The following is a 72,089-nucleotide window of genomic DNA, read 5'->3' as shown; positions in this document are numbered from 1 at the left end:
GGAGCCGTTTTGAGGCCCTAAACGACGTTTTTTGGGGAATCCGGGGGCAACACGAGTCCATGGAATGGACTGGTGTTGCCCGTTCCAACAATGATAGTGCTCGGATAGATCTTTCTAATGAGCTATTGTACGCGTCAAACGGAGATCATATGCCAAAGTTACGACCCCGGGAAGTTGATGTACCAACTTACCCCCAAACGGGGCCCACAGTTTGGCGTTTCATCTCCTAGGGTTAGGTTTTGGAATGTTAAGGGTTTTTTCCATTGTTTCTCAACAATAAATAGGCCTTCGAGCCTCATTGTAACACAGTTCAGAGGCATGTAGCCATCACATCTCTTCTCAGAGATAAGCTACCATCGCCCTAGCTAGTTTATTTCCATTTCTGTTTGTAAGCATATTTCAGTATTTTCCATTAATGAAATGAAGTATTATTTCCGCTGCATCTTTGTGTATATGGTTATCTCTGTAATTTGTTGCGTTCCTGTTTAAATCCAGATCAGTGGTATCAGAGTGGTCTGCTTTTTCTCTGTTTTTCTTTGCATGTCCCCAACAAGGTCGGGATATAAGGAGTTAGGGCTTGAACTGGTTGAACCTTTGCAAGACCAGCCTCGCAAATCCCGATGGCCTCCCATGGCGGACGAGAAGAAAGACGAGGGGGCAGGAGATCCCATCAAAATCTTGCTCGAAGAAGCGCTCGAGCGACAACGGAACGCGATGATGGACAGCTTTGCGCAGATCCTTCAGCGGCTACCCAGAAGCGGCGCATCGGCTTCCAGCAGCTCCTCTGGAAACGCCACACCCTTTAAGGTACAAGTTAATTTTGAAATCCCCATATTCGAGGGTCAGATAGACGCCGATGCCGTAGATAAATGGTTAAATCTGCTAGAGGGTTATTTTTCTGTTCATGAATTTTCGAGTCGGGAAAAGATTGTTTTTGCTCTTCTCAAAGCAGCCCCCCACGTCAAGGACTGGTGGGAAACCTACTGCGAGCAGAAGGATGAAAGTACTGGCTCACTATTTTCAGCCGCACCCACCTGGGATTCGTTCCGGGATGCCATCAAGGAGCAGTACTACCCTGTCGGAAGCTATGAGGATGAATACATAAAGTGGACCACGCTGCGGCAGGGAAGGGACCAAGACGTGCGGAGTTCACCAATCTTTTCCATACCCTTCGCACAAAGTTGGGTATCAAGGATTCGGAGCAACATTTGATACTCAAATACCGTGGCTGCCTGCACAAGTACATCCAGGAAGAAATACAGTTCCTAAACATCCCCTCGCTCGGCGCAGCATACCGGTATGCCGTCAAGGTCGAGCAGAAGTTTAAACAAAAGAAGCGAGACTTTGGATCTGCGAATCCAAAGCAGGGGAAAGGTGCCCCTAAACCACAGAACAAAGGACAAAGCCAAGGTGGGACAGCCCAAGACAACCAGCCGAAGCTGCAAGCAAAGAGCAACGCCGCGAAGCCGAGAAAGGACACTGGAAAATGGTGCGAGTTCCATAAAAGCTCCACTCACAACACAAGTGAGTGTCGGGCCAAGCAGTCACTGGTGGCTGAGCTAAAGGTTTCAGAATCAGATGCATGTTCCGACTCTGAGTCAGAACCCGATAAGGGGTATGAAAAAGGGAAGCAGATCATTGATGCGGATCCCAGCGCCACTGTTGCTACCGCAAAGATCCAGAAAAATGAACCCGAAGATCCAGAGGAGGAGGAGCGTCTCTTCCACTCCCAGATGTGGGTAAAGGGCTCCCCGATACAGTTCATTGTTGATAGCGGGAGTCAAAAGAACCTCATTTCGGCAGAGGTCGTGAAGCGGTTGGGCTTACCGACCACAGCACATCCACAACCATACACCATTGGGTGGCTTCACCAAGGGCGAGATCTTCGCGTGAGCCAGCAGTGTCGCCTTCCATACAACATCAAGCCCTTCACGGATGAGGTATTGTGTGACATTGCTCCCCTTGAAGTTTGTGATGTATTACTAGGACAACCATACTTGTGGAAGCGACATGCTGTGTATGAATCAAGGCCCCGTGCTGTTATTATTACATTGGGAAATAAGTTGTTCAGGATACCAGAGGTAGCACCACCTGCCGCCATCTCTTTGATTACTGCAAAACAATGCTATAAGATCATTTCCAAAACCAGGAAATTTGTTTTCCTGATGATACGCCCTCAAGGGAAGAAGAAGACAGTGGCCGCAGCCTCCAAACGGGGTCCCTCTGCACAGTAGCTATAGATGGACAAGATTGTGGAGGAGTACGAAGACATCTTCACCTCCCCGGCAGGGGTTCCTCTGCACTGTCAAGTCAAGCACTCCATCGATCTGACCCCAGGTGCGCCGCTACCCAATGGACCAATTTATCGGCGCTCCGTTCTGGAGAACAATGAAATCAAGAGGCAGATTCAGGAGCTCCTGCAGAAAGGTCACATCCGTCCGAGTTCTTCGCCCTGTGGGAGCCCGATAGTGTTGGTACAGAAGAAGGATGGGACGTGGAGACTCTGTATTGACTATCGGGCGCTGAACAAGATCACTGTCCGTAATAGGTACCCGATCCCGCGGATTGATGACCTCCTAGACCAACTAAAGGGGGCGAAATATTTCAGCAAGATCGATCTGAAGTCAGGATATCACCAGGTACCAATTGAACCCTCAGATGTGTGGAAGACTGCCTTCAAATCCAAGGAGGGCCTCTTCGAATGGTTGGTCATGCCTTTCGGATTGACGAATGCTCCTGCAACCTTTATGAGGCTAATGGATGACATCTTGCGGCCATTCACCAACTCCTTTGTAGTAGTATACTTGGATGACATTCTGATCTTCAGCCAGAGTTGGGAAGAGCACCTCCACCACATCCGACAGGTTCTCCAAACACTGCGGCAACACAAGCTATGTGCCAATTTGGAGAAATGCACTTTTGGCATGACCGAGGTTCAGTATCTGGGATACATCATTGATGAACAGGGGGTGCATGTCGATCCAGCCAAGGTCCAAGTCATTCGGGATTGGCCCTCTCCAACCACTCTAACAGAGCTCCGCAGCTTTCTAGGTCTTGCCAACTTCTACCGCAGGTTTGTGTTGGGATTTTCTCATATTTCTTGGCCCTTGAGTCAAGTCACCAAGGGCGGGGCGAAAGCAAAATTCTTTTGGTCTGAATCTCAACAGAAGGCATTCAGGGAGTTGAAGGATCGCCTCTGCACGGCACCAGTGCTCGCGTTACCAGATTTACAACAACCATTTGAGGTCGAGACAGATGCCTCTGACTATGCTATTGGGGCAGTCCTTACTCAACATGGACATCCAGTGGCATATCACAGTGAAACACTTTCAGACACAGTCCGGAAGTACCCCACTTATGATAAAGAGATGTATTCCATTGTACAGGCCTGCCGACAATGGAAGCATTACATTTTGGGGAAGGAAACGGTCATCCACACAGACCACCGACCTCTGCAGTTCATACAGACCCAAGGGAAATTGCAGAATGATCGCCATCAGAAGTGGTCTACATACCTGCAACAGTTTCACTTGAATATCAAGTATAAAAAGGGCAGCACCAATAATGTTGCAGATTGCCTCAGTCGACCACCGATCATGGCGCTAACCACCGTGCTCAACTCTTGCGGGCACGAGACTTCTGATTGGCCACTTCTCTACAAAAGCGACCCAGAATTCGGCCACACATACCAGACACTCTTGGAGGGTCGGCAGGTTGCAGATTTTCACCTCCAGGATGCCCTATTATGCCACCTCGGTCACCTTTGTGTTCCTTCAAGCGAGCGTGCCAAGATGATTTGGGAAGCACACTACAGTCGGGCTGCTGGGCATTTCGGGGTCGAGAAAACAGTGGAAATACTGCAAAACTATTTCTATTGGCCGAATCTTCGACAGGATGTTGGGAAGTACATCCGATCATGTACTGCCTGTGCCATTGCCAAACCGACCATTAAGAAGCAAGGCCTCTATACCCCGTTGCCTACCCCTAGTCGACCTTGGGAATCCATCTCCATGGATTACATGTCAGGCCTTCCTTCCACTAAGCATGGAAATGACTGTGTTTTTGTGGTCGTCGACAGGTTCTCAAAGATGGCCATTATGATGGCCTGCAAGAAGAATATCACAGCAGAAGCCACTGCTAAACTCTTCTTTGAACGAGTGTGGGTGCACTTTGGTATCCCACAGTCTATCATCTCAGATCGGGACAGTCGGTTTCTCAGCACCTTTTGGTCCAGTCTCTGGTCAATGCTGGACACCAAACTCACGAAGTCCACAACCTTCCATCCTCAAACTGATGGCCAGACAGAGGTTGTCAATAGGATGATTGTGCACATTCTGCGCATGTATAACTCAAAGCATCCACGCACATGGGACGAGAGCCTCCCCTACGTTCAGCACAGCTACAATCGAGCTCTTCACAGCTCCACTAGCCATAGCCCTTTTCAGGTGGGTTTGGGATTCCAGCCACTATGCCCCATTGATGTGGCCATGCCACTTGCAGCTACTCACATGAATTCAGCTCATGTCCAGTCCGAAACAGATAAGGCCACCAGCTTCATTGAGCGCATCCAACATATTCGCCAGCAGGTCCATGACATTCTTGAGAAATCAAATGCCAAGTACAAGCAGCGACATGATCAACATCGGGTGCCACACAAGTTTCAGGTGGGCGACAAAGTCTGGTTGCATTTGCAAAAGGAACGTCTTACTGGAGCCTATCGGAAATTGAGACCACTCCGATATGGTCCTTACACCATTACTAAGGCTATGGGAGACAATGCATTTGAGCTCAGCATTCCCCCATTCCTTGGCCTGCACCCAGTATTCAATGTGGACCGCCTTCGGCCATACTTTCCACCATTGCTAGACACATCCGACATTGCAGAACAGCTCAAACCCACAGAATTAAATCCAGATTGCATGGAACAAGATGCAACTGATCGGATCATGGACACACAGATCAAGAACACTCGCCAACAGAATATCCAACTGTATCGAGTTGTCAAAGCGGGCCAACTCCTTCAGCAGGGCAAGTGGCTCACCAGGGAACAAGTTCAGCAGAAGTTTCCTCATCTCATGGAGGAGCTCAACGCAATGGGGACCATTGCTTCCTAAGGGGGGAGGAATGATCCAGGTGGATATTGGTGGCCACCTGCCAAGTCCACCTGGACCCCCACCATTGTCTTTCTCAGCATTTTCAGTTTCCTTAATTGTAGCACAACTTACTATTTTTAGCAGTTTTTCGGGTCCTGAACTTCTGGAGCCATTTTGAGGCCCTAAACGACGTTTTTTGGGGAATCCGGGGGCAACACGAGTCCATGGAATGGACTGTGTTGCCCGTTCCAACAATGATAGTGCTCGGATAGATCTTTCTAATGAGCTATTGTACGCGTCAAACGGAGATCATATGCCAAAGTTACGACCCCGGGAAGTTGATGTACCAACTTACCCCCAAACGGGGCCCACAGTTTGGCGTTCCATCTCCTAGGGTTAGGTTTTGGAATGTTAAGGGTTTTTTCCATTGTTTCTCAACAATAAATAGGCCTTCGAGCCTCATTGTAACACAGTTTAGAGGCATGTAGCCATCACATCTCTTCTCAGAGATAAGCTACCATCGCCCTAGCTAGTTTATTTCCATTTCTGTTTGTAAGCATATTTCAATATTTTCCATTAATGAAATGAAGTATTATTTCCGCTGCATCTTTGTGTATATGGTTATCTCTGTAATTTGTTGTGTTCCTGTTTAAATCCGGATCAAATATGACCTAAATAATTCAAAGATGTTTTACCAAATTCACATTTTGATAATTTAACATAGAGATTTTCCTTTTTCAAAACTTCTAAAGTCTGCTTCACATGCTTCAAATGTTCTTCCCATGTTTTACTAAATACAAGAATGTCATCCAAATATACAATTACAAAATCATCAATAAAAGGCCTGAGTACATCATTCATTACTCTCATGAAAGTGGCAGGAGCATTACTTAAGCCAAAAGGCATAACTAGCCATTCATACAGCCCTTGCTTTGTTTTGAAAGCAGTCTTCCATGCATCTTGCTCTGCTACTCTGACCTGATGGTAACCACTATGTAGGTCCAACTTGGAAAAGTAATCAGCCTCTTTCAGCTGATCCAATAGATCATCTATGTGAGGAAGGGGATAACGATTCTTGATCATTATTTTATTCAGTTCTCGGTAATCAATGCACATCCTCCACAAACCGTCCTTCTTTCTCACCAACACAATTGGAGATCTGCATGGTGATGTGCTTGGGCTTATGAACCCTCTCTCGAGTAGCTCCTGTACCTGCTTCTTGATTTTTGCATTCTCTAAAGCGGATAACTTGTACATTCTGATGTTAGGCAATGGAGCATCTTGCTGCAAATTAATATCATGTACAATTTCCCTTTTTGGTTGCAAACCTTTAGGCTCTTGAAATAAGATATCATATTTTGAAACAAATTTTTCTAAATCAGCTTGTTGTTTAGCGTCATAGCCTTCAAATACATTGGTCTTATCAAGTTTCTTTTCCTTTACAGCCATCAGTAAAAATTGCTTGCATGAATTTACAATTCTTTTCATCTTCCCTGAGTTTATGAGAGTATAATTATTCTTGAGTTTGTGAGCTCTTACAATATATTCTATCTCATCTTTAACAAGTTAATACTTATTTTCAGCTCCATATAATATGGCTTTTCTATCATACAAGTAAGGACTTCCTAAAACAATTCCACATATGTCCAAGGGAACAATATCTAGCTCAACCTCATCCACAAATGCTGACCCAAAAGAAAGCCTAAGTTTACATTGTCTAGTCACTTGTAGTTTTGCTTTATCACATACCCAACCTAATGGAAATGGCTTCTTGTGAGGTGTTGTTAGCAATCCCAATTTCTTTACAATTTCTTCAGAAATTAAATTTACTTGTGAGCCACTATCAAACAAAGTATCAATCTTTTGATGCTTGGAAATAACTCTAATATGAAAAAGCTCATGTCGTCTTCTCTCATTTTCTTCACTATCAATAGTTTGTGTAGAATTACTAGTAGATGCTTCAAAAGTTTTACCTTTTATACCTGTGGCTGCAATTGTTGTTTCATCACCTGAGTTTGACCCCAAATTTTTTTGTATAGCAGCAGCAATCTTCTTCTTCTTTCCATCGAACTTCTTGGGTTTCAGCTCTGGATGCAAAGACCAGCAATGTTCAGCATCATGTCCATCCTTCTTGTAGTGAGTGCATGAAGGTTTGGTATTTTTTACAGCATTGGCCTTCCTCTCCTTCAATTTATGCTTCCTCCTTTCCTTGTTCCTGCTTGCAGTGGGTTTGGATGGTCCCCCAATCTCTGGGTTCACATTCTTGCCTCTAGCCTCTAGATGGGTAGCCTGAACAGATACCTCATCTATGCTAGTAGGGTTAAACATGAGAATGGTATGTCTCAAATAACTATGTAGACCACCTATATACTTCAGCAAAGTTTCAGGTGAGTCTAAAGAAATGCCTAGAATCAAAGCTTTTTTTCTAAACTCTTGGGTGTAGCTTTGAACACTTTTCCCTTTTAATTGGCGAAGAGTTTGTCAACTCATCATAGCTTGCTGCATATAATCTAGTGGACAAAATTTTTTTTTAATTGCAGAAACAAATTCACTCCAGACAGAAAGGATTTTACCATGCTTCTTCAAGTCAGCTTGTGTCCTGCCTTCCCACCATACCAAGGCAGTTCCTCCCAAGCGTAGGTTGACCACCTGAATCTTACTTCTGTCTGAATCAATGCTCTTCACCCTGCGATACACATCAATCTGCCTAATCCAATTATCTAGCTTCTATGCATTTAACTCTCCATCATATATTGGCAAATCAAATTTAACATCTAATTTATTCAAAGATGTTTTCTTCTTTTTAATTTTAGGGCTATCAAGAGGCATGGACAGAGGAACCTCTTTTCCTTTCCCTTTGCCTTCAGAATGACTATCTATATGAGATTCTTCTACTCCTTTGTCTTGTTTAGAAGTAGAAGAATCTTCACTCTGGCCTTTCTTAAATTCTCTATACATTTCTTCTACCATGGCTCTCATGGTCATGAAACTGTCCATGAACTGAGAGTCTGATTCCAAGGGAATTTATTCTGATATTTTCCTCTTGGTATAGACTCTACCAATTTCTAGGTTAGATTCAAACAATTCTCCTTTTCCTAATTTAAGCTTTGATCTAGTTATCATTCACAAATAGTCCAGCACAAGCTTGTCTAACCTTAGCAACCTAAAGCTCTGATACCACTTGATCTGATACGAGATCTAGGACAATTAATAAGGTATTACATACTTATGTGCACGAATTATTCTATGTCATTATATGCAATGGATCGATAAGATTGCAAAATGCATAGACAATGAAGTAGTAAACAAACATAATAGATGACACATGACACAAAAAATTTAATAAGGAGTTCACCCAATACTCTTGGGCTACATCTCCTGGTCCAGCCTTCAGTGGTGGCCTCTCTATTATGTCTTCAAGCAGAGTTTTGCTTACAACAGTGAGCTCAATTTGAGCCTCACACACAACAGAATACAACAATAAGAGTTTACTTGAACCTCTCAAGTTCCCTATGAGTACACAGACTCCCCTAATGCTCTCTGTCCCAACTCTATTTCATCATTTTCCTTAATACTGCTCTCTCCCCATTATGCTCTTTGTCTGTGGCTTTTAAAGCCAACCACGCTGCCTGTTCGTTTCACATCCTCGGATCTCAGTCTTCCCAGCCTTTGAACACTTAGAATCCCCCCTGCCAGCATTTTTCAATCATTGTTTAACATATGGAGGGAAGGTGGCCACCTATCCATAACGCCAGAGTACCCGAGTCTCTAAAATTCTTAAGACAACCACACTCTGTTAAAACACAAAGAAATTCAATTGAAACGGAGAAATCCTCCAAAAACTCATATATTGGACTTTAAAAGTCCTTAAATATGTTTCATTTCTCCATCGGTCCGTTCATATATCGGCAATCACATATCATAAGGGCTCTGCCTTTGTGTATTTCATTTAGTATGAAACTACACTAAAACGTTGTAAATCCCCGCATTTCGGACTTGAAATATCATTTTGTATTGTTGATAAACCCTTTCGGGTCTGCAACATCGCATCGGCGCAATTCCCTTTTGTTTTTCGTTTGTTCACGGAAATGCGATTTACAAAGGAAAACACAGTTTTCCGGACTTCAACATATATGAAATCCCACCTATTATATTTTCAGGTTCATAATATTACTACCCTTATTGGTATCAGACCCGCTCCACTGCATAGTTCCAATGTAATGCAGCCATGCGATATATCACAATCGCTCATCACAACAACACTCGAACCATTATAAAGCACTCCTCTGTATACTCCAAGAGTGATCCCGCGATGTGATATGGGTCGTTGATCTGCATTCGCTCATCGCAATTTATATATATAAAGTGTCGATCCCCATCGATATTCTTCGCCAATTGCAATTTCTAGATCCGATCTGGACTGTTGATTGGCCAGATTGGACGGGTACTGTGCATCACTTGTTTCGCTTGCAATTACTCTGTTTTTTCATGATTTCATGGGTTTTGGGCTACCCGATAGTGTTTTTTTGCAAGGCTAAGGGTGTCCCTCTCATGATGTTTTCGATCTTTTAAAGAATTTTTGGCTTTGGCATGATTTTTAATAGTTTTATGAAGACTTAGAGGCATTCTTGGATCCATTTGGATCACTAGGGTGTTTGGTTTGATAGTCACCTTTAATTTTCTTAATTATCAGTTCTAAGTCCCCATGTACTCAAATCCTCTTGTCTCCTAATATCTTCAATGCTTACAGTCCCAAAATTAGTGCATCGTATTCAACAACATTGTTTGTGCGTTCGAAGGCAACCTTATAAGAATAAGATTTTGACTTGTCCAATTTCGGGCTTATAATCCATACACCATATCCAACCCCTTGCTTATTGATTGCTCCATCAAAATCCATGTTCAAAGGCCCTCTTTATCGTCACTATGTTATGATTTTGTTTCCAATTCTTTCTTCTACAACTCATTTCCCTTTTATTTTGACATGTCGACCCCATTTTGATTGTTTTCCTCCAAACATGAATCGTTGTACAATATGAAGGAATCTATATCAGAATGTATGAAATAAATAGGATAATTATTTGGTTTATCTTGAATTCTTACCATGTATTTCATCATAGTTTCCCTGTACAACTTCCTTGGTTGTCCAAACACCAGGATAGTAGCATATGACATGTTCATCTGTAGAGAACCCTTCAATTTTGCAGCCCAATATATTGATAAAATCATACCATATTTTGGAGGAATGCCAGTTACAACTACATCCATAACTATACTCTTAACTAGAATTTGAGTAAGAGTGACACACAAATCCTTGATCAAACCCAAACATTTCACTTTACTTGAGTCAAAACAAAAACGGTCTTTGTATGGCCTATTTATATCTAAACCAAGCTTTTCCATTATCACTTTTGGCATTAAGTTATGTGAAGCACCTGAATCTAACATTGCATTATGTAAATCAAATTATGTATATTCAGGCTCACATAGAACGTTATCACATTTCCATCTCGAGAACCTTCTTCAACTTCTGGACCAAACAAAAGCTCAGGATAATCATCATTCAAATTCAAAGTATCTGAAACATCTCCAACTTTTAATGCTTTGATAATATGATTTCTGTATACTCCATTCTTGATCAGTTCAAAAAATAGAATAGAATTTTTTATTTTTGATATCTCATTTTCTAAACTGAAAGATGATTGACCCTTTTCTACCTCTTTGGTGGTTATATATTTCTTTTCAGGAATCTCTTTTGGAGTATCAACTTTCTTCTTGCTTGTATAAGGTGCATCAACTTGGGCTTTCTTCGGAGGATTAACTAGAACCTTTCAATTTCTCAAAGTATACTATTCTTGTACCTCCAAAAATGCATTTTGATACTCCTTATTGTACTCTTCAAATTTTGTAGACATGACATATTTCCCTGACTGTGAAAAAAAATCATGTTCTTCTTCTGTTAAAAAGATGGTGTCCTCTATTTCACCAAAATAATGAATGTGATCTTGAACCTAATATTGATCTTCTACTCTCACTTCCTCATATTCTGTATAGTTCTCTTGAAAAAAGCATATGATTATCTACTAATCTGTTGGATTTCTCTACTCTCTTTGCTTAATTTGAATTTGTTGCCTTTTGAAATTAGGATTTTTTATTTGGGGACCTCCCTTTGGTTCTCTTACAAGAGCTCTGTCTCCGAGAGTCATTCTCTCCATCATCTTCTCCATGGTCTTCACCAAAGTGTCAAACTTAGCATCTGATGATGTATAAGGTTCCTCCTTGATAGTTACCCTCTTTTCAGTCTTCATCTTGGATTTCTTGGCCAGCAAGTTAGCTTCTACATCGATAGAATTCTTTTGCATGTCTTCCAAGGCAGTTGGATTTCTCTTCTTTAGTTGGCAGACCATATTAGCATAAAATCCATCTGGATAGTGAAATATATCCAAACCTAGGGGAGATTTTATGTCTACAGGGATGGAATTGTAAACCTTTTTGAATATGGTTGATAAATCTTGGACTGATTCTCCCGGAACTCTCTTCAAGTTTTCACACTCAGCTAGTATTTGAAGAGGATTCCTTTTTACTTTCCACCTGGAAAGAAAAGCTCTTTCAAGCTTTTGGAAAATAGTAATACTTATAGCTGGTAAACCTTTGAACCACTTATTTACCTCTTCGGAAAAAATTTGAGCTAACAGTCTCATTTTAACATCATCATGGTCAACCTCTTCTAGATCTATAAAATCACTCATTTTATCAAGATTTTGTTGTGCTATCAAATCCCTTGTACCATAAAACAAAGGAAATCGTTGAGAATAACATTTATGGCATATCATGTAATTGGCCTTGTAAATCTAATGGAACATAGCGGGTAGCCATGGTTGTAGTCTAAGATGTAGTTGTACTAGTCATTGTACTTAATGATGAATATGAAAGAGGTGGTGTAATTTTGATCTACTAGGTTAATTTGATGGGAGGAGTATATACAATAGATACAATCATAGAAAAATAGTATGGAGGGATCAAATGCAAGGTAAATGGAGCAGAAGATGTTGGTACAATCTACTGAAATATAGGTGACCTCTCAACAACCTCGTGTAGTTGATTAACCAAGTTCTCAATCTTATGAAATTATTGCAAAATGTCTCTATCAGAATTTGGAACGCCAATTTTCTAAGATGGGATATATGGTTTTATTTTAGACTCATCAATGATTGTCTCAGACACAAAATATTTAGATTTGGATCTGAAAAGACTTTTACCAAATGGAAGATTAAATTCAATGTCTTCAATTGTTACAATACACTCAGGAAGGGTGTAAGATCTCTTTATAAGGTTGTTACTTTCTTGACCTTCTTCAAACCTCTTCTCTAAGAAATTTCTCAAGGTCACTTACAATTTCAAGGGGATCAGGATCTAGATGTGATCTTGTATGGATATTTATAAAAGCTAGAGTTTCAAAGAAATATGATTACAGTTAGGTCTAAACACAACTTTTCAGTAAAGATTCATCTTGATTAATACCTAACTCACTGTCACCCATAGAAGTTAGAATTAAGCTTTCTAAACAAAGGTTTTTCTAGGGAAAATTTAGCCTTTGTTTCCCCGGCAGCAATGCCAAAATGTTAGCACTTTGTAATGTCCTTTAGGGAGAGAAAATATTACAAAGGTAACCACAAACCATTTTTAGGATAGACTCTAGCCCTTCTAGCCTTGCAGAGGTCTCTCTCACTAGGGTTTTCTCAATCAGTTAGTTGAATGGATGATTCTGATCTTAGGCTAGTTCTTAAGGACAGAAAGAAATAGAATTGTTTAATGTTTTGCTAGTAGGCGTGAAGATGGATCTATTGGGCATGGAGTCACTCTTAATTTTTGTTTCCAATGAATAGGTGGGATAGTGAAAGGCTCTTGTAGCAGGAGCAAGATAGGTAATAATTATGATTTTTTTATCAAGTTTGTTGTTGTGTGTGTGGGGGGGGGATGAGGAGCAGAACAATGGACAAATAACATATGAAGCATCTACTAAAGGATGAATTTCACATGTCATTCAAGAGGAAAAACATTGATTGTTTAGCAAACTTAAAACATAACACTCCAATAGTGAATTATGAGATAATTATTTATTTATCTAAACAAGAAGACATACATTCATGCAATAATGATTGAAACATGAAAATTACAACACAAAGAGTCACATCATCATTGAGACTAACATGAGAATTATTGTAACAAATCCTTTGACCTTGTGCTATTCACTGAAAGTATTTAAAATGTGCAAAAAAAGAAAGTATCTCTCTTCACACGCAGACCAACCCTTTGCACTATGATATTTACATGCTTTATACATCAAAATATTTGACTTCCACCTAGCAGGTTTGAAAGCTAGTCAACAGCTAGATACATTTAATTTTCACCTACTCTCATGAAAAATAGGAACTAATTACCTACTGCAAATATAAACTTAATACGCCATTAAGGAATTTAATGATGTCAACAGTGCATAAATATATCATCCTAAAGTTCTACGACACTTAATACCATGATCAAAATAGGAACTATTTTTTTTAAGCTTTCAAATCAATAAGACTGATGCAAAACAGAAAAAAAAACACAAGTAACTCCTAAGTAGAAACAACACCTACTTGGCCACCTCCCCGGCAATGATGCCAAAAATTTATGATCCCTGGTATTGCATCAAATATGTTGCAACTTCCAAGGCTTTCAACTTAAATTATCAACTCAGGATTCGTACAAACTTAGAGGTGGAAATGTTATATGCACAGTAGGTTGAGTTCTACTCATGTCACCCTCAGTCATTAGATCATATCAAGGTATACAGAGACCACTCCTCAACTAACTACAAAGAGAATTTATATCATTATTGAAAGGGAATTAACATGATTCTAACTACAGAAATGAAAATTCCATTCATTAAATGTAAAGGCTGATTATAATTGCATGAAAGGAATAGACTATTCTAGTTACAAAAATAAACCATGCTACTCTATGTGCACACTAATAAAATAAATATTATACATGCATGAATCATTTATCTAATTTCAACTTGCTTTAAAAGGAGGAATTCAATCTTCATCAAAATTATGGAATTCAAAAAAACTAAGTCTAATTCTACTTGATGTTTTGTGTTTGCAATGAAGAAAAGATAAGGTTGGAGTGGTCTTGGAGTCTCTGTAATCATGAAATAAAATATTGAGGTCCATTATTCAACTTTAGAATGTAAGAGTCAAGGTCTAGGGAAAATATGGTTGGATTTACACAGTGATATAGGACTGCTACAAGAAGTGTTGCAAGAGGCATTGTTTTGCGACAAGAGTGCCATGATTTGCTACAAGAGTGGGTTTGAGAGATTTATGAGGGGAACAATGGTGTCTTGAAGGTGGAGGAAGGTGTATGAAGGTTAATTAAGGATGTGGGAGTCATTTTTCCAAGCCTAGTACCCATCGGAGGCCTATTTTACACAAACATTCATGCCCACGGTATCCTTCATTGGCCCTATAAGGGTGATCTCGGTGGAAAAGATTGAGAGACGTATGAGGTGTCTAGGAGGAGGATGGAATTATCTAAATGAATGTGGATGAGTGTGCCAACCCCTGGAAGTCAACAAAAATCTATGAAAACTAATCAAGTACATGAATTAAATGATAAATATTACAACAAAAGCAATCAAATTGTAAAGGATGAGTTGAATTTTATTTCTTTAATATCTACTCTATCCTACAACATACACTTACTCTAATTGAAAAACCAATGCTACTAACTTCTAATTTCTACAAACCAAGCATGTAGAAGAGCTACAATCCAAAAATTAACGATTTCCAATAAATCATAAACACATGTCTTTGGCTTGTTGTTTTAGATCCTCCAACCGCACTTCCCACAAGAGAGGTGGTGGTCAAACTCGCAACTACAATTTTTGTAATATAATTCCTATTTAAACAAGGAAATAAATGCAATGACTTGAACAAGAAAATTGAAATAATACAAGAGAGGGACTAAAGCCTCTAGGTTGGGCCCAAACCCAAGGGCTTCATCCATCCAAAGTTAACTCAGATGTAGGTCAACATTAAGCTTTTTATTGACAACAAATTGAGTCACATCCATCATATGAAAGATGAAAATAAGAGTATCAAGCACTAGGCTCTCAGTAGCTACTACTATCTCCAACAAAAGTTTGAATTCTCATGATACTTTAGGCTTTTTTATTTATACAATAAGTGGCTAAGGGGCAACTCCCTTGAAAGGAGGATTGTTTCCCTCCAAAATCTTGAAATTGGTGGATCTGGTTCCCTTGGATCTTCATATGCACTCGAGTTCCTCAACAGCTATTGGATTTGAGTTGTTGGTGAGGAGTCCTTGGTCTCAAGCTGATTTGGAGAGTTAATGTAGTGGACAAGCCTCTTATATTCTCTCTAGATAGCTCCAAAATCCCCTGCACAATAAATATCTCCAAAAATGCTTCTTTTTCCTACATATTAATCACATTAGGTGATGAAATATGACAAGCACCCTTTAGTCTTCCTATCAAGAATTTATGGCTAAAAATGAAAATTAATGTGAGAAAATGAGGGTTTTAAGGGATGGAGGATAGCACAACAGACCTCAAAATATACCTATTGATGTGATCCATCACATAGTATGAATTTTAATAAACAAAAATAATCTAGAGAAGATCTTATTTTCTCTATTTCAAATAAATTTGAAAGGTCTAGAGAACAATGTAACAGAAATTTTGGAAATCATTAGATCCCAACCCTCTAATTGTGGTTGTGATATATGTCATGATCAAGGTAGAGGAGACAATGATCAATATAAATTTCAAAGCAATCAAAATCATCCCAATGCACAACATGGAAGAGAAAGAATTTTTAGTCAAGTGTAGTGCAAATATTTTTGAGGAAAGGACATTAAGTGAATTGTTTTTTCCATGTAATCAAACATTTTACTCTTCAATTATAAGGGTAATGTTGAAAATGCAACAAAAAAAGTCTCAATTTTAATTTTTCCTTAATCAAATTGAGGAAAATGAAAATTCCACATCAGCAAACAACTTGGAGTTAATTGAGGTGACATGGATCTTGTCACTCAGTTAAGAACACTCAATTCAAGTTAATGAGTTGAAGTTCAGTTTGCTTGAGTTGATTCCTAGAACGTAGGATTCATTTAATTCGAGTTACAGGAATGAAGTTTAGTTGTGTGTAGTGACTCCTACTTTCAGTTGTAGCAATTTAATTCAGTTAAATTGAGTTATGGTTAGTTAAACTAGTTCTAATTGTTGGAGGAACTAATGGAAGGTCAACTTGTGGAAGTGTGACTTCAACCACACTTAGTGATCATCCAAATAACTTATCAATCAACCTAAATTAGCTCATGATGCATGCAGAGAATTCGAGTTACCCAGTTGAGATGGAGATTCCAAGGTAGTCTATTATCAGTTGTAGACTATTCCCATGTCTATAGATCGTGCATGCAATTAGAGGAAGAACCTAGAGGAATTTGCGCAATCCAGATGAGGTAAATTCCTAATTAATAGGTGCCTAATTCCTCAAGGAATAGTGTAAGGAAATATGAGCTTGGCGGGCTTGAAAATTAGCTAAGTGTAGGCAAGTGTCAGTCAGTGAGGCAGAGGGATAGACTATACACTTGCAAGGTGTGATGAGGATTGAGAAAGCATTGTATTTCTTCTCTATTCTCTTATTAATGCAATATAGATAATAAGGGTTTTTTGGTAGTTGCTTTCCACATGTGTGATGTTTCCTTTTTCATGTTTATGATTCTTTTTCTAGACAGTGAATTAACCTCCACATATCAATAGAGTAGATTCAAGTCTTGTGATTTAGTAAATTTCATGAGCACTTTTGAATCTTCACACTAATTTCTACATGGTATCGGAGTAGGATTCACAATAGAGCAGAAATTTCAAAGTTTTTATTGTAGGAGGATCGGATTTGCAACATAAATTCCTCAGAGCTAGAAGGATGGATTTCTATGGACTAAGACTCAAGTATGACCATGAGAGAAGCTCGAATTATGTTGCTTAGAAGGACTGCTTGGAGGCAGTGCTAGAAGATAATGGATTGAAGGAATTCATTGATATTGATATCCCAAAACCAGTAGCATATGATACTCGAGATCTATCATAATGGAAGAAGTATGTAGCCAACATGAGGAGAATGATATTGGAGGGAGTACGGGATCATATTTTCTCAAATATCCACAGAAAAGAGACATCATTCGCAATGTGGAAAACATTGACAGAGTTTTTCAAGAACAATAGTGACCACAGGAAGCTGGCACTCAAGGACAAGATTTGAAGTATAAAGATGGAGAAGAATGGCATAATTTGGTAGTACCTGAGTAGGTTTACACAATGTCCTGATGAACTTGGCAAGGTCGGTGTTAATGTCTCTAAAGAAGACTTGGTAGTTCTTGATTTTATACTTTTGTGATCCATATTGGTTTTGATAAATTCTTTTGGATTAATCACATCATGAGTTGTTGGTCAACGTTTCGAACCATCTAATGTGGTCCATTCTCAGGACAAAGTTGAAAAAAATCAGTTAGTCACAATGTTTAAATAGTAAGGATGCATATGGTTCTAGAGTTAGCCATTAGGAAATAGTTCTTAGGAATTAATCGTTAAAAATTAGTTGAAAAAAATTATTAATATTTTATTATGTTTTATTTTATTTTATTAATATTTTAAATTAAAATAATATTGAGTTCAAATTAGTTGGACTAATTTAATAATAATATAATAAGAATTGAATATTTGTAAATATATAATTAAAAATAAGTTTAATATATATAGATATATATATATATATATATATATATATATATATATATATATATATATATATATATATATATATATATATATATATATATATATATATATTAAACTTATTTTTAACTATATATTTACAAATATTCAATTCTTATTATATTATTATTAATTTAGTCTAACTAATTTGAACTCAATATTATTTTAATTAAAAATATTAATAAAATAAAATAAAACATAACAAAATAATAATAAATTTATTCAACTCATTTTTAACGACAAATTCCTAACATATATTTCCTAATGGTTAAATCTAGAACCAGATGCATCCTTTTTATTTAAACATTCTGACTGGCTGATTTTTTCACCTTTTTCCTAAGGATGAACCACATTAGATGGTTCGAAACGTTGACCAACAACTCATGATGTGATTAATCCAAAATAATTTATTAAAATCAAGACTTGGTAGCTCTAGCCTGAGGGGCCTTCCCAAGAGCTAGCATAACTATCAAGATTCAGTAAATGGTAGAGAGAAACTACCAAGTTGGGAGCGCTTATAATCTGACCTAGTGCACGAAGAAATAAGGTGGAATACCAGAGATGAGACTTCATCTAAGGGCGAGGATGAGGAGAATTGTGCCTTGGATGGAAAGACAAAGAAAGGGAAAGGGAAGAAATCCAAATCCAAATCAGAATTAGGCCAAGGGGAAGAAATCCCAAGGTGAGGCTAATTCTAGCCAAGAGGGAAAGAAGAAAGACCTATCCAAAATCAAGTGTTTCAATTGTCATGAATTTGGGCACTATGCCACTAAGTTTCCACACAAGAAGGCAAGTAAGAAGGAGCCTACAATAGTAGTAGCAAGTGAATATTTGGCTTCATAATTTGAGCTTGACTTCACTCTCATCACATGCATGGTGAGCATCATGACGGGGATTGTGTGGTACCTAGATAGTGGTGCCTCGTTCCACATGACGGGGATGTTAGAAAATCAGAAAGGAAATAAATATTTTCTTGACCTTGATAATTACTTATGATGTTTCTTATTATTAAGGTTATCTATATCTTCTTTCTTTAGTTCATCAAGCAATTACCAAAAGTAGTAGCATAGAAAACAATAGACACCAGATGTAGGCACATGTCAGGGGAAAAATCCCCTCAAGGGGAAAACCCAGTCAAGATAATTCTTCCTTTCAATAGTATTCTTTGAGACTCTTCACCCTAGACCAAGACCAAACCTTCTCTCCACACCAAGTCAGCCTCCTAGAATTTCGACCTTTTCCTAGCAACTTCGACTATGTAGCAACTTATGGCAATTGGTAGCTTTCGACAATAGTGGAACTTGGAAGACTTCGATCTCCCAATCCAAGATAGGAAACAGAGAGAGAAAGACACCAAAATTTTGATTTTCCTTGTCTCCTTAGACTTCCCCAAACTCACATTCACTTTGGCTTCCCAGCAACAAAATTCACACCTTTTCCTATGTACAACAGAACTTCGCACTTCTGGCTAGCAACAAGAGATTTTCACACTTCTTCCTAGCTACAAGAGAATTCCAACTTGATGAGATAATGATGCTCCAAATGAATTCGATGACCTTCTTTTTATAAGCTTCTTGTGGGTTCAAATAGTGTCCTTAGGCTGACTTTATCTTCTCTTGGGCTGACATGGTGTGGAGGTTGCATAATTCATATTTGACTCAATACTTAACCTTTATACATGATTCAAAATCCCAAGAAGGGCCTCTTCAAATGCACAATAACTCTATAGATTCAAAATAAATCCTAGAAGTCCTCAAAGGGGACTTTGACCTAATACATGGTGACCCAAGTTGAAACCCATGCTTTAATAAGTCCAAATAATAATAAAAATTATTTGCTTTATTATTTTGACAAGTACATTACATAATGACTAAAGTACATTATTGAAGACCAAACATAGTTACATTTTCTAATAGGGGAATAGAGAATTTGTTAGCGACTTGGAGCAGAAAGATCTCCATATGAATATTGAGTTTGGAGATTATGGAAGGTACAACACAAGAAAGATTGGTAGAACCGCCTTTCAGAGGGACTTAAGCTTCCCTCTCAGACTGAAGGATGTCATGTTCATTACATAACTGAAGAAAGGAAAGACATTCCTCAGAAATATAGCCACGTGGAAAGTGATACAGATTGGTACTTGAGTCAATAATATGTATGCACTTGAGGTATAAGATGCATGCATAGCCCTGAGGAGAAAGGAAAGGGTTAGAGACATGGTGGTTGACAGGGAGCATGATTTATCTCTCAAAATGCAGCCTCAGAAGCAGCCTTAGGAAGTTTTGGAGCACCCAAAATGGAGAAGCAGACAAGAGGCAGAGTGGAGAAACCCACCCAAGTAGAGAGTTGTAGTAGGAAGAGAGTTCAAGCCAAGTGGGAAGAGGGATCACATGCAGTTATACTTCCAGGAGAGAGGTGGAGAAATGTAGATCCTTAGTCCAAGAGTTGCAGCAAATTTAGGCATGGTCCATTGAGGCATTCTCCTCATGTATCATTACCTTGCTACAGGGGCCCACAATATTCAGTAGCAGGAGGGTCAATGTCAATCAAATACTAGGGAGTGCAGAGGAGTGTTGACAACAGAGAAGGAGGCTTAGTAGTAGACTCAACAATATCACAATTTTCCAAGTAGACAGTTGCAGACAAGGGTTGATTTAGTTTTTTTTTTGGAAGCTTCTCAGTTGCAGATGTTGCAGTAGAAACAACAATAGTGATAGGTGTTGCATGTAGTACATTCCATATGTGCATGATAAGGGTGGTTAATGTTGGGAAAAATACTAAGGAGGGGGGTGAATTAGAATTTTCAAATCAATAACTTTTTATATTTCATATTCTGATTCCTATGTCCGCCTTTACTGAAAGGAACCCACGTGTGTACGTGACTATTCTTAAGACAACCAACGTACATCTAGTAAACTTATGATTCATTTAATTCATCATTTGTTTGTTTTTAGCCAGTGCATCAGTACTTTATTAAACATTATATAGAGAGTAACCATGTGTTGTAAGAACAAAATAAACCATCACACATAATAAACACACATGAACGCCAAGATTTAAGGTAAAAACCCAATGCAGGAAAAAAACGCCACTTGCTGTCATCTCTGTCTTATTTTTAAATATAAAGAAAAATATTTTTACAATATTTTACTGGTGCAGACTCATACTAGTACACGGACACCCACATGCAGAAAGCTACAACCTTCATTCATTCTCCAACTCCTACTGGAAGGGAACTCCAATTCCCTGGTTCTTGTACTGGTGTAAACTTGTACCAGTACACAGGCACCAACCTACAGAAGGCTACAACCTTCACTCGTTCTCTAGCTGCTACTGGAAGGGAGCTCCAACCCCCTGATCTGATCACCAGCTACTACTGGCAGGAAGATTTGAATTCCTCACTAAAGGCTCCAACCCTCAGCAACATCCATGGACCATGTTTCATGAATTTTCACACTGGATCCACCTACTTCAACACATCATAACTTGTAGGCCACGTTTCATCAAATTTTCATACTGGACCCATTATCAACACTTAAGCTCAATATCAAAAATCAAATTGTAACTCATCACTATAACACAATCATTAATCTTAATCAATCACTGAACCAAATCATTAATCACTGAAACCAAATCATCAATCTCTGAATCAAGCAATAACTAAAACTTCTGACATCAATATTTGACACAAATGAATTAACGAATCACTGAAAACTCAATCATAAATCTCTGACACTATTGAATCAACCATTCACTGAAAATCCAATCAAATGACACTTAATCAAAACTCAACCAATCAACTGGAATTGTTATATACCTAGGGGGGATAATATGGGGTACCAAGGGAGGTACCCAAGGTAATAATGTAATAATGGGATGGGCCATAGTAATAAATAAGGTGGTTAACCCATGTCATGTAAGGGACCACAAGTAGTTAATAATAATGTAATGGGCCCATGGTATTAGTTGATGGTATGAGGAAACCATGGTAATGATGCATGGTATTGTATGTATGAGGCCTATATAAAGGCTAGAGACTCCACATGGAGGATACGAAGAAGAAGAGAAGTATTATTGTATGAACAAGCATATGGCTTGTGGAGTGTTCTCCTTCCTTAAGGAGTTAATGTATGGTGTTGCCCTACCTTAAGGGTTTGATATCAATAAAGTATCATTTCATATTATCTTTGGGCTTATTTGCATTATCTTGTATTTTTGTATCTGATCTATAATATTCTTGTGTTATATCTACAACAATTGGTATCAGAGCTCTTTCTTGGGCAAACCGTGGAGAAATTTTTTTTTTTTTCATTTTTGCAGGGTTTCTCGGGTGGCGAATTTGCAGATCAGATATGTACGTTTTGATGCAAAATCTATAGAATCTAATTGCATATCTGTATTCCTTGTGAAAAAATAGCCGATTTCAAAAAAAAAATCGGTTGAATCGGAGTCCGGATGAAGGAGATATCGCTGATCTAAAAATCAGTGGGGTTGCAGAGAATTTTTAGGGCCAGCGAACTTGCGGCGCAGATCTGGACGTCCTGGTGCCAGATCTGTAATATCTAATTATAGATCTGGCATCCTTGTGACAAAACACCTGATTTCAAAAAAAAAAATCAGGTGAATCGGAGTCCGGATGAGGAAGATATCGCTGATTTAAAATCAGCTCTTTTTTCAACAATTTTGGGTGACGGCGAGAAAGTTGCAGCGCAGATCTGGAATTCTAGTACTTGGATCAAACTTTCTATCACATGGGCAGATGTAGAATGAGGGTTCCATTTCTAAAAATAGGTCATAATAGGGATTCTGAGCAATATTGACGAAACTGTGACAATTTCAATTTTTCGCCAATATTTTTGTGATGGCGGGCCTAGATCGCTTTGAACAGGAAGAATCTTTTTTGCATCGTCTCGTTTGGCTCCAACAAACTGGTACAGTGGAGGAATATATTACCGCTTTTGAAGCCTTAGCCTTCCGCACTAAGGGTCTCACAGATGCATTCTTCAAGGAATGTTTTATCAACGGTCTTAAAGAAGCCATCAAAGCTCAAGTTCTACTTCACCACCCTTCCACGTGGAAGGAGGCTTGCCAGTTAGCTCGTCAAGTCACATTTCCTAGCAAAGATTTCATTTTTACAGAAAAGAAGGAAACTAGGGAACCTAAAGGGTTACTTCCTACGGGTATACCCTTATTGCAGATTCATGGATTGATTCAGAAAGAGAAGATCATTGTTTCTATCAATCCTAGTTGTAAACATAATGTTATCAGTGTTAATTTGGCAAAAAGATTGCAAGTCCCAGCAAAACAAATTGAACATACACAGGTTGATGATAAGGATGTTCAAATCTATAAGGATTTGAAACTTTCTATGGATAAGTATGTGGTTCATGGTGATTTTCATGCTTCAGATATGGATAACATGGAGGTTGTTTTGGGATACCCTTGGATGGAATCCGTGGGTACTATCAATATTAATGTGCAGAAGAAATTCCTAAAGCTATGGTATAAAAAGAAGAAAATTACATTACATGATATTTCCATCCATAAACAGGTAGAGCACATGGAGGCTGAAGCAGAAGATGTTCAAGGGACTGACATATCAGATGATGAGCCTTTGATGATCGACAATCAAACACAAACAGAGGCTGCAGAAGAAAAGGTTACAGGTGATGATACATCAGAGGAGGGCTCAGTGGTTGAAGTCATATTGACAAAGAAGACACTACAACAGGCACCACAGCAGGGTGAAGTCAAGCAAAAGCCATCGTGGGTTAAAACTTCAACATATCATCACCCACATCACCCAGCGAGACAACCATCAAGATGGAAACCAAGTCGTCACATGACGGATCGCGAGGAGAGAAGATCCACCCACGGTACATCAACACAAAAGAGCTGCCACGGTCAACTTCCATCTCAAGCAAGCGAGGCACCAGCGAGATCGAGGGTTCACCTTTCTCTTGGATGCCTAGATGCACGTGCATGGTATCAGTGGACTACTCTTTTGAGTAGATCTTATTATTTGTGTTCTTCCCATGTTTCGGGGACGAAACATGCTTAGGGGGGTGGAATGTTATATACCTAGGGGGGATAATATGGGGTACCAAGGGAGGTACCCAAGGTAATAATGTAATAATGGGATGGGCCATAGTAATAAATAAGGTGGTTAACCCATGTCATGTAAGGGACCACAAGTAGTTAATAATAATGTAATGGGCCCATGGTATTAGTTGATGGTATGACCCAAGAATATTATAGATCCGATATAAAAGTATAAGATAATGCAAAGAAACCCAGAAATAATATGAAATGCTTCTTTATTATCAAACCCTTAAGGTAGGGCAACACCATACATTCACTCCTTAAGGAAGGAGAACACTCCACAAGCCATATGCCTGTTCATACAATAATACTTCTCTTCATCTTCATTTCTCTCCATGTGGAGTCTCTAGCCTCTATATAGGCCTCATACATACAATACCATGCATCATTACCATGGTTTCCTCATACCATCAACTAATACCATGGGCCCATTACATTATTATTAACCACTTGTGGTCCCTTACATGACATGGGTTAACCACCTTATTTATTACTATGGCCCATCCCATTATTACATTATTACCTTGGGTACCTCCCTTGGTACCCCATATTATCCCCCCTAGGTATATAACAGGAATAGTCATATCACTATAACCAGTACACAAAACAAAACTCAGAATGTTGCATCAACACACAGAATCAATTTTAACCCTGATCATTCATTTTCCAAAATCTATAGACTACTTCATTTAAGGCAACTCGTGTGCATATGTGCTTTCTATAGATAAACCCGCATACAGATCTTAAAATACTGAGAACTAAAAACTTGACTAATGCAATTATGAAAAGAACACTGTGTCATACTTAGATCTACTGCAACACTCTAAACCAATCATAGAACTGTCTTTGATCTTCAATCACAATCAACAATTAATCTTAACATTCTTCAATCAATTCGTAATCACATTCAACTTCATCATTCAATCATTTCTACTTCAGACATTATCACTTAGCAGAGAAGCAAAAACACTAATAATATTGATCAGTCATTATGATAAGAAACCCTTACTTTGTATACGCGACTTTGAAGAAACTAATGTGTGTGTATATGTGATTTTCCCGAGAACAACCAACGTATAGATCTGCAAATTTTGACCTAAAATTGTGCAGCTCTTCATAACTTTAGAAAGACCCAGATCATAATATTCAGAGATAAAAACATGCATCAATGCTTAGATCTAGTTAATCCATGAGGAAATCATACAATGAAAATTCATTTTAGATCTCATGATCCTAATCCATCATTGTATTCATTAGTGCATAATTATTTCAATTCTATTGGATATCATCCATCATCTAACTCTCAGGTGCATAATTCGTTTAGATTAAGAAAAGCATCAAAAACACATAACATTCATATTTTCATTTGATCTAACTCTTCATAATATTTCCATCACTTGCATAGTTAGCACCTTGACCTTCACCTCCTTATATAGTTTTAGCCTTTTTCATTACCACGGGTCAAAACCATAGTTATGTCGATGGTATTCTTTGACGGGATCAATATTATTTTTCACGCTCATTACTATGGGCCAATACCATGGTAAGAACCCCTACTATTTAGAATATAATGGTACAAAAACCATATGCTACTTTTCTTCACTGAACTCATGTGCAAATGCGACTTGGCTTAATAGAACCCATGTATAGTTCTTGAGCTTCCAACTTTATCATTCCTCTAAAGTGATTCCTCTGAACTTCCATGCATTCTGTCACATATGTAAACACATCTTGTTTATACCTTTAACTAGTAGATTAAGAGACAAATTATCAAGTAGGATTACATATTTGACATGATCTTAAAGGTCCATTCATGACTGAATATGACAATTATTACATCATATTTCTTTACATGACCTTTACATAAAATGATATACATGAAATTTATAACAAAGACCAAAGATGTAAATAAGATCATAATAGTTATCAACAAATATAATACACCAAATATAACCTACACCATAAGCATTTGTTCGCTGCATCAAGAACAACAGCTTTTATATTTCCATCATCAATTCATAAGATAACTTTAATATCATCAACCTATGACTAAATATGTCGCATATATATAGCAACTCATCCTCTTGACCTTATCAAGATCAACTTACTCCCTTTCCTTAGTAGAAAAAGCCTTATGTTTATCAAAAACATAACCTTCCATGAATCAACTAAGCATATGCCATATCTCCAAGAAATGATACAAAACCATTCACATCATATCATATATATGTGAAAACACAATAGTCATCATCCATTACCATAACATCATCATCGTAGCAAAATTGCATGATATTTTCGCAACAACCCTCAATATATCAACCATGTATCATCACTGGGAGTTTTCTAACATCCCACATCTAATAAGAATCAACCATGATAATAAACATATGTGAGAATCAATCCTAGTAAGTGGTCATCATCATTATGTGACTAAGTAATTCATGTCTCCAAATAGACACGACTTCATGAAACCCACAATAACACCATTCTCTTGGCCAATTTTCTTCATACAAGAAGATATTTTATACCAACATCCTTTACCAATATGCAATATAAGTAATCATCCATGTGATCCTTATCTGTAATGTATCCATCATAGAGATAGCAATATGAATCTAGCTTCTCATCAATGAGAAAAGAAAATCATGAGCTCATAGTCAAACTTTCTTGACACCATCAAAAGCAACAATCCTCATCCATAACTACACCATATGAAATTTATGCATATTTGAAGGCATGATGTCAACAACATAACAAAAATGAGTGGCACTTATCATCATCAAATAATGAAGTTGTGTACTCAAGATTTGTTCTTCTCCTTGAACTTGTGAAGATCACCATGTAAACAACATGATTATATGCATCATCAAAAGAGTCATCCACAAATCTGATCAGAAGCATCAAAACAACTATTTGGCTCAAGCGATATAAGTATCATCTGTGATGTCATCATAGACAACCCATGACCGCAGCATAGTATGATGCATCATTTGAACACTTCAGCAACATAAGCATCATCACCATTGATAAGCATAATTATGTACCAAGGACTTCTAAAGAAAACATAATGCCAACAATGCATTATTAGAAGAATAACATATGCTCTCCTGAACCTATGCCAACAGTTCACTTTCAGATTTGATCATTTCATATATCAGTAAGAATCATCAAGGCATCATCATCTACCTATTATATCTCAAGACACCAATAACTTATGAGAGCCAAAATCACTTCTACATAGCATCAACAAATTGTAACCATCAAAATAGAAAAGATAACTGATAATTGACTGAACCATATCAGACCCTTTTTCTGAGTTTGCGCCACTATTTCTTCATCAAACCAACATATGCGCAACTTGTCTTCATCAGATCCACGTATGAAAAGTGGAATACTAAAATTTCAAACTTTCAGTTCCCCTTGAGTTTTTTCTGCCTGTATCTGGTCCTAGAACTTTTGTCGAAACATCAATTCCAAGAATACCGTTACCATGATGGTTCTCCATTAGAGACTCTATTTTACTCTTGCCTCTAGTCATGTGATGAGAACATTCATCTTCATCCTCGAATGAGAAAATCTGATCTTCCTTTTCTTGATTTTTGGTGGACTCGCCTTTTTCAAATTTATTGATATCAATGTTCTTACTTGGTTTCTTACCATATTATCTATGGCGATCCATAGACTTGTTCCTGCATTCTTTTTCTACATGTCGAAACTTGTCACAAGAATAAAGTCTTATATGTTTCATATTCCTTCGATAGCAATCAATGGCTTTGTGACCAAACATATTGCAAGAAAAACAATATCCCTTAAAGTACTTGGAAGCTGATGAATTTTTTGTGAGACGGTTATTAGCTCGAAACATTCTACTTCTACACCTGGAAACATGTCCAAATTATGATATATAGAACATTCAACATTATTGATCGAAGGAAATAATTGATTAACACTTCTATAGTTAGGATTACATGATTTTCTTTGAAGACTTCATTTCCTTGGTTTTTGTATCCTTTTCATTCACTTGATTTCTCAATGATGTCACTTCATCCTGCATCCTTTGACATTGATCTTCCTTTTCCTTGTACTGATTCCATATTTTGTTTCCTTCCTCCAACAAAGTTTTTAACCTGGTAACCTCTTCTTTGTAGGTAAATTACCTTTTATCAAATAGATCTTGTTGATCTATAATTTTATATATGAGCCTTTTAACTTCCACTTCAAATATATTTCTTTCACTTTCACCCATAAGAGAAAATTTAGTTGTTTCAATATCACATTCATTATCTTCAATATTGCATGAACAAAGAAAGGTATCACCAAAGGACCAAAACTCAATACCTGATAATTCTTTTGCTTGTTCATCTTCATTCTGAGGTGATTCTGAATCTGAATGTTTTCTTCCACCTAATAGCTAATCATCTCTATCAATGTCACCATTTCTTTGAGATGTCTTCTTCTTTTGAGTTTCTTTCTTCATTTACTTATTTCCCATTGTCTTGATGGATCTTCTTCAAGTGATCAAGCTTCTGCCAAAGGACCTACTCTGATACCAATTGTTGGGAAAAATACTAGGGGGGGGGGGGGTGAATCAATATTCTTAGATCAATAACTTTTTATATTTCATATTCTAATTTCTATATGTGATTTTAATGAAAGGAACCCACGTGTGTACGCAATTGTTCTTAAGACAACCAGCGTACATCCAGTAAACTTATGATTCAGTTAATTCATCATTTGTTTGTCTTCATCCATTGCATCAATACTTTATTAAACATTAGATAGACAATAACCATGTTTTGTAAGAACAAAATAAACCATCACACATAAGAAACATACATGAACACCAGGATTTAAGGTGGAAACCCAATGCAGGAAAAAACCACCTTTTGATGTCATTCTTGTCTTCTTTTTAATATAAAGAAAAATATTTTTACAATCTTGTACTGGTGCAGACTCATACTAGTACGCAGGCACCCACTTGCAGAAGGCTACAACCTTCGTTCGTTCTCCAGCTCCTACTAGAAGGGAGCTCCAACCCCCTAGTTCTTATACTGGCATAAACTTGTACCAGTACACAGGCACCAACCTGCAGAAGGCTACAACCTTCACTCGTTCTCTAGCTGCTACTGGAAGGGAGCTCCAACCCCCTTATTTGATCACCAGCTACTACTAGCAGGAAGCTTCAAATTCCTCACTCAAGGCTCCAACCCTCAGCAACATCCATGGACCACGTTTCATGAATTTTCACACTAGATCCACCTGCTTCAATACATCATAACTTATATGCCATGTTTCATCAAGTTTTTAGACTGGACCCATTATCAACACTTAAGCTTAATATCAAAAATCAAACTGTAACTCATCACTATAACACATTCAATCTCTTAATCACTAAACCGAATCATTAATCACTAAAACCCAATCATCAATCTCTTAATCAAGCAATCAGTAAAGCTTCTCACATCAATATTTGACACAACTGAATTAACTAATCACTGAAAACTCAATCATAAATCTATGACACTATTGAATCAACGATTCACTGAAAACCTAATCAACTGACACTTAATCAAAACTCAACCAATCAGCTAGAATAGTCAGATCACTACAGCCAGTACACAGAACAAAACTCAGAATGTTGCATCAACACACAAAATCAATTTTAACCCTGATCATTAATTTTCCAAAATCTATAGACTACTTCATTTAAGGAAACTTGTGTGCATATGCACTTTTCTATAGAGAAACCCGCGTACAGATCTTAAAATACTGAAAACTAAAAACTTGACTAATGCAATTCTGAAAAGAATATTGTGTCATACTCAAATCTACTGCGACACTCTGAACCAATCACAGAACTGTCTCTGATCTTCAATCACAATCAACAATTGATCTTAACATTCTTCAATCAATTCATAACCACATTCAACTTCACCATTCAATCATTTCTACTTCAGACATTATCACTTAGCCCAGATCAATCATGAGGACATCGTTGATAGCAGAGAAGCAGTAACACTAATCATATTGATCAATCATTATGAACATAAACCCTTACTTTGTATATGTGACTTTGAAGAAGCTAACCCATGTGTATACGCGCTTTACCCGAGACCAATCAACGTATATATTTGCAAATTTTGACCTAAAATTATGTAGCTCTTTAGAACTTCAGAAAGACCTATATCATAATATTCAGAGATAAAAACAAGTGTCAGCACCTAGATCTAGTTAATCCATGAGGAAATCATACAATGGAAATTCATTTGAGGTGTCATTATCCTAATCCATCATTGTATTCATTAGTGCATAATTATTTTAGAACTATTGGATCTCATCTATCATCAAACTCTCAGGTGCATACTTATTTTAGATCAAGAAAAGCATCAAAAACCCATAACATGCATATTTCCATCACTTGCACAGCTATCACTTTGATCTTCACCTCCTTATATAGTTTTAGTCTTTTTCAATACCACGGGTCAAGACCATAGTCATGCCGATGGTATTCTTTGACGGGATCAATATTCTTTGCCGCACTCATTATTATGGGCCAATACCATGGTAAGAACCCCTGGTATTTAGAATACCATGGTACAAAAACCATACACTACTTTTATTCACTGAACTCGAGTGCATATGCGACTTGGATTAACAGAACCCGCGTATAGTTCTTGAGCTTCCAACTTTATCATTCCTATGAACTAATTCCTCTGAACTACCATGCATTCTATCACATCTGTAAACACGTCTTGTTTATACCTTTAACAAGTAGATCAAGAAACAACTTATCAAGTAGAATTCAATTCATTGAATAGGTTGTCATCAAGGACAACACCTAATTCATAATGCGAACAATTTCCCATATCAAGCTTCTAATTATGCTCTGTAAACCTTTGACTGATCATTCTGGTATTTTGTTTCATCATTTTTTCACCTCTGAACTGACCTATGGATTCATCAAGTTACCATATAGTTGTTTTATTACAAGTGATTTTCCATCAAGGACAACACATGCATCATATTGCCAACAGTTAATAATCTGTTTTTTCCTAAGAGGGAGCACTGAAAATGCAGCAAGAAAAGTCTCAATTTTGATTTTACCTTAATCAAATTGAGGAAATTCGAAATTCCACATCAGCAGACAACTTGGAGGAGTTAACTAAGGTGAAATGGCTCTTTTCACTCATTTAAGAACACTCCATTCGAGTTAATGAGTTGAGGTTCAGTTTGCTTGAGTTTATTCCTAAAATATGAGTCTAGCTCAGTTAATTTGAGTCAAAGGCATGAAGTTCAGTTGTGTGCAGTGATTCCTAAATTTTAGAAGCCTAGGTTGAGTTAATTTTAGTTGTAGCAATTTAATTCAGTTAAATTGAGTTATGGTCAATTAAAATAGTTCTAATTGTTTGAGCAACAGTGGAAGGTCAAGTTGTGGAAGTGTGACTTCAACCACACTCAGTGATCATCCAAATAACTAATAAATCAGCATATATTATCTCATGCATGTAGAGAATTCAAGTTACCCAGTTGAGATGGAGATTACAAGGTAGTGTACTATTAGTTGTAGACTATTCCCATGTGTACATGTGGTGCATGCAGTCAGAGGAAGAACCTAGAGGAATTTCACAATCCATATGAGTCAGTTTCCTAATTAATAGTGGCCTCATTCCTCACGGAACAACGCAAGGAAATAGAAGCTTGGAGGTCCTGAAAATTGGCTAAGTGTTGGCTAGAGTCAGTTAGTTAGTCAAAGGAGTAGACTATACACTTGCAGGGTTTGCTTAGGCTTAAGCAAGCATTGTATTTCTTCTCTATTATCTAATTAATGCAATACATATAGTAAGGGGTTTTGAGTAGTTGTGTTCCCCTAGATGAATCTGTGTGCATGTGTGATGTTTCCTTTTGCATGTCTATGATTCTTATTCTAGACAGTGAATTAAATTCCACAGATCAATAGGGTAGCTTCAAGACTTGTGATTTAATCAATTTCATGAGTAGTTTTGAATCTACACATTAATTTATTCAGGTAATATTTTCTTTAGGACTAAAGGTTGTATAAAAATAAGGCTCAAAGCCATTACAAAAAGATACATAATATGAACTCAATATGTTATTTGTAAGAATGTGGGTAGGATAACAATCATTCCTCTCAACCACCCTAGATAAATCCAATTGACTTATGGTAGTAAAATTGATTTTAATTTAGTTTTGACATATATGAGAACAATGATTTTTGGTTGTTATTTGTGAATTTAGGTTGTGTTTCACTCTCATAAATGTCAATGGGTCCTGGATCATTAAACCTATTTTCTTACTCCTACAAATGTGGATCCTAGATCATTAAACTATTTCTTTATGTCTAAGGAAGGCGGGTTGTTAGGAAATTATAAGCAATGTTAGTACTTACTTTGAGACTATAAGGAATTTCAGCCTAGATAGTATCTACAAGAAAGTCAATATTCATATTGTCATCGTTGAGGCTATAGAAGTATGGTCATGTGCTTTCAAATGGATCCTGACCTTAGTCTCATAAATGAAACCAAATAATTGTTATCTAATAACCTTGAAAGTTCTAGAAATCTAACTAAATATTTATTTATTTATTTATTTATTTATTAGTTGTAAATAGGATATTTAGTTTAATTTGTAAAGGATTACTATCATACTTAGGTGATTATGTGATTGGTTGTATTCCTAGAGTTTAAATTAGATTTGAACTATATAAATTAGCTCATTTTCATGAGAGGTACATAGAATATTCATTGTCATGATCTTTGTAACTATGTTTTTCTTATTAAATAAAATTACGTGTCTGAGATAAATTTTTTAATTTGGTATCAAATACATGTTGAAAAGTGTTAGAAGAGAATTGGTGATGTATTGAGGATGCAAGGAAGATGTCACAACATCAACATGGATCTCGTTAAGCTCAAGGGAAACAGTATTGAGGTAACAAGTTTTTTTTTCTTCAGTAAGAAATCAATTTGTTGATTTCCATTCAGATATAATCCTCATTGTATTATTGATTATAACCTTAGAGTTATTTCCATTATTTATGTTGAAATATGGCAACAAGAATATTCCAATTTAATCTGTCCTTGAATTAAATTGTGAATTAAAATCGAATTTAGTCTTAATAGCTACTTGGAAATAATTAATTAATCTATTTTAAATTAATTAGTTGGAGAAATTCAAGTTAGAAGTCTTTTTGAAGTCATGCAAGATTTATCCATTAAATTAAGGAGATAAGATTGAGTTGTAATTAACTCAGTTTACTGAGTTAAGTCCAGTTAAATTAGTTCCAAATTGTTTGAGGAACTAATAGTGAGTTAATAGTCAATTGATGTGTTAATGCACTCAACTAGTGCTACTCCAGTTAACTGAAGATTCCCTCATCAGAAACTCATACATGTCTATTATGAGAAAGATCCAGTTGAGATTAATGTTCAATGATAGTGTACTATCAGTTGCATGTGTTTTCTCATGGAGAAAACTCATGCATGCAGTCAAGGATTCATCCTTGAGGATTGCACAATTTTGAAGGCTTGTTTCCACTTGGTAATAGGCTAATCATCCACAAGGAATAGCGCAAGGAAATAGGAGCTCGGGGGGCAAAGAGGAAGGCTAGAGAGAAGCCAAGATTTCCTATGAGCATTTGTGAGGATTGTACTGAGAGATGGCTAGCTGTCAAAGCTAAGGCTTTGTATAATTCCTATGTATTTCCACCATGTCTGATAATACAATAGTGTGGGGTTTTTATCTGAGGCTTTCCCCAAAGTATTTTCATGTGTATTGTGCCATTGATTCTTCTTCTTCTGGTTATATTGTTCAGCTTGATCTTTAAGCTTCCGTAAATTGATAGTAGAAGTAGGTTATAGTATTCTACTTTTATTTATATTGCATTATCGGGTTAACCTATCACAGATTTTCTACATGGTATCAGAGTTGTGAACAGTATACTGAGAAGAGAATTCAAAGTTTGAAGTTCGGGGTTGCAGGTGCAAATCAAATTCATATCATACTTCAAGGTTGGCCAATGGCGTTCTATGGCTTGAGACTCGAGTATTCCTTGGAAGGTAGCTCAAATTACATAGCATGGAAAGATAGAATGGAGGTTGTATTAGAAGACAATGGCTTCAAGGAATTCATCGATCAAGAAATCCCAAAGCCAGCTGATGAGCCCTAGAAATGGGTAATTATATGGGCTCATTTTGCCTCTTAATTCGAATTAATCCACCATTCTCATTAGTTTATTGCATTTTTTTTATTATATTTATACTAATAGAGTGAATTGGGTTAGTCATTTTGCCATGTAGTCTAATGTGTGCTTTATGCAGATTTTCTGGTCAATTTTGGACAAATTCAAAGGATTTATGAGCAAATAACAGCAAATATTCGAGGGAAATAGGGAAGAGGATTTTTAGGGGGTGTCTCCTTCATTTATGACCCCTTTCCTTGAATCCTCCATCAACAACTCGGAGCACAAGCAACCACATTGATGCATCCAAGGGGCAGCTGAGCAAGTAAAGAAGGGTTGTTGCTTATCTCCAGTTCTGGGAAGCCGAGCTCTTTGTTTTTAGGAAGGCTGTTGGGGGAATCCATTTGTATAAATAAGAGGGCCTATAACCTCAGTAGGTTATCCAGTTATTAGTAGAATTTTTGCACTCTTGTGCAGCTCATTTTTGAGCTTCCTTTTTTAGAACAGTTTATGTAATGTAACTTTTATTTTTGTTAATCGAGATGAAATAGTTTTTGAGCCAACACTGATCTCTTTCAGAGGGCTGAAGATCTTGGGTTAGGGCCCAACCCAAGCTACCCAGCACCTCTTGCTTTGTACTCGTATGTTTTCTTTTTCAGTTCTTGAGTTAGTTTCTGTTACACAGATTCATTTTACCTTGTTTAGAATAGGTTGCTTTTGATGGTTTGCATAGTTGTTTTTGTTTCAGTTGCTCAAGTAGTTTAATGCAGCGGTAGGCTAAGATTCAAAAAGGCCAACAACAGGCCCTGATATCCTTTCTCCCTTTCTGGGACTATGATTTGAGGTCAAGGCACTACTGCTACCACCAAAAACACAGTTTTTCTCTTCCATGCAATTTCTAGTGTGATGACTTGATTTGGAAAGATTAATGTATTGCTTCATATTCAATTTCCTAGATAATTTCCTATTCTTTTACAATATATCTCTCTGCATGATTTTCTATTCAAAGGTTATTGTTCAGCATTTTCTGTTTATAGGTCAGAAATTAGGTCAAGCTAGAGAAATTTCTGTTTTCATGGTATAACTAGTCCTTTCTTTGATCAGTTTTTGTAAGTAGATGTGCAGAACTCTTGCAGGACACCTCATCTCACCATACATCCATAAATCAGCTAGCATAATCTCACTTCTCATAGATTTCCCAATTCATTCGCAACATTTAACCAATCTGCCCTAATTTTTGCATTTTTCTCCATAAGCTTCCCTCTTGCCATTTGAACAAATCCAACCATCATGTTCCCTCTTGATCTTCCTTGAAAAGCTCCAGACACCTCAACACCTTCATCTAGCCTTTAGTTACCCTTTCCCATCATCTTTCCACCTTCAAAACCTCCAAAAATAGCTCTCGGCCTCCTCCTGTAGATCCTCATGTAGATCCCCTGCAGCCTCCTGTAGAATTTCCTGTGAGTGATTTTTTGAAGTCTGATTGCAAGGGAAGTCTTCAGAAGGGTACTAGGGGCTTCTTAATACCTCTCCACACCTTCCTCCACCTCTGCAAAAACCAAATCCATCCTCCATCGCCACCAAACCTCTACCACAGTCACAAACAGACAAAAGCTCATGCATAACAATTTCACATAAAACACATAAAAACACAAAAAGATGTTATTTTCTCATTTTCTTTCAGAAGTAGTTTAAATAGATATAATTCACCTTCCTAGTAGTCAATGGCATTCATCTCATTAGTTTCTATCTCTTTTTCTTCAAAAGCAGGGTTCGTTGGATAAATTAGGGTTTGCCTTACATTCTAGTCTTATTTCTCTTTCTACAAGTAGAATAGTCCTTGTAGAGTTAGCTTTCTTTCATCACAGTTAAAAGCTTCTTTTGAGAATTCATAGAAGTTGGCTTAAGCTCCTAGTGATCTTGCACTAGCTGACCAAGTGACATCCTGCAGTAAGAGCTATTACTTGTGCATACAACACCGTCGCTTCCAAGTTTGTTACGAACTATCGGGTTGATAAAAGTAAAGTAGGAAGCCCCAGGAGTTGTAGCATTATTGCTGCAATACTGGTGCTCACCACCAACTTCAACTAATGCACAAGATTTGGCTGAGTGGAAGAAGTGTGTGGCGAAGGCCAGACGAATCATCCTTGAGGGAGTTTGAGACCATACTGTCTCGAGTCTCCATGGGAAGGATACTCCATTTTCAATGTGGAAGACATTGAAGGACCTCTACCAGAATAGTAGCAACCAGAGGAAATTGGCGCTCAAGGATAAGCTTCGAAGAGTCAAGATGGAGAAGGGCAATAATATTTCCACATATTTAAACAAGCTCACCACCTGCAGAGATGAGCTTGGCAGTGTGGGAATAACTACTGCCGATGATGATATGGTGAGACTCACTCTCCTAGGCCTTCTAAAGAGTTGGAATAGCTACCAGGACTATGTGAATGAAAGGGAGAAACTTCCAGATTGGGAACAACTGTGGTCGGATCTTATGTAGGAGGAGATCAGGAGGAGCACACGAGATGGTTCTTCATCCAAGAATGATGATGAAGAAAATCTGGCCTTAGCAAGTAAGGCAAGGAAAGGGAAGGTGAAGGCTTCCCATTTCATATCGAATTCTTCTCATGGAGTGAATAAGGGTGACATGTCTAAAGTAAGATGCTTTAATTATCACAAGATGGGACATTATTCGACTAATTTCCCATTGAAGAAGTCTAAGAAGGGATCCTTGGAAGGATTGGAAGGTGATGCATTAGCCTCTCAGTTCGAAATGGACTTTACCCTCATCACATGCATGGTGTCATTGATGATGGGTTGTGTTAGGTATCTTGAGAGTGGAGCCTCATTCCATATGACTGGTGATAAAAATTTATTCAGTTCCTTAGAGGAGAAAGACCTCAAGATGCGCATAGAGATGGGTGACGACGGAAGGTATAGTGTTTCAAGAGTAGGCACGATTGCTTTTTAGAGGGAGCATGGAGCTCCTCTCACCTTGATAGATGTGATGTATGTGCCTGGACTGAAGAAGAACTTGGTATCAGTGGTAATGTTCGAGGACAAAGGCAACGATGTTGTCTTCAATAAAGGAAAGGCGTTCCTAAGACACATAGCCATGGGTCAGACCAAGAGGATAGGGATTCGGGTGAAGAATCTCTATAAATTAGAGGTAGATGATTGTGCAACATTGAGTATGAAAGAAAAATTGGTATAAAGCCAAGACATTGGCAAGTTGTGGCACAGGCAGTTGGGCAATTTGCATCATGGGGCTTTGAAGATAATGAAAAATATACCTACAGGACTTCCCAAAGGTAAACTTGAGCAAGTTGACACATGCAAAGGTTGTACCTTGTGAAATACACCATGTCTTCCTTTCATGATCGAGACAGGTGAGTAGAGGCTATCTTAGAGTGAGTTCATACTGATTTGTGTGAACCATTCTCAAAAACATCCACAGGAAGCAAAGGTATTATGTGATTTTCATTAATGACTATTCTCATAAATGCTGGATTTATTTCATGTAGAAGAAGGAAAAAACTTTCACAAAGTTTTGTAAGTTCAAAGCTTTGGTCAAGAAAGATTCAGGGAAGAAGATCAAGGCCTTGAGAAGCAACAACAGTGGAGAATATGTCTCTCAAGAGTTTAAGGACTTCTGTGCAGCAGAAGGAATTAAACGAGAGTTGACGACACCTCATAACCCACAGCAGAATGGGGTGGCCGAGAGGAAGAATAGAATTATTGTAGGGGCAAAACGGGCAATGCTGCATGACCAAGGCCTACCACTTCACTTGTGGGCTTAGGCATGCAACACAACAGTCTATTTGCAAAATAGAAGCCTACATCGTATACTTGGGATGAATACACCAAAGGAAGCTTTCTCCGGTAAGAGACCAGATGTGGGTCACTTCAGGATCTTTGGCTCATCGGTATATTTCCATGTGACAAAGGATGCACGGAAGAAGCTTGAGTTGATAGCAGAGTTGGGGATATTTGTGGGGCACACTGATACACCTCAAAACTATCGAGTGTACTTGTCTACCAACTGGAGGACATTGGTTCGTAGAGATCTCAATTTTGATGAGCAAAAGGCCATGCAAGTTTCCCTTGAGAGGGAGCTCCAACTATAGGCTGTGGAGGAACCATTGGTTCCTAAGGAGGAGGAGCCTCAGACTGATGCGAGCAGCTACATGCAGAGGTTCTAGGAGTGGAGACATCCACTCAAGCAGAGTCTTCCAGAGATGGAAAAAAGCACATAAGAGAAGCTGACAGATTGTTGGAGGATGTGAGAGAGAATGTGGGAGCACCATCTTCTCAGCACAGACAGAGGAGGTCACCTGACACGTACACTAGATACATGGCCCTTGCTGGGGAATGTGTTGAGACCGAGCCATCTTCGTTTGAGGAAGCAGTGCAACAACCGATTTGGGTTGATGATATGGTGGAGGAGTATGACTCGATAGTTCGTAACAGTGTTTGAGACATGGTTCTGGGACCAGAGAACAAGTTAGTTGTGAGTTCCCGTTGGCTTTACAAGGTAAATAAAGTTGTTGATTGTAGTGTGGAGAAGCATAAAGAAAGATTTGTTTCCCATGTCTTTTCACAAGTCGAGGGGATTGACTATGATGAGACTTTTTCTCATGTCGCAAGGTACTCATCTATCATATCTATGTTGGCACTATCAACACAGATGGGTTGGAAGATCCATCAGATGGATGTGAAGATTGCATTCCTCAATTGCCAGATTGAGGAAGAGTTGTACATAGAGTAGACGGAAGGTTTTGAGACCTTCAATCATGAGTCGCATGTGTGCTGACTCAAGAGAGCATTGTATGGGCTGAGGCAAGCATCTCGTGCTTGGTACACCAGGATAGACAACTACTTCACCGGGTTAGGCTTCACAAAGAGTGAAGCAGATGCAAACATATACCATATCGTAGTGAAATGTAAGCTATTGATCATTGTACTTTATGTTGATGATCTCATATTGAATGGTGATGATCAGTTGATCATGTCTTGCAAAATTCAAGATGAAAGACATGGGTATTATGCATTACTTCCTTGGCATGGAAGTGTGGCAGAAGGATGGGGAGTTGTTTGTGTCTTAGGGCAATTATGCCAACGAGATACTTAGGAGATTCCACATGGAGAAGTGAAAGCCCATGCATACTCCCCTAGTAGGTGATTGGAGGAAGGAGGTTGCTACTTCAAGAGAACTGGTAGAGGCTATTCTGTATAGGCAGCTTGTGGGTTCACTAATGTACTTAATGAACACATGACCATATTTGTGCTATGCGATGAACCAGCTAATTCAAGCGATGGTTCAGCTTACCAAGATGTTTTGGAAGGTGGCAAAGCATGTATTGAGATACCTCAGAGGCACATCTCAGTATGGATTATGGTACAAATGAATAGAGTGAGTGAAGCTACAGGAAATCACTTATGCAAATTGGGTAGGGAGTCCATCAGATCAGAAGAGCACATCAGGAGGGATTTTCAACCTTGGTTCAGTGGCAGTTTATTGGTACAACAGGAAACAGAGTTCGGTTGCACTCAGCCTGGCAGAGGCAGAATACATGGCTGCAAGTCGGGAAGCATGTGAGGCCATCCGGATGTGGAAAATCCTAGTTGGTTTTTTTGATCAGAGGATGGATCCAACTGTGATCTATTGTGATAATCATAGTTGTATCAAACTCTCTGAGAATCTAGTATTTCATGATAGGTCCAAGCAGATTGACACCCGGTATCATCATCTCAGAGACTATGTAGCGAGGAGGATCACGTTGTTGCAGTATATTTCGACAGAGGAGCAAGATGCTGACATTTTGAGAAAAGCATTGTCAAAGTGTAAATTTGAGTTCCATAGAGACAGGATCAGGGTGGCAGATAATCCCTTGCTTGTTGAGAGGACTGTTGAAATATGACAACAAGAATATTCCAATTTAATTTTTCCTTGAATTAAATTGTGAATTAAAATCGTATTTTGTCTTAATAGCTAATTGGAAATAATTAGTTAATTTATTTTAAATTAATTAGTTGGAGAAATTCAAGTTAGAAGTCTTTCTGAAGTCATGCAAGAGTTATCCCTTAAATTAAGGAGATAAGATTGAGTTGTAATTAGTTAACTCAGTTTATTGAGTTAAGTCCAGTTAAATTAGTTCCAAACCATTTGAGGAACTAATAGTGAGTTAGCAGTCAGTTGATGCATTAATGCACTCAACTAGTGCTACTCCAATTAACTGAAGATTCCCTCATCATAAACTAATGCATGTATATTCTGAGAAAGACCCAGTTGAGATTAAATTTCAAGGACAGTGTACTATCAGTTGGATGTGTTTTCTCATGGAGAAAACTCATGCATGCAGTCAAGGATTCATCCTTGAGGATTGCACAGTTTTGAAGGCTTGTTTTTCCACTTGGTAATAGGCTAATCATCCACAAGGAACAACGCAAGGAAATAGGAGCTTAGAGGGCAGAGAGGAAGGCTGGAGAGAAGCCAAGATTGCCTGTGAGCATTTGTGAGGATTGTACTGAGAGCTGGATAGTTGTGAGAGCTAAGGCTTTGTACAATTCCTATGTATTTCCACCATGTATGATAATACAATAGTGTGGGGTTTTTATCTGAGGCTTTCCCCAAGGTATTTTCATGTGTATTGTGCCATTGATTCTTCTTCTTCTAGTTATATTGTTTAGCTCGATCTTTAAGCTTCCGCAAATTGATAGTAGAAGTAGGTTATAGTATTCTGCTTTGATTTATATTGCATTATCGGGTTAACTTATCACAAATTTTCTACAATTTATAGTTTTAGATTTGTAATTAAATTATATGTAAATCAACAATTAGGCTTGTAAATTTCAAGATAATCATAGATCTTAATAAATATATCTTATAGATATAATTCATTATAAATCTATGTTGGAAACATAATCCATTCTAATCAATATTCTAACATGTTTATAATATTCACAGGACAATATCAATTTTTTCAATCTTGAATCTTAGAGTTAATGAGATGAACTACAAGACAAGAGTTATCATTCTAAACTAGTCCTTGTTCAAAACAATTGTATTTTTGAGTTTCAGAAATACTCTTATCATCAACTACACATGATTCCACTTCAGATGAAGATAAAGAAGTTCCTCTTGCACTTCTTAAGCCCATCAACAAACTTTACAAACAAGACATCAACAACAAGCACATAACTGGTTTCAGATATGAAAGGAAGTGACCTTTCACATTCCAAACTATTGGAAATCAATCAAGTTTCAAAACGCTCAGTTTCTCCAAGAAAGCTCATATTTTCATGTTCCACTTCCATGGTAGATTCATAAAAGCCAACATTTTCATAGAGTTGCCCACATGAAAGATCAATTTTTTTATCTTCATCCTTGTGAGCATTATGGAACACATAGTCATTATTAAAATAGATGTTCTAGTCATAAGAACCTTACAAAAGTAAAGATTCATATTGGATGGATTTCTTCTTGGCGATGGTCTTCAATAACCAACAAGATATATTAGTCATATCAAAAAATTCATTCTCGAGTATTGACACATCTTACTGTGGTGGTAATTTTGTGTAAACATTTTGACTAGGTCGGTTTTTGGTTTCAAAGATGGGGTTTGTGGAGTGTGTCAAAACTTGGTTTCAATTAGGGTTTTGTAGAAGTGATGAAGGTAAGTTGATGGAATCAGAGTAGACAAAATTCAATGTTTCAACCCATAGATGTTTCTAACAATTTGGGGTGTAGATGATTCAAAGAGACAGTGGGATGGAGGATGAGGTGGATTACTTTATTGACCCTTTTGAATATGTCTCCATCTAAACAAATATGCAACCTCAGGCCCTCAAATTGGAGACTAGGGTGACACCTGGCACACTAGAATTAGGGATATTTTCATAATTACCAATGTTGGAATCGGTTACGAAAATTTCTAATGGTTTTCCTCCTCTTTCAATGGTGGTGAAAGTTGATGTGGGTTATAGGATGTCTTCGACTTTGGAGTATTCATTTTTGCTAGGGTTTCATGCTCCTATATTAGATGTGAGTGCAGAACTAACCCATAGCCTTTCCCCTATATATTTTGGTCAAAATCGTCTCACATGCCATTTTTTAATGTTGAGAAAGTAGTGGAAGATTTGGGAAAGTGTAGTTTTGAGCCACAGTCAACTGGATACTTTTCAACTAGCTTTGATGATGATGAGTTAGGGTTTGATAACTTAGAGAGGTTGGGGGAAGTTTTCAGCGGGGGTTTCCTAGTTAAGCCAGTAGGGTTTCTTTTTTAGGGTCCTTCAAATTATGGAAAATATGTAAATTCTTTTGGCATCCTATGATACCGCGTGGGGTCGAAACAATGTGTACACACAGGTGGAGGAAACCCCAATTACTCGGAAAAATCTTGTGGCCTGTAGACTAAAAAGAAGCAGAATAAATTGAAGTGTATAAGGGTAAAATCATAACTCAAGGATTTGGATCTCGGAGAAAGTGTACAATTTGGGGATGTTATGGAGACATTTGAATGGGTAGTGGTAGGTAGTCTTTGTGGTAGAGAAATCACTATAGAGAAGCTTTGTGAATGGATTGAGGTGGAATGCGGTCATAACTCTCATGAGGGGATAGTTTATGTTAAAATTCAACAATGCAGAAGTTGTTAGTTGGGTTCTAGTAAAAACATGTGTTAGTGCATGTCAGTCATGTCAGTCACCGGGGATTTAGTATGCTCTTTCAAAGTTTTTTTTTGCTAGGGTCTTCGATCAAATTTTTATGGTTTCAGTAGGTCTTCAAATAAAATTTTTATCATTGGTTTTTGTGTCTAGGTTAGTGCTTCTCCCTTTAGTATTCATGGCTATCATCATTCATCATGGTCGTGTATTTTTCAGGTGGTTTTGATGATGGATTAGTTAAAATGTCTCCATATGAGTTTTTGTCTAGGTCTTCACTTGTTATATCATCACTATGTCAAATTGAAGCAAAAAGAGCCATGTCAATTGTCTTGAGTTCTCGTATAAAGGGAGTTAGAATCTTAGGAAGTTAATGAAATAAAGGTAAAGGTAACTTTTCAGTTCATAAAGATATTGCTGCAATCACGTCATATTTGGTCATAAGATGAAGTATGATGTCATGCCATGACATATGCCAAAAAAGTGATTTTTAGTTTATAAAGGATCATTTGAACATTCCTATCACTCATTTCATTTTTATTGAGCTCAAAATTATCATTGGATTCCATCCAAGTCATTTCAACATTGAACTGCACCCTCCAAGGCGATTTTTCTCCTCCACGCTGCGTTTTTGGCAACCATGCTGTGTTTTGTCCAATTCGTTGTGTTTTTCAATTTTGGGAGCAAAGGGGAACCTTCCAGGGGTTTATTTTGCAAAAAAGGGTTCTATCATCATTCATACAAGTAATTCAAATCCTCTCAATACCTCCTTTCATCATTTGTTTCACATTTCAGTGGGGAACACTCTCCTACGGTTCATGCTATGTTTAGCACTCTTGTTTAGTTTGAAAAAATAAAAAACTAGTTCCCTACTCATTTTAACCTTTCCCCACACTAAAACATATTTCCCCTAGCCTTCCTTACCCCTAATCACCTCATTACCTAAGTCCTAGAGCTAAACCTAGTCCTCACACTGCGTTTTTGGCAGAAATTAGGGTTAGGACTGTGTTTAAATTCCTACCACCTATAAATATACTCCCTATGTTATTTTTCACTTCCCTAAGCCTTACAACACATATAAATACCTCCTAAATTCTCCCCTAATATTTTCCCATGCCCATTCCCCCCATTTCCTTTACTTTCCCACAAACCCTGGCCTATTGCTACACTTTTGACACTTTCCTAGGCTAGGACTATTTTTTCCACTTTTGCACCCTTTCCCCTCACCCATTCCCTAAAATTTCACTTCCCTACACTCCTTAACATCTATCCCTACACCCATAAATTTTCCAAAGAATATAGGAGCCCCCTAACCTCTTCATATCCCTTCATTCCTAAAACTTCCCTAAATCCCCTGTTTTCTAGCACTAAACCCTAATTCCCTTTCCTAGTGAGCTAGGGTTACATAATGGATGTAGAGACCACAACCAATGATCATAGGAAGTATAAAGGAGGTACAATTTCTAGGTATGAGCCCATTTAAGCACATAGAATCATGTCTCCACCATTTCTCAAGAAATCATTCCAAGAGACAAATCATTTGCTACACATAGGGACAGTTTTGCTTAAAAGTATTTTCTGACCAAATGGAGATGCATTTTACAAGGTTGAAAGAGTTTTTAGTAAATAATAGACCAAGGAACAAAAACCTCCTTTATTTTATACACATGTGTTATGATTTGGGAGAAATTCCCGAAATACAGTTGTTGTAGGAGAGTTGTTGCACTTCTAGAGAAACCTTGAGAGAATGCATTTTTATTAGTCTTGAAGACGTCATTTTGCATTCTTAAGTACTCTCATGATACCTATACATCCTAATATTTCCAATGGTACCTTTAGATATGCATTTGGATGTCAGGAAGGTAGTCAAAAGTTCCCTGCAAGATGGCACTGCATTTTTTCTGCGTCTTTGTTGCACTTCTGGGAGTAGTCTTGGGAAAATGCATTTTTCTCTATCATGGAGTGTTCAAATGAATTTCTTGATGGGTCAAATGGTAACTAGACATCCATATATTTCCAATGAGCCATCAATATCCTTATTTTGAGCATAGAAATCCCTTCAAAAGTAACATTCAAGCTTCACGCTACGTTTTCTGCAGGCATGCTACGTTTTTGCTAGTTTCACTACGTTTTTGCCTGGAAGTCACTTTTCTTAGTTTTCTCAGCTACTTTCAAGTTTTCTTGATGTAATTACTTATTTTTGATGTAATTATGATGTATTTAAGTGTAATTATGCTTTCTAGGGTAAGAAAATATTAGATTCGTGCTTGTAAAGGTGTTCATGGTCAAATGAATCAGTTTAAGGCCAATTTAGGAGTTTGTTTTAACCTCCCTAGTCATTATAATTTGTTGGAAAATTTTGTGTAAACTGATTCTATACTGAGGATTTCGAGCCCTTAGATAGGGGAAACGTTATTTTTTCTATTTGTATCTAGTTTTCAGTCAGATTCAGGGTTGGAGATTAGTGAGTAGAACTCTTGGAGCTTGTACTTCATCACTTTTTACAGTAAATCAAAGGATAGTTGCAACTATTATTCAGGACTTATTGTGTTGTGAGTTTTTGATAATTTTTTCTCTCTGTTATAGTTTTATATGAATGATAACTTCATCTTCTTTCCATATCTATGATTTTCAGTGACTTTCCTAAGAGGTTTTAAACAGAATTCTTAAGTTTAAGCTCTGTTTTGTTAGGAATTTCATGTTTATGTCACCTATCTTTTGATAAATAAACTCATGCTTTCCATGATCGTTTTGATTTTTGCTTCTCCACCCTACACTACATCAAAAAAAACCCCAAATTATCACAAAGGCATACCTACCCTGCTCCTTTATATCTCTTGCAACTGAAACCTTTGATATGTTGATTTAGTTCTCTGATCTTCACTTCTGATCCAACAAAACCATAAATTTAAAAACCCTAGAGCTAAACATATCTAGCCTAATATATTTTTCCCTCTCTAGTCATATTTGGCTATGAGCTTTATAGAGAGAGCCCTCCTTAGTTTAGCAAGGCTAGTTGCTGAACCCTAAGTGGTTTGAGGTTACCTCTGTCAATCTCCTTTCTCAGCCTTGGGATATTGTGGAGGATAATAACATGGAGCATAGATTCAACATTGGCCTTAATAAAAAGGTGGAACCCTCTATTTCATGCTAATAGAGATAACTTTGGCTATGGCCCAGTAGGGGTGAGGCTTCTAGGTTTTCCCCCTCAACTTTGGTCTCAAGATGTCTTCAGAATCATTTGTGCAGATAAGTTGGGATATATTTGGAAGCCAACAAATCGTATGAAGTAAGTGGAAAAATGGAAATTTCTAGAACCATGGTTAATTGAGATTCTTGAGAGGGTTTAATATTAACATTGAACATTACTTATCGAGGGCTCTCCCATAAACAAATTTTGTACTAAGAAGGCATCTCATTTAGATGTTGTAGATGCCACAAGGTGGGTCATGTCTTGAGGGATTGCCCACTTCCCTACACTGGAAGGAAAGGACAAAAGATACACAGAGAGAAAAATTTATGGAGGAATAAGGTGAAAAATCCTAAAGGATTTGAGTCGATGAAGGCTTCTCTGGATAATTATTAGGATGTTCCCAAGACCATTTTAATGGGTGAACATTTGAGGCTCAAAAGTGATGGGAAGAAAGCATCTAATTAGGCTCCTTAGCAGGTCATTCCTTCCTCATCGAGTTCTCCCATGTGGGGTACTATCTTTTCTTCTCTCCCTGTATCTAATCTCATTAGATTTTTTAATTCTTTGGCTATGGAATCATTTCCTTATTCTTCATATATTCCTTCATCATGCATTGGTTCTTATGGTATAAGTCTAGGTTCGATTCCTTGCCCCATCCTCATTTCCCCTATTTTCTTCCCATCCCCTCTCCCTTCCCCTTCCAAGGACCTATCGACATTCTCTAGAACATGTTCTTGATAAAATATTAGGTAAAAGGTCAAAACGAAGGATTCTATGGAGGCCATGGGGGGTTTGGTTCCCTCTTCCCCATATAAGCTTGTTAGGAATCCTCGAGGTAGGAAATCCTTCATATCCTAGGTAAAATTAAAAGCTAGCCATAATGTAGCAACTGGAAAACAAAAATACATCATCGCAAGACTTAGACTAGTGCAAGCCCTAACCTCAAGCCCTCAATTATTTTACTTTCCTTTGATTGTCGAGGGTTGGCTAACATTTAGAATATTGATGTGATCTGAGCATTTTGATGTCATTTTCCTTCGATAATATTTGGGGAATACATATGTGGTTGAAAATTTGTTGGAATCCTTTTCTTTGGGGTGGAATTTGGTTCAAGAAATGAAAATGGGAGATATTGGAGTTTAGCGATGGGCTTTAACAAAAAAACTATCAAAATTTTGGGTTCATGGAGCTTTGAGGGAGTTTTGGGCGATGAGTATTGTTTATTGAACTAGGGACAAAAATAAAGGTTATGAATATCTATGGCCCATGCTAAGACAAAAATGACTTCCAGGAAATATTGATGGCCTCATCCTATATGAATGATAATAAATTGGTGTTTGGGGGTGATTTGGACTCCTTATTGGATGTTTTGAAATTTGAGGACAACATGCCCATCTTGAACTTCTCATTGAATTCTTTATACACCTTATAAATACGCACAAGCTATGTGATGTAGACTTAATTAAGTATAAAATTACCTGGAGGGACCAGAGAACAAGTGAAGTGATGATTACTAAGAGGGTAAACCTTTGTTGGAAAGGAAATTTTCTCTCTTTCGTTAGTGGGTTGGGGTGGGCGGTAGCTCTGATCACCACCAAATATTCCTTGAATTACAAAGAGGATTCAATAATATGCCCCCCCTTCAAATTCAACTCGTTCTGGCTAAGGGATGAATCATTTTACAATCTTGTTGTTAAGCATTGGATCTCCTTTAGCCCTGATAGAGAAGGTTTTGCCCCAACTCAATTTGTTGATAAACTCAAAAGGTAAAAAGGGCCATGATCAAAAGGTAAAAAAGAAAGGGATGAAGAGGCCCTTAAGAATGTAGAAAAAGAATTGTAGCAGTTAGAATTTTTTAAATGGGGGCTTATTTATTGGAAGACTCCAAGCAAATCAGCCTTCAATTAGATGCTACCAGGAAGAGAATATTGGATGAAAAGGAGGAGACATAAAGGTTAAAGAGTAGATAAATTTGGATAAAAAGTGGGGATGAAAACACAAAGTTTTTCCAACGGTTTATAAAGGGGCATCATGCTATCAACACTATCTAAGCCTAGATTATCTGAATGGAGGATGAGCCACAAATTTTGAAGACCTTTCCAGGCTAGGAACTAGTCATTTCAGTAACCTTTTTAAGGCTCCCCAGGAAGCATCCTTAGCCAAGATTATATCATTGAGTAGTCATTTTCCCATGCTCATAAATCATGAAGTAAATCATTCTCTTATGGAGTCGGTATTTAAAGAAGAGCTTCAAAAGGTCTTGCATAACTTTGAACGGGACAAGATTTTGGGTCTTGATAGGTGGCTAGTTGAATTTTTCTCTAAGTTCTATGATATTTTAGAGGATGATATCATCAAGGATTGGTTGACGATTACAAGCAATCTAGGAGGATATATGATGCCTTCAATTCCACCTTTATTTCTCTCATTCCTAGGGCTGACTTCCCTCACACTTTTAATGAATTTAGAAATATCTCCTTATGCAATAGTATTTATAAAAAAACGTTGAAAAATAATTGCAAACATATTAAAGTTGGTTCTATCTCAGAATGTTTCAAAGGATAAATTTTCCTTTCTGTAAGGCAGGCAGATTCACGAGGCCATCGATGTTTCACATGAGAGTATTCACAGTTTAAAAGAAAATAACTTAAAAGGCATGGTACTCAAAATATACTTGTCAAAGTCATATGACTTGGTCAATTGGATCTACTTCAAAATGCTTATGACACACTTGAGTTTTTAGGTAATTTTCATCAATTGGTTCATGTGTTGTATTCCATAAATATCATTTATCGTGCTTATCAATGGTTTCGTTTTTGCTTTATTTCATGTTGAGCAAGGCCTTCGCCAGGGTTATCCTCTCTCGCAATTATTATTTCTTTTGGTGGATGAAGGTTTAAGCATGTTATTGTCTAAATCCAAAAGAAGAGGTGATCTTAAAAGTGAAACAACGGCTAATGACTTAGATATTACATATCTTTTGTTTGTAGTTGATATTGTTCTATTCAGTGATGGGTCTATATGGGACCTAATATATATCAAAATGACCTTGTATTTGTTTGAGAAGGCTACAAGCATGATGATTAACCTATTAGCGCTTGAAATTTCACCTCAGGCTGAGAAAGGTAAACCTCAAGGCTACATCAAACCATTTAGCCTCGTAGCTAGCCCTACGGGGCAGGAGAAGGCTCTCTCCAGTCTATCTCCGTAAAATCTTCAATGGATGAGATGACCAATAAGGTAACACTGATATTAGGCTAGTAAAATGATAAAAGAGTTTGATTTGGAGTTTTTGGTGGCAATTTGAGGAATTGCAATTTTGGGTGCGGGGATTTGACACAGTTTCTGCAGGGGGTTCCTTGGGGCGAGGTAGGAGACCGTATTGATTCCTTTGATTGAGATGGATGATCAGGAATGAAAGATGAGGAGCTAAAGAAAGCAAAAAATTAATTTGAATTCCCTTTAGACAGTAGAAAACATTGAAATTAAACAAATTTAAAAGCAGAGCATGGCTAGCATGAATTCATACTTTAACACTTCATTTGTTTAATGTGCAGCAGTAAAGAAAGGAAATGAATCACATAACAAAGCTTACAAGAACATTGAGAAAACACACCATCAACACATGAGTCCACAAGAATCCCAAAGATGACTGCAAAATCCTGGTCTTCCTTAGCCAAAAATTGCAGAGATACAGTGAAAATATACAATGATAGCTTCTCCCTCAAGAGTCCAACCTTCCAACCCCTGAAAATAATTAAGAAAATACATAATATAGGCAAGCCAACCTCTTCCCTTGCCTCTAGGGGTCGAGCTCATCCTTCTAGGAGCTGTTTCAACTAATTCTAAACTAAGCACTAAAATCTAGGCAGTCAAAACAACTTGCCTCTATAAGCTAGGAAACCAATCCATTCATTAAATATTTACCCTTGACATGAATGAATCTTCTAGAAGTTTTAAACAAGAGTAAAAGTGTCTTAGAGTTACCAAAATTACATCAAATATAATCATCTTCAACCCCAAAAAGTCAAACCAAGTCAAATTGTGCTTTTCCGAGCTGTACAGTGAAATCTGGCAAAGTGTGCTCAACGGGTCGTGCCCCCCTGCTCAACGGGTCGCGCCCCTTTGGAGCTCTGTTTGAGGCACTTCCCGGTGTCAGAATCAAGTGAAGGATAGCTCATTGGAAAGGTATTTGAGTCTAATTTCCAAAAAACTAGAATGTTTCAATTTGGAGTTCATTTGCCCTGTCAAAAATCAATTCTTCCAAGACCGCTTTCTGCAACTCAAAAAAGGGGCAGAAAGTCAAATTTTTCATGTATTTTGACCTTCTGGAGGCCCAAAACCCCATAAAAACTCAAGTCCATCCATAGGCATATGTAATTTTTCATGAAAAAATATAGAAATGCTGAGTTTTTTCAAAAAGGAGCTGCCATGACAAAGGGTCTCACCAGGGGTGAGACCCGTTGAGGAGCCAAAACCTGTAAATTTCCAGAAATTGCCAAAATTACCCAAAATTCTCAAAAAATTTTGGGATTTGAGCTGTGGCTAGGATATTGAGTGCCTTGATCCTTCAGTTAGGCCTCAGCCAAGATACGGAGGGGATCGGGCCTCTTTCTCCTTTTTTGTGCCTTGGCCAACCGCCTTGGATCCGGCGATTGTAATTTTGACATTTCTATAAAAACATGACACCTGTACAAAAAGTGAAGGAGGTTTTTCTTCTTTGGCATGTTTTGGACAAAAACCTCTCTCCGTTTTCCAAAATTCATCTTTTATTGCTCTGGAACATCATTTGAATGTGACTTGTCCCGATGTGTGAAACAAGGAATTTTGTCGAAATGGAGCGAAATGTAGGGGATAGGGGGCTTCTAAATTCTTGGGGAAATTTTTGGGAGTGGGGAGGAATGTTAGGAAGTAGGGGAAAGTGGAATCTCAGATATTGAGTGAGGGGAAGGGGTCAAAAAGGGCAAAACACAGGCCAAACCTAGAAAATTGCCAGATTGTAGCTAGAAACTAGGGTTTGTGCAAAAATGAGGAATTTGGTGGATCTAAGGGATGGGAAGCATTTGATAAGGTAATTTAAGGATATGGGAAGGTGTATGAACATCTAGAAACAAGTTTTGCTGATGATTTGAACATCCAAGAGAAATTGCCTTCAAAACCCTAGGAGAGGGAAATGACCTTGCCTAGGCACAACTGAAGCTTGAACAAGGTGTGAAATGACCCATTAGACACTGACATGATAATGAAAACCCTATGAATGATGATAAACTCAGCTGAATGGTGACATGGACTGACATTTGGGCAAACCCTAGACCTAATGCCTAGTGACCAAATTTTGCTTGAAAACTCTTTGAAATGACAAAATTTGACTTGGAAACTCTAAGACCACTTCAAAATCACTTTGTAAGAGCACATTTGATCACTGGAGGAAGGCTGGAAAGACTGACACTAACATAACCTTTAGAAATCTACACTGTTAGAAGTGATTTTTTCTAGGGATGAGTTTACAAATGCCCAAAATGTTTTTCCTTTCCATATAAATAATTTTGATGAAGGGCTCAAATATTTGGAATTTTACACAAACCCCAATGATTAAAAAAAGGTGGATTGGATATGGCTAATAGAAGATATTGAGAAAATTTTGAAAGTATGGATTTTTAGATGGATTTATAGGGAATGTAGATTAGTGCTCATTAAATATGTCCCAGGAGCCATTTTGGTGTTATGGATGTCATTGTCTTGGATTCCAAAAGGAGTCCTGAAATTTGTTCGCAAGATTTGTTGCAGATTTCTATGGATGGGCTCAAAATATGGTTTGGTTTTTCCTTGGGTCAAATGGGATAAAAATACTTTTCCCAAGAAGTGGGGAGGTTGCGGTCTGAAAAACTTGTTTTCTTTTTCAAGGGAATTGGCATCCAAGGTAGTATGGAAATCGATATCTTCAACAATTCTATGGAAAAAAGTGGTTTGAAGAAGGTACGTTTACCCTATTTCAATTGAATATTGAATCATGATCCCAAACAAGCATAATACAAATGTTTATGTGGTTTGGAAAGTTGTATTAGCCTCTTTCGATGTGATGGAGAAGGGGCTAGCATGGAAGGTTGGCTCTGGTGAAAAAGTCAGAATTTTTACAGACCCATGGGTGGGATATGGAGATAATTACCTTCTTAAACAAAGGAATTTTGAATTCCTTAATGCAAATGGGAGGCTTACTATGAACCAAGTGGATGATATAGATAAAGAAACTATATGGGCTCAGGGATGGGTTGGTGTTAATTAATTAAATATATTGACTTATTGATCAGGTCATTTGTAGGATTATACAAATTATCTCAACATTTCTCATGTAATATTGAAGGATAGGGTCAACACTTTGTGTTGGGTGCACTCTGATCATGGGGAATACACACAAAAGATGGGTTATTTGTATATCATTGTTGATAGAGAGCCCAGAGCTTTAGCTTGCTCAAGAATTAAAGAAGTAAAGTTGTTCAAAAAAATAGACTCTTTATATGCTTAATTCTAGAAAACATGATCCCCGCTAGTGATAACATAAAGAATAGATTCCTTTTGGGGCCTAGAAAGTGTACACATTCTAAAATGCAAAGGAGACAGTGGACCATATTTCCCTGGTTTGACCTTTGGCCATTGTTGTATGGAATATTTTGTGGCATTCTTTGTCATTATATTCTATGTGGAAGGGTATCTCATGTAATGGATCTTGGTGATCCTAGTGGGAACATGCATCCCCAAAAAACTTAGAAACCTCTCACCTATCATTAGCTAGAACATTTGGATTGAATATAATAATGATATTTTCCAAGAAAAGAAACAACTCTGAAAAGGGTGGTAACCATTGTCTTGTCCACTTATGATTTAATTCTTGATGTTATCTCTATTCCCAAGCCACATAATATCTCTCGAAGAAGAAGTGGACTGCTCCCAACCATGGGCATATTTTGATGGGGATTCCCTTGGTAGGGGTGAATGTTGGGGGGAGGGGGGGAGTTGCAATTCTTTATTTAAAAGAAAATAATTTCTATAAAATACAAAGTGGGATTGTTAGGAGAACCAATAATTATGTTGAAGTACTCATTCTTAATATTTTTATTCTATTTGCTACTAAAAAGGGATGTAGAGAACTACATAACTTCAAGGACTCTTTTGTTATTATAAATTGGTTTAATGAGGTCACAATATGTCAAATGTACACACTAATACCTATTCTGAAAGAGATCATGTCATTGAAACATGGTTTTGATTAGATTTCCTTTTGTCACATATATAGGGAGAGGAACACAACAATTGATTAACTTTCCAAAGCAGGTGCGAAATAGAATCTGAGAACGTGGAAGATCATAAAGAAGATAGATGACACATATTATGAGTACTACCACAAAAATTTCATAGAAGGTGTGCATATGGACCTTGTTCATGCCTTAGGACAACAAAAAAAAATTGACCCAGTTTCTTATTTGAGATATTTTTTCCTGGATGACAGGAAGCTTCTTTATTTTGACTATGTATTTATGTAAATGATGAACTTATTAGACAATAAGTGGGAAAGGATTTATAGGCCTACTATTTTTATTTTTGGGATGGATAGTTGTTTCTTTAAAACAAACCTTTTTGGATGTATCTTTGTGCGATAGAAAATGTAATTTTCAAACAAATTAATGAAAAATATGATTTTTCTTTAGAAAAAAAGAAAAAAACACAAAATTTTACAATGGAGAGATTTTAATATTCTCAACTTGTATTTGAAAAGCAAGGAGAATTGATAGTTAGCTACTAGTTTCAAATTCATATCAAGTGAGCTTGAGCCACAACCAAAACCAAAGCCAATAACTAGAGAAATACTCATGTTTCATAAGCATGATTTGGTTTGTGGTCCTCCTTAAACCACCACTCAGTAGAATACTTACTATTTCAGCTAGTCTTTGGGTTTGTTGTCATCCTAGAACCAACATATTCAGGGAACACATCTAGCCATAGGAAATTGTCCTTCGTATCTCTTCTTGATCTCACATACACCCCATTAGATTAAGGGTGGAAATGTTAGACAACTAATTAATTAGGGTTATGGTATGGAATATGAACCGTGATGGGCAAGCGAAGAGACCTTGGAAGGTATATACAGGGGTTAGAAACAATGTATTTAAATGTTGTATCATATGAATCAAATAAATGAACACTTATCTTCTATTCTAGCTTGTATTCATAATGATATTACCATAGTTGTATTACTGGCATATTTGATTATGTGTGAGCCATGGTTTTGTAGCCCATAACCTGGGCATTCTTATCATTCATGTGTGCATATACATGCTCATTCTTAGGTGCATGTATCCTTTGATTGAAACCATCATCTCTAGTATAAGGAAACCCTTGCAGCCCATCCTCCATCTTGTTAGAAAATTATATGTTATAAAGCAATGGAACACATAATATATTGCAGAAACATAAGCAAAGAAAACACATAAAACAAGAGAGACAAAGATATACATGGTTCACCCAATTTGGGCTACATCCACGAAGAAACAACCAATCCTTATTTTTATATTATCCATCAAAATGAAGAGATACAACCTACAATAGATTCACTGTAATTTCCTCTTCGCTCTCACACAATCTCCTCTCTCCTTTTCACTTAAAAGATACATATCCTCAGCTGCAACACAATTCCCTCATATAAATCAAGGGGTTTCCTTCTAGGGAAAAGCCCCTAAATTATACATAACTTCTACATCAGATCATCTGCCTAATGAACCCAGATTGACTATGAGATTAAAATATTTTACAAGGGGGATACCCCCCCCCAAGAACCCTACGGGGGGGAATTCCCCCCACATTGAGGGGTGTACAGTGTTCCTGGGGTATAAATCTGGCTAAAACAAATACCTCTAAATCGAGAAGATAATCCCACTTAGAGATTGATTATAGCAACTCCATCATTGCTTCATTTGTTGGACAGTGACTCCACTTTGGACCTATTTGTTTCTTATATTCATCATCATACTTGAAGACCAATTGAAAATGAGAAGAATCTCAGTTTATCCCTTGTTACAACTTTTGTAAACATATCTGCAGGATTCTGGCTAGTGTGTATCTTTTCCAACTTCAATTGTCCATCTTCCAACACTGATCGTATGAAATGGTACTTGAGATGTTTATGTTTAGCTTTGGAATGAAATGTTGAGTTCTTTTCAAGATGAATGGAACTCTGGTTGTCACTATATAACTTGCTCATCTCTTTCTTCTTACCCAATTCATCCATAAACATTTGTAACCAAATCATTTCTTTACTAGTCTCTGTAGCAGCAACATATTATGCTTCCATTATTTAAAGTGAAACAACACTCTGCATTTTTGAAACCCAACTAATAGTTGCTACACCTACATTAAAGAGATACCTCATGGTGCTCCTCCTTTTACCTTTATCACCTGCCATATCTACATAAACATATCCCTGTAGAGCAATGTTTGAACCACCAAATCATAATTCCTGATTTGTGATAACTCTCAAATACTTGATAATTCATTTCACTACCATCCAATGTTATTTTCACAGATTGTTCATGTACCTACTTACAACTCCCACGACATGAGAAATATCATGCCTTGTGTAGACCATTGCATAAATTAAGCTTCCAACTATTGATGCATATGGAACTTTAGACATATAATCCATCTCTTCCTGAGTCTTGGGACACATCTCCCTAGTTTGAAATGGCTAGTCAAAGGTGTAGTAACTAGTTTTGTATTCTGCATATTAAATCTTTCCAACACCTTTTGTATACACTCACTTTGAGACAATGTTAATTTGAGATTTTTCTTGTCTCCAGCTACTCTCATACCACGGATTTGTTTTGTTGCACCCAAATCCTTCATTGCAAATGACTTTGCTAATTTTCCTTTGAGCACATTTATTTCGTGCATGCTAAACCCTGCAACAAGCATGTCATCTACATATAATAACAATATAATATAGTTTCCATAATTTTTCCTTTTGAGATAAACACAATGATCAGAGTGACATCTAGAATAAACTTGTTTAGACATAAACCTATCAAAATTTAGATACCATTTCCTTGGAGATTGTTTTACGCCATACAATTTTTTCTTCAACCTACACACTAGTTTGTCCTTCCTTTTGACCTCATACCCTTGTGGCTGCTGCATATAGATATCTTCCTCCAAATCCCCAAGAAGAAAAGTTGTCTTTACATCTAACTACTGAAGATGAAATACTTTTTTGCTACTAGAATTAAAATAGTTCTTATTGAAGCCATTTAAACAATAGGAGAAAATATTTCATCAAAGTCTATTCCTTTGTTTTATGCAAACCCCTTCACCACAAGCCTATATTTATACCTTTTTATACCTCCATCTTCTTCCCTTAACTTGTAAACCCATTTATTCTACAATGTTGTTTTACCTGCAGACAACCTAACTAAGTCCCAAGTCTAGTTATGTACCAAGGAGTCCATCTCTTCTTTCATGGATAGCTCCCACTTCTTCTTGGTTTCTACCTACAGCGCTTCTTCATAATATTCTGGTTCATCAGAATTAGCCAAAAATACATAATATAATGAAGGAGAGTATCCTTCAGGGGGTCTAATTATCCTAGTAGATCTTCTAACACCACTTTCAGGTGTTTGAGGTTCCTGTTGTTGTTGTTGTTGTGGTTGTTGATCATTATGATTTTCATACACCTTTACTTTTTCTGTTATATCATCAAGGACTGTGTATTCTATGTTTTCTTTTTCATGTTTCTATTCCTACATATAATCCTTATATAAGACCCTTTCACTGAATATGACATCTCTACTCCTAATTATTTTGTGATTTTCATACTCATATAAGCGATAACCAAAATCATTAACACCATATCCAATAAAGTTACATTTTTTTTCCTCAAGCTTTGTTCTATTTTCTTTATTAATGTGGACAAAGGCTTCACAACCCAAAGTATTTAAAAATGAGTAGTTTACATTTTTACCTATCCATGCCTCCTCTAGAATACCACCATCCAAGGAACTTGAAGGCCCTCTATTTATTAGATAAACAACAATATCTATAAAATCTACCTAAAATTGTAAAGGTAATCTTGCATGCAATCTCATGCACCTTGCATGCTCCATGATTGTTGTTTTCATCCTTTCTGACACACATTTTCTTGTGGTGTTCCTGGAACTGTCTTCTTTGTGTGAATTCCATACCCTGAACAATACTTATCAAACTCTTTGCTACAATATTCTCCTCCATTGTCTAATCTGGGACACTTCAACTTCTTTCCTATTTCATTCTCAACCAAAGGTTTCCATTTCTTGAAAGTATCAAATACATCAGATTTTATTTCAAATACAATAAATCTAATTTTTTCTGGTTGCATCATCAATAAAAGTAACATAATAATGAGATCCATCGAGAGATGATACCTGAGCATGTCCCCATACATTTGTATGCACAAGCTCTAATTTTTCACTCTTCTTTTCTTTCCCAACTCTGAGAAATAATACTCTACCTTTTTTTTCCATAAACAAAATTCTCACAGAAATCCAAATCAACATGCTTCAAACCCGGCAACAAGTTTCTTGAGTGGAGAATCTACATCCCCTTCTCACCCATGTTCCCAAGCCTATTGTTACAGATCCATTTGGGCACATCACTCCCATCTTATTACTTTAGGGCCCATCAAACCCTAATTCAGTTGTTACATGCCCTAAAGAAGTCAACCATCAGAATGCTAGCTTCCTAAGAAGTTCTATGACTGAAATCATACAAAAATTGTCTCTAAGAGGATTAGCACAAGTAGATACACTACTAGGGTGCGCTGCAGTGTAGCCCGCTACACTACCAGGGTGCACTGCAGTGCAGCCCAATACACTACCAGGGTGCACTAGGCGAATTTGAGCGAAATTTCATTGAGCTTTGGGAATATTCTTATCCATTAGATGATTCTGAAAGTTTCCTAAGTCTATCCACTCCTTTGGGCTCAAAATTGGATGAGGAAGGGAGTTAAGGAACATCAATCCCTTTACCCTTCCTCCATGGAACTAAATCCTAAGTTGGGAGGGCATTCATTATCACCACTTATGGCATAAAATCCTTCATTAACCTATAAAAATACCACTCATCTAAGTGATTAGGGGCTGGCTTGGCTGGAAATCATTGAATTACAGGGAGATGCTATTACCATGAGACTTGAGTTGATTTCAAGTATTGTAATGATGTCAAAATGTCTTGCTTGTTATGAGGAGAGGATGGGATTGAACTGGAGGAGTGATACTGAATCAAGCAAATTGGGTTGTAACTCTTCCTTTTACTAATCAAGTGTTCAAAGATTTTTCCATATGCTTGTATTGTTCATCAATACTTTCATATGTGTATTATGTACTTGATTCCATGCTACATTTAATCAATAGATCATTATCATATGCTTTGATCGGTTTTTTTCTTCTGTCTATGTATAGGCACTTTCCAAGCAGATTAAGTATGGAGAGGAGCGACAAAATTGGTCAAGGGAGATAAGGAGTAAGCGAAAGCTTCAGGTAGGCTTCTTTACTATCTTATTTAATCTATTGGTCATAGAAAAAGTAGAGAATGCTTTGCAGCGTTGTTCTAGACTTAACTACTAGTCTAGGGGTTTAATCGTTTAACCATAGACACTAAAACTTCCCAAAACAAATTGTTGACTCCGCTCGGGAAGATTATCCATCTTAGTAGCTTATCCACCTCCTTAGACACCTTGACATACTTTACTTGTTGAAATTCATCCTTTTGCATTGAATTTTGGTCAAAATTTGAGGTTAGATGACTCTTGAGTGGCCTCATAGGAATCAGCATAGGCTAGCCTTAGAGATAGTGCGTTGCAATGCACCCTCTAGTGAGAGACAGTGCACTGCAGCGAAGTTTCTCCCTCTATGGCCTGTGCTGATCTTCCTAGGGTCACATTCCCACCCTTGGAATTAAATTTTTTGCCAAAATTTTTCTGATTGCTTGTTTGCTAATTGTAAATGGATGTCATGTCTCTGAAAATAGTTTTTCATCTCATTAGCTAGCCCTAATTTTATTGGATTGATTAATGTTTCTTTAATTCTTTCTTTGTCATTATCAGTCTATAGTCAAAGTTAGAATATAGTTGATTTATCTTTGTCGAAAGAAAGTGTCGTAAAATTGACTTTTCCTTCGAAAATTGAATTGTCGTGAAGTCTTCATTCATGAAAGATCGATTGATTGATGTGTGCATATGATTAGTATTTTCATTGAAAGTGTCGTAATTCCTCATTTCTTTGAAAATGAAAGTGTTTGTAAAGTCTTCCTTTTCTTGAAAAGAAATTGTCGCAAAATCGTCATTTTTATGAAAAGAGTTTATTGATTGATAGTACATTAGTTTTCCTTTTTGTTCATTCACATTAAGGGAAATCGAAAAGAAAAACATGAATTTTTCATTATAGATATTATAGTTTATGAATGCTTGAAAGGAATATCTAGGGAAATTGCATTAGATGTGCTCTTTGCTCTTTGTCAAAGATCTGATTGCTCTATCCCTACTAGCTAAGGATTTTCATTGTTAAATTGAATGGAATGAATGATTATCATATTAGTTTCATTTTAGGAATTGCAAACATACATCATGTGGTGAACTTTGAAAGGAAAATTCTAAAGAAGATCAAATTAAGATTTATCTGAATTTACCAAATGGAGCATTGTCACCTAAGGAAAAACATTTAGAGGTCTAGGCTAGAGACGTGTTCCGGCGTCGTAAAACAAAGCAGTTGTCGCTAACTTGTCTGCAATACATCCCAAGTTTGATACCTAATTCCACGTACGTGAGTATATCATAGGTCATCAACGTAACTTCAGGTATATAAGGTAGTGTTACAGCGCATAAAGTATATGGGAATTCTCTCACTGTGCAGTTTTGCATTAGACAACGCTTATACGGACTGGGCCTCCATGTACCTTAGGGTATATATGGGAGGACAACTCTAGGTTGCTATCCATCCTTAGGTAACCAATTCAGCTGCCTTGTACATTGTGATACACCAAACACAACATTTGGGGAGATTGTCTGCCTGTACTTCTTGGTTCGCTAGGAGGTATTTTGCAGTTCACAGTTGCTTGGTAAACCTTTTGCCTAGATTATCCCTATTTGTTTTTGTTATGTTACTTTGATTAAAATAAATCTAATTGACCACAAATAACATCCTCCATGCTCACTCCTTAGTTGATCTTAGGTTGAAACATATGACGACAAATCCAAAGTCCACCAATCAAGGAATTCCTTTTGATGGGAATCCTAGTCCTTTTCCTTCTTTTGGAAATATTGGTGCTCCTTACATGGCTACATTATCCCTACCAGGACTTACCATTGGTTTGCCAGTATGGTTGTTTTCAACCTCCTTTGTTCAAAATTTTGTGATTTCTCCGCAATCGAGTACACCTCCAACTGGACAAAATCAACCTCCAGTTGATCCTAAAGTTGACCTTTTGCCTTCTTCCTTGGTTGTTTCTTCCTCCCCTTCTTCCTCTTCGCCTAGTGAAAGTATTGGTACTAGTAACCAGGTGGCTAAGAAGAAGAAGAAAGGGAAAAATAAGAATAAGAAGAAAATTCAGCAGAGGAGAAACCAAGCAACCATTGCTTTGAATGCAACAACTGATGAGAAACCACCTGTCAAGCCTCACAAAGTTCGATATCCATGAAATATTTGTACGAGGGACCATCTTCTTCAAAATTGTCCTGATATTCCTCAAATATTAGAAGAATGGTCTTCTCGTTCACATCATCCTATGCCATCAACTTCTGGAGATCATGTTGGTGACACAACATTAACTAGTGGTAGTAAAGTTCATGGAAATAAGGGTAGAGATAAGTTTCCCTGTAGGTTATGTGAAGGGAATCACCCCATTCACCTTTGCCCCTATCTAGACGAAGCCAAAAAGGTATTGGATAACCGTCCTACTTCACCGCAGTGACTTCGATCTGGTTACAGGAAACTCTCCCTAAATCCTTCACTAGTTGATGAATTGACTGACTCAAATCAACCGTCGGTCAAACCCACTCTCTCTGAAGGTGAATCCTATGAGTATATACCCAACCCAAATCAATAGGTCGAGGTAATAGTTGACCCGATTTCACCTTTAGTCAATAGTACCTTTCCCGAAGAGAGTGAATATGATAACACTCAAGTTCTTTTTATTTCTTCAGATTCAAAGGAGCTTGGGGGAAATCCTCCTGTTCCATCAAGACAGGAGGAAAATCCTCCCACTCTCGTAACTCAAGGGGTTAACTCTCCCGTTCTTACGGTACCCCCTCCAAGTATTCTAGTCACTTCCTTCGATTCGAACCGACTGGCAGGATTCCGTCCTCCTTCTTATGTGCCTTTCCAGATCATAGTATAGGTTTGTAATATGACTGTATCTAGCACTATTATAGATGAAGGTGTATCAGTGAGTATCCTTTCCTCAATTGCTTGGCAAGCACTCAATTTTCCGCCGCTTGCGCCTGTTACCCAGAATCTATTGGCTTTTAACAAACAAACCACTCAACCATTAGGGATCCTCCCTTAATTACCTATTACTTTGGGAGGAAAAATCATTTATTTGAATGTGATGGTAGTCCTAGGCCCTTTAGATTACAATTTACTTCTTGGGCGTGACTATGTTTATGACATGGGAGCTATTGTTTCCACACTCTTTCAAGTGATGTGTTTCCCGCATGAAGGCAGAATTATCACCATTGACCAGCTTTCATTTCTTGGTCCAAATATGGCTTCCAGTCAACCATCTTCCCTCAATGGTCCTTTTGTACCAATGGTATCATCCCCGCCATGGGTTAATTATGTGGTAACCTATTCCATACATACATCAATTGATGATCAATTCAATGATGTTATACATCATGTACTGGGGGCATTTGAACCAGATCTCTCCTTCATGACCTCTTATGAGTTGTGATCTAGGTTTATGAGGATAGTTCTTTTACTATGTCAACCTTGTTAAAAAATGAAATAGGTTCATGAGGATAGTTCTTGGTCTTGTGTCAACCTCTTTAAAAAATAAAACAAGGAATATGAGGATAGTTCTTTTACTGTGTTAACCTCATTAAAAACTGAAACAGCTCCCACGAAGATAGTTCCTAGTCTTGTGTCAACCTCATTAAAAAATGAAACAAAGGGCATGAGGACAGTTCTTTTACTGTGTCAACCTCATTAAAAAATTGAAATAGCTCCCATGAGGATATTTCCTGGTCTTGTGTCAACCTCGTTAAAAAATGAAACCAAGGATACGAGGATAGTTCCTGGTCTTGTGTCAACCTCATTCAAAAATGAAACAAGGAATCTGAGCACAGTTCCTTGTCTTGTGTCAAGCTCATTAAAAAATGAAACAAGGTCCCAAGTTCCAAGTCTAGTCTTTGAGTAGATATCATAAAATCCCAATCGAGTCTTTCACCTGATCTTGTAAACAAAACTTTGTTCCATCCACCTGATAACCATGACTAGTCTACTTAGGTGAATGTAATGAAGCTTGGGGGGCATCCACCTAGTGGTAAAGTTAAGTTTCCCTGTAGGGTATGCGAAGGGAATCACCCCATTCACCTTTGTCCCTATCTGGATGAAGCCAAAAAGTGTTGGGTAACTGTCCTGCTTCACCACATCAACTTCCATCTGGTTACAAGAGACTCTCCCTTTCATAATGTTGGGGGCATGTAAGCCAATCTCAAGCATAGTTTTTAATTTCAAGCTTGTGTAAAAATGAAACTGAATCCAAGCATAGTTTGTTCGTTTCAAGCTTGTGTAAACATGAAACCGAATCCAAGCATAGTTCCCTATGGTTCAAGCTTGTGTAAAAATGAACTCATTTCCATTTTAAACCTTGTGATTTCCATTTTATCAGCCTTTTTCATTAGATGATCCTTGGTTGTTTTCATCCCATCACCACCATCCCTTTGGCAAATCATACACTTTCACTTGGTTGTTTTACCTTTTTTGAGGAATAGTTACAATGAGTGGTCTTATTAGCCAACCTCTTCACATAAATCAACATGTTTTGAGAAATTCCAACATCATCGGAACCAGTTGCTACCCTAGACACCACTCGTTCCTCAAAGTGGAGTAATCTTTAAGCTCTTTTCAGACTCTCTAAACATGAAAATATTGTCGAGCGCTTGTCCTTTCTGGCTCGTTAAAGGATTGGAAACAATATCTCTCTTGTATTATTTTACTCTTTTTTGGACTTAAAAGATTATTTTATGAAAAAGAACTTGTAGATTTTTTTTTCGCCCCTTTTCAAACTCTCTAAACATGAAAAGGACCGAGTTGTCTTTGTCGTTAAACTTGTTAAAAACATCAAATAGCGACAAACTTGTCCATCTAGGCAAGACCGAGTTTCACCTTCGCTAGACTCGTTAAGGCATCAAATAGCAATGGATTCGCCTGAAGGGTAGAATTATACAACAAGCATATGTTATCCTCCTCAAGCTTGATAAAAAATAAAGAGATAATGGTCAGTAATGACTCTGGAAAATTGGGAAAAATGGAAAACACTTTATGGTAGCAAGTCACTCTTGAACATGACACTTTCACCTCATCACCGTGACTATGTGAGTTGGGTCATTCAGCTTGATGGTTATCACACCGTTGGTCTATCATACCATCCATTACTTTGTTTTTGGTCAATGCTACCAATTCATCAAAGTGTCACCGACATGTTCAAGAGAATTCATTTAGTTCAAACTTCATCCTTTGCAATACTGTAAACCTTCATTTTCCTGGCCGACATTCCTGAACTTTCTGTCGTTAGTTTATTTTTCATATCCAAAATCATTTACCTCGTTTTGTGTCATTGATTTGGGATACATCAAGGCCCTCATTTGACGAGTCACTTCTTGTCGATGTCAGCACATTATCCAAGAATTTGACTTAGAAACACCCCTTTAGTACCTTAAGGCTTGCATACATCAATGGCAGGTTTCTCGCTTCCAGCGATAGGTTGACATCACTGGCCTTTGACCGAAAGACTTTGTATGGTGTTCGACATCAAATCATTTATTCACACCATGCGAAATGTATTGTAGTACCTTGAGGGTCATTATCATTATTGGTGATTCCTCTCATGTCTATTAATGGCTTACATCATTGGCTGGTAATCAAACACTGTCTTCCCATGTTTGACTTCAAATCATCTATTCACATTGTTAGACTTGTACTTGAGCGAAAGATTGAACGAGATTGAAGACCCCAAATCTAGTTTCATCCATCCGAGCTACGATATTTTCAGGAGTACTAAATCAAATGTACAATGGCCTTACATTCATGGTCATCCATTCATGGGTCTATATCTGTAAATGACTATATTTGTACATGTAATGAAATTTTATAAGTTGAGCATGGGTATGCCTTCCCTCAGCGAGTTCATAGAAAAAATCAAATTATCATGATATATTTATTGTAATTGATGCAGGTCACCTTCCGCTTCGAAACCTCCTCTCCACATAGTAAAGCATTTCACTCGACATACATATTTACAACTTCATACTTTAGGGGGTAACTGTTACAGATCCATTTGGGCACATCACTCCCATCTTATAGATCAGTACTTTAGGGCTCATCAAACCCTAATTTTAGTTGTTACATGCCATAAGGAAGTCAACCATCAGAATTCCTAGCTTCCCAAGATGTTATATGACTGAAATCATCCAAAAATTGTCTCTAAGAGGGTCAATGCAGGTAGATACATTACCAAGGTGCGCTACATTGTAGCCCAATACACTATCAGGGTGCACTACAGTGCAGCCAAATACACTACCAAGGTACGCTGGGCGAATTTGAGTGAAATTTCATTGGGTTTTGGGAATATTCTTATCCATTGGATGATTCTGGAAGTTTCCTAAGGTTATTCACTCCTTTGGGCTCAAAATTGGATGAGGAAGGGAGTTAAGGGACATAAATCCCTTTATCCCTTCCTCCATGGAACTAAATCCTAATTTTGGGAGGGCATTCATTATCACCATGTATGGCATAACTTCCTTCATTCACCTATAAAAAGACCACTCATCTAAGTGATCAGGAGTTGGCTTGGCTAGAAATCATTGAGTTATAAGGAGATGCTATTAGCATGAGACTTGAGTTGATTTCAAGTATTGTAATGATGTCAAAATGTCTTGATTGTTATGAGGAGAGGATGGGATTGAACTGGAGGAGTGATACTGAATCAAGCAAATTGGGTTGTAACTCTTCCTTTTACTAATAAAGTGTTCAAAGCTTTTTCCATATGCTTGTATTGTTCATTGATGCTTTCATATGTGTTTTATGTACTTGATTCCATTCTATGTTTAATCAATATATCATTATTATATGGTTTGATCGGTTTTGTCTTCTATTTGTGTATAGGTACTTTTCAAGCATATTAAGTATGGAGAGGAGCAACAGAATCGGTCAAGGGAGATAAGGAGTAAGAGATAGCTTCAGGTAGGCTTCTTTATTGTCTTATTTAATCTATTGGTCATAGAAAAAGTAGAGAATGCTTTGCACTGTTGTTCTAGACTTAGCTACTAGTCTAGGGGTTTAAGCATTTATCCGTAGACACTAAAACTTCCCAAAACACCTATGATGCCACAATGTTTTATATGCTCCAGTGGAGGTTAACTCATTAACAACATTAGAAATACCATTGCATAAATACAATGTAACAACCTTTCTCCTTTTTCTATTACCAGGGATCCTTTAGTGACCTTCTAGGTTTTATCTGTAAAAGTAGTTACACAGTCGTCACTTCCCAACTGGCCTACTGAAATTATATTTTATTTAGATCTAGAACATGCCTTACCTCCTTCAATAGCCATTGGTTTCCATTCTATTGTTTTATGAAAACTTTACCCATTCTAATGATTTTGCAGGGTTTATCATTACCCAAACGAACCTGTCTAAAATCTCCTTGAACATAATCATGAAAAAATTTCCTATCAGGTGTGGCATGGAATGAGGCCCCTAAATCTACCATCCAGGCATCAATAATATTTTCTAATGAAATAATCAAATCTTCTTGCAATATATCACCTATCACATTCGCTTTATGATTGTTTTCTTGTTATGCGTCTCCTTCTTTTCCCTTTCAAGCCTTACAGTGTTTATTCAAGTGTCCATTCTTCCCACATTTCCAGCACACTATCCCTAATCTGGAATTGGATCTACCTTTCCTTAACTTACTGTGATATCCTAGGTTATTTCCTCTTTCCATTTTTCTTACCCTAGTCTTTGCAGTCAAAGCATTACCTAGTGTCTCATCGGAGCTTTTTCGACGCATTTCCTCACTAAGGATGGCACTGACAACATCATAAAACTTTAAAGTACTAGATTCAAAGACAGAGTTACTAATGGACATAACTAAACCATTCTAACTTTCTGGAAATGAGCACGGAAATAACAAATCCCTAACTTCATCATCAAAATTTACCCCTACAAAACTTAACTGACTAGTAACTATATTAAATTCATTTAAATGATCAACAACAGATCCACCTTCTGACATATTCATATTAAATGAATGCTTCATAAGAAATACGTTGTCTGATGTCGATGGTTTTTCATATATTTTGGCCAATATCTTCATTAAACCCTTTGTTGTTGTTTCCTTGTAAATACTAAAGGTTACTGACGCCGCTAGGCACAGTTGTATTGTTCCAAGTGCATTTCTATCGAAAATATACCATTATGCATCTATCATACTCATCGTCTTCTTTGTTTTTCCACTCAATGGTAGGTACATATCTTCCTGATACAAATAATATTCTATCTGCATCTTCTACAGCTGATAATTTTGGCTGTTAAATTTTTGGACCCTAAACCTACCATCATCTACCATTGCTCCCACTCAAACTAGGAACCCTTCTCTCCTGCGAGTTCATCAGCCAAATATACCTTTAGCTCTCATACCATTTGTTAGAAAGTTATATATTATAGAGAAACAGAACACAATATATTGTAAAAACACAAACACAACAAAAACGTAAAACAAGAGAGACACAGATATACGTGGTTTACCCAATTTGGGCTATGTCCATGGAGAAATAGTCATTCATTCCTTTTATATTATCCATAAAAATGAAGAGATACAACCTACAACATATCCATTGTAATTTACTTTTTTCTCTCACACAATATACTCTCTCTTTTCTGCTCATAATACACATATCCATGGACACAATAAAATTCCCTTATATAAATCGAGGGGTTTCCTTCAAGGGAAGAAAACCCTAAATTAAATATAACTTCTACCGTCATATCATCCACCTAATGAATGGTCCAGATTGATTACGAAATTACAATATTTTACAACGGAATTTTACATCTATTTTTAGCTTCGGGGGCACCGCCCTCGAAACCCCACTAGCCCCCAGACCCATGTGGGTGTGGGGGGGGGGGGGGGGGGTAACAAGGCCCCCACTACACCACCCCATGTGGAGGGGTGTACAGTCTTCCTGGGGTATACATTTGGTTGAAACAAAATACCTTTGAATCGGGAAGATAATCAGGCTCCACACCCAACACATTCTTTTCTGGAATGACCTATTTTGTAACAAAGCCTCGTCAATTTTCCATGTAAAAAATATAAGACCAAGGTCATGGGACACGTATTCCAAGTTTAATGGTGGGAAAACATTATGGTGGGGATTAATTTCAATTTATTTATGGATAAGGAAATTGGTAAAGGCATTGGTAAAGGAAAAGAGGCATTAATTAGCAATTTATTTATGAAAATAAAGGAAAATAGGAGAAAAGGAAAGTGAAGAGTCATAAATTTGCATGCTAAAGGAATTAGACAAAAAATTAAGAAAACATATGCATCATTGATAAAAAGGCTTCAGAGAATCAATTGCTAGCTTTCTCCAGTTGAGTTTTTGTTAGTTCAGTTTTGGAGCTCTCATTTCATTCTCTTATTCTCTCTCATACTCTTGCACAATTAGATCATTCTTGGAGCACTCTAGAATTCACTTGGATTTGGAGAAATAAGGAAAAGGAAAGTAGGAAAGCGTAAGGGAACTTTTGGATCAACATCTATAGCTAGATTTCTTTGCGGCTAACAGGTTGCATGTGTGATTTCCTTGATGATTTTTGGATGCATAGGATATATGCATGTAATTTTCTGGTTATGTGTTGTCATTGGAATGAAGATTTTCTTGGATGGATAATGGTTTTAGCCTTACCTTCCCATTTACTATATATTCATGGTGTTGTGGGTTTTTCCACTTTATTTTTTTTTTTAATTGGTGCTCATGTTCCTTATGGTTGTGGGTTGGAAAAAATGCTTTGGAAGCCCTGGAACAACTTGGGTTGAGTTACTAGTCCTAGAGCCTAGGTTGGGACAAATGCTTTGGAGCACTTGGTAGGTTGAGTTACTACTCCCTAGAGATGGGTTGGACAAATTTTTTGGAGCCCAAGAAGGTTGTGGGTTGAGTTACTAGTTCCTGGATCCCTGGACATCTTAGGTAGAGACCAATTTGGTTGGTGTTAGTGATGTCCAACCATGGAGGTGGAATCATTGTGGTTGAGGGTTGAGGTGGTTTGGCCTCTGGAAGCCTTGGATGGTTTTGTTTCGGTTTATTTCATGACATACAACAATCATGCTTGGAATATGGTGCAGGGGTGATTGGTCAAAAGAGATATTTGGTTCAGCACAATCTATGGACCTTGGGTCGTGAGTGGAAGTCCCTGTTTTGGTTGGTATTTTCATATATTAATAAGAGTTATTCTTATACTATGATTCATGTATACTTTTAGTGATTATTTTGGTTATATTATGGTTGAGTTTCCATGGTTCCTATGTTGGTTATTTTATGGTTATATTTTGTTTATATGATGTGTACCATCTATCACTCTTGTCATGAATTATTTAGTTATTGTTGTGTACTAATAATTGTTGTTGCAGCTATGTGGAGAGGGCATAGATCCTTCTTGGTGATTCTCAGATGAATCTTAGACTCTTATGATTAGATATGCATTCATGACCTATAGATTACATGATTTTCATGTGTTTGATGAAATGTCTAGTGTGTTCTAGGGTATCTAGTTAAAGTTTATGATTTTATATTGAACGTTATCTTTGTTGTCATGTTAATTATAATTCTGGAAAGTGTCAGGCGATTGTGGGTAGTGATCTGGAAGCTAGCCTAGAAAATTGGCTCAGATCCTGGGACCAGAGGCACAAAACTAGAGATTTGGGGTTATAACCACATGGAGCAATGCTTGTGAGTGTGGTTGGAGGCTCACAATCACATGCAGCTAGTGTCAAGGGTGCAGTTATATGTATAGGTGAGTGAAATAGGGTTCCAACTCAGGGATTGACCACTTGGAGTGTTTCCTCGACTCCTATGTGATCTATAGTCCATGTAGGATGTCACTTTTTGGTTATTTTGTAGGCCCCACTTCCTTAATTGGAACTAGGAGGTCAGGTCAGGTCATAGTGACACCCGTCTCATGTCTATCTTGACGAGCTTGTGAAATTGGGTAAATATGGGAAGAGGTAGTTACAAGGTGGTATCAGAGTAGGTTCCATTATCTTTGGATGATATTTGATACCATAGAGTGGTATCAGAGCTTCCAGGTTCAACCACTTGGATTGGATGGGCTAAATGTATATGGTTATGCATGCATAGTAGGTCATACTTGCATTGTTGTGGTCATTATGTAGTTTGCGTCATCATGACGTTGTTGGTATGTTATGATGTGCATATGTTGGTTGAGATGGAGCAAGAGATGCAAACTATCAGAGTGAGGATGCAACAATAGACCTTGAGGTAAGAGAAGAGTGTCGTACGGGTTTGTATGATTGGCATACATGTATGATAGTTAATGGGTTTTATATGCATTGTGGTGTATGCATGCTTGTCATTCTATTGTTGTTTTGGTTGCATTATAGATGCCAGTCAATCAGTGCAGTCACATCCATGTGTGCCAGCTAGTCATGGATGGTAGTTAACTTGTTGTTATCTTCATTGCGGTCATACACATGATGATTATGGTCACTGCATTTAAGATCTTGATGTTATATGTATCTTATTAATATGGATTGGCTTGTGCAAATGGTTATGGTTATAATATTCAAGGTTGAGTCGATTTACTTGTGATATTGTGTCGTACTAATTTGGACTAACTTGTGCAGGTGTGATAACGTCCCCTGAGATACATTGAGGTATGATTTTGATTATTTCGTCTATTGGGTTTATCTAACATGGTATGTTTGTAGGAAATAGAAGGTCGGGGATGAAGATAAAAGTAGTGGAGTACGATTCACATGACTCCATTTATAGGGATGACGTGAAATATATGGAATGGAAAAGTGGCATGATTATGTGGTATGTTTTCAAGTACAAAATGCATGAGAAATGAAAATAAAGTTTTTGCAAGTGTAGTTAATTTAGTAGATATTTGGAGATTGGGCCATTATAGTAGTTTCCTCCTTTTACATTAGAGTGGACAATGAATAGTAAGGGCGTATGTTTATAGTTTGTTTGAATGCTTGATTAATTGAATTATTTGAGTATATGTCTATAAGATTCCATGAAGGAATGATATTGTTTTAAGAAGATTGTACTAACACAATATGTGTTGAGATAGTTGATACACACCTGCGTGTAAGCGGGTGCTAGTTGTAGTATTATGACTAATGATTGTGAATTGATTATGATATGGTTGTTAGTCTTGGTAAAGGCTGATTTCAAATTAATAGACGTGATGTCTTGATCTTTGAAACAAGTAACTGAAATGTGGGAATAGTTGCAAGGAAACATGCTTAGTATTAGCATGACAAGGTAACAGTTGATTTTTTTATATAACTAACAACTGGGTGATGTGATAACACATAATAAGACTCAATTACAGCAAGGAAAAGGGTAAAAGAAATGAATTGTGTGAGAATTCATTTGGATATGTTTGGAAATCACAATTCCAAATGAATGAGTGATTTTCATGAATATAGGAAGTCTTATTAACCTTGATTTTGTTTGACATTATGTGGATATATGTTAAATTCATGAACAGGTATTTGATATGTATAACAACTAGTTTTCATTTTTGGCTGGTTTTGTCAAGGAATTGGAGTACCTTGAGAGATTATATATGTACACGTTTAGTAAAAAGTCATTTTATTGGGTACAATAAGGTAAGGTAAGCAGTATATTGTATGTTTATTTATGCATTGACAGTTATGTGTTTATGACAGTATTATGTAGGGAATTGCATGGAAAAAGAGACTGCCATGAAATCTTAAAGAAGGCTCAGGTTGAGCTTTCCAATGGAAGCATTGGGAACCCATGGGGATTAAGTCATGGTGTACATTGAAAGTTTTGTGTTTTCAGTGCTTTGTGAATTGTTTGCGCTTTATTTGTGGTTTTGTTTATGTCTAGTGCTTGGCCATGCCACTTTGGTTGTGATTTCGTATTGTTATTAGTTTTTATGTTTTTCTCCTTGTTTCCTTCTTGTTATTCTATTTTATGTTTTGAGGGTCTTGGTAATTGGTTGGGGAAAGAGGAAAGTTAATGGAGCTCGGGGAGAGTTGAATGGAACCTGATAGGTAATATGAGGCTCGAATGAATCCTAATGCGGGTATAAGGGAAGCTAAAGGAAAGAATATGATAGTAGTTGTATTGGTTGGGTTCATTGAAATAAATGGATGATGGCATGATAGTCACGAGAAATATAACAAGAAAGGTAAAGTAAATGGATTTCAGGCATCAGATGCCTTAGCTATGTTGGAAACTATTGTTCTCAATGTCATGCATGCATTGCATAGATAAAGGGAATTCTCTTAACCTTGATCTTATGAACACTGGTAATTATGTTATAGTCATGATTATGTTGGTGTTTTTATATGTATATATGCATGCATTCCATTTTCCAAATGGGTCGTAAGGGATCATGATTGTTTTATCTAATGATTATATATATGTGTGCATGTATGTATGTCATTGTCTGGTAGGATTGTCAGGGATCATGA

This window comes from Pinus tabuliformis, chromosome Q, assembly GCF_031772625.1.
Source record: "Pinus tabuliformis cultivar Carrire ecotype Pingquan chromosome Q, CPIR1, whole genome shotgun sequence".
NCBI lineage: Eukaryota > Viridiplantae > Streptophyta > Pinopsida > Pinales > Pinaceae > Pinus > Pinus tabuliformis.
This window is presented reverse-complemented; position numbering follows the sequence as displayed.